The following is a 72,089-nucleotide window of genomic DNA, read 5'->3' on the forward strand; positions in this document are numbered from 1 at the left end:
ATCACTGTACTGGCTAAAGCTGATAAAAACTGTAATTGGCTCTTCTACTTCACACAGGTATTCAGAATTGCATTTAATGGAAATATTTTTATTAATTCTTAAAGGTTTTAAGTGCATCGGTGCAATACAAATAAGAACATTAAAATAGTGTATCATTCGCACACACTCTTCCCAAAATGGAGGGCAGCTCCCAGAGTTTGAATGACCACCGACTTTCCTTTATAAGGGGCTAAACTAGTTCATTCTGGTTCACACTGTGTTAAAGACTGGAAGCTTTTGGACATTATGTGGACTTCCTAGAATGACTTCTGGTCCACTTCAGGTTTTTGGGTTCAGAAAGACAAGCATTTAGTCAAAATCTAAACATTACAGAGTTCTTTAATTCTAGCTGAGCGAGAATAGAAGGAACCAATAAGGTGTGGCAAATGATAGGACGAAGGAGGGATAATAATCACAACATGCAGGAATGTTCTGAATATCAGAATAAATCAGTGTAGCTATGAGGTGAGGTCCCAGAATGTAAGTAAATGAGATAGGCCACTGGTCCCTGAGATGCATAGAATAACGTTTCCAAATTCTGTTTCCTCTATATAAACACAATATGAAGCTTAAGTGCAGGCATTTTGTCTGCATCTTTTTCTGTGACCAGTAGCTAAAACAGGGGCTTTGCCTAACATTTTCTCACTGGGGATGAAAGGATTAACTTTCAGAAGCCTACTCTGGTTTACCATTATTTTTCTGAAAGCTACGACTTGCCAACTGTTCCATAAACATCCCTTGGATGCAATTCACTGTCTCAGCTCAGCTTATTCCTTAATGCTTTTCTTTTCTAGCATTTTATTTTAGCTCTGCAAAGCTGTGCCATCCTGTAGCCAGTAGAGGGCTAGGAGCATTTAGCTGGAACAGCTACCAAGGTAGAGTTAATCTTGACTCTGAAAAAAAAAAAGGGGGGGGGGGGGAAGAAAAACACAATCCGATGCACCTAACACTAAATATATCTGTGTCCTACTTCTTCCCTGTCACACATTTAAATCTATTTGATCCACCCTAATGGATTGATCTACAAGTTTGTGCACACACATCTTGCTTGGAGCCAGGCTGGCTGATAGCAATTCATGGATCATAGCCTGTCACATCCACTCAAGCTCACCTTAGCCAGGAGCTACTGGGAGTGAATCCAATTACAGGATAAAGAGTTTTCTTTCCCCTTCCATATGGTCTCCACCACTCTTCAGCTTTATCTCCATTTAACCCTTTTCCCATTGAGTGAGCTCACAAGCCAAAGATAAGCAGCTCAGCTCCTCAGCTATGCACAACTTTGTACCCACTAGGAATGGAGAAGAGCAGGTTGCTGGGCAAATAGGGAGGGGGAAGTCTGCTCTAATGTGAGATTTCCTTTTTCCTTTTGTGACAGGAAGGCAGCAACACTTCCTGAGAAGCAGAAACCAGGTTAGGACATCATTTAAGGAACTGGACAAAGGTTTAGCTTGTGAGTCACTTTGCCCGCCTCCCTGCTAGTTTCCATCTTGACCTTAGGTAAACTTCCTGGCATAGTTGTCCTGCCAAATATTTTGGCACTTCTTCCCAACTGTGTGCTCCACATTAAGATAACACTGTTTTGATTTCATAAGCACAGTTTATACTGACTTGTTTCCTGAGCTGAGAATTATAGATTTCGAGAAAGGCATGTTAGTAAAGTTTGTCACATTCAGCATTCATGACTAAGCTGGTACAGTTGGGAGTAGATTTTAGATGGGAAGCGGGAAGGTGTTTAGATGGGGAAGTGGTTATAGAATGGAGAGTTCACTCAAGTAGGATATGTAAAGGGAGAAATGGGAAAGAATGGGAGGCACTGGCTCTTTGGATTCCGTATCTTTCAGTCATCCAGCAGATAGGCTGATGCTGTACTTGAGAGATTCTACATGTTACAGTCTGGAGAAGGAAGGAGTATCACCAGCATATGCAGCAAATATTTCAAATATCAATTTAAAGCATAGAAAAGTCCTGGATGCAGAGATGGGGAGCAATATGAAGATATCTCAGGAATGAAGATCTGCAACAAGCACAAGCAATTGGTTAACCAGATAAGAACTGGAAAATTACCTGGCAGTATCTATAGGTGCCAATATTAACAGAATAAGTAAAGAAAGTCACTTCAAAAATTAAAGACAGGACTGCAGTCCTATAAACTGACATTATGATATACTACCGTGTTTTCCCGAAAATAAGACAGTGTCTTATATTATTTTTTACTCCCAAAGATGCACTAGGTCTTGTTTTCAGGGGATGTCTTATTTTTCCATGAAGAAGAATTCACATTTATTGTTGAACAAAACAAAAATGAACATTTATTCTATACTGTACAGTAGTTGTCATCACAAACCAACATAACTAAACCAGACAAACTGTGACTCCTGTCAAGAATTTCTTGTTACTACCATTATTTCCATATACAACTGGTATGTACATTTACCAATCCTGCATGCTATAGTGTTTTGTTTGGCGGGCGCCGGGCATGTTTCCAAACAATACCTTTGCTAGGTCTTACTTTCGGGGTAGGCCTTATATTTATCAATTCAGCAAAACCTCTACTAGGTCTTATTTTTTGGGGATGTCTTATTTTCGGGGAAACAGGGTAGCAAAGAGACTAGATAATCCCAGAGTTGCTGGGAACAGGAACTCCACGTCTCCCTCGTATCTCTGGTCCTCTTGTGTGACACATTTCTATAGCTGTTGTTGTAGTCAAGGTAATTGTTTAGAAAAACAGAACTGTGGACTCCAACTCCTTGATGTCTCAAGACTCAGATGATCAGCAACTCTTCAGCAACCCAACTCAGTGCTGCAGGTAGAAAGCGAAAACAAGAAAAAGGCACTATACTATAAAGTCCTTATAGCAAACTCACGTCAGTGATTTCTGTAAATGAGGAAAAACACAGCCCAAAGAAGAAATGAAGAATGTTAACATTTTTTGCTAGCCCCCTAACAATATTTATTCATTAGTTTTAACACAATTTGCAACAAAAGTAATATATATTGCAAAAAATAAAACTAAAAAAGAAGAAAAAGAGAGAAAAAAAGAAAAGGAGAAACAAAGAGAAAAATATATAATAAAGATAAGTAATGATCTGAACACCCAATTCTGACTATAATGAGAAGAAGAAAAAATAATTCTACCATGACATAATAATAATAATAATAATGAGGGCTGTGCTGGCGGTAGTGTAACTACCGGCAGGTCCAACCAAGCCAGAGAGGCCTCAGCTGAGGAGCACAATCAAGAGCACCTAACCCATTAGCATTATGGAGAATCAAACCCAAACGAAGTCTATACTGGCTCGGTCGTCGCCCAGGATAAAAAGGACCGCGGTGGATGCTGCTGATTCTGGACATCCATCGACAAGTGGGCTACGGAATCATCAAAACCCAAATGAACAGTCACAGAAGCGGCAAAAATATACAATGCCAGAAAACTGCACAATTATGAAATGCTACTACAAATCTGAACCTCAAAGGCGTGGCTACCAAAAAAGGATGCATCAGCTATGGAAACAAGAGTACCCTGACTCACAGATAACAGAACCCCGACTGGCTGACCAACGAAGATTCATAATCAGAAACAAAGTGTTCAGTGAAGTTGAACTCGAAGAAATCCAGAAAATTTGCAAAGTAGATTACCATCAGACCACAGCACAGACAGCAGCAGAGACTCCAGCAACACTTGGAATGGTGGAACAGATTGAACCAGAAGAAAGTGTGGCGCTTTTGCAAGAATTTGAGGAACCAGCACTTGAAACATCTGTTGAACCACCAGGAACCTTGACAGCAAGACAACAAGAGTTCAAGGATAAGATCATGGCTCATGCTGCAGCAAATGCAATAAGACAGCGGCTCCCAACTCTAAAAACAGTGCCCAAGAGACACCTGGCGCCTCTCATGAAAGATGTGAATGCAGCACTCTCCACTGTCCAAATAACATCAATTGAACAAACAAACCAGTTTGCCTACAGTGCAGCAGTGATAGTAACAGAAGAACTTGGGCTCCTACAACCAAGGCAGCCCCAAAGAAAATTGACTGGAAAACCAAAGTGGAAGGTCAGGCTAGAGTTGAAAATCAAGAAACTTAGATCAGATGCAAGTAACCTGAAAAATATGAAAGAGAGGAAACTGAAGAATGACAAAATCAAGCAATACCTGATCCGAAAGTACTGGCTGAACACCAGAAAAATTGAAGAAGCTTTGGAAATCGTGAAAGAACAAATTACAGCAACAGCCAGAAAAATTGAAAGGTATGAAGCCAGAATCATCCAGTACAGACAAAATCAACTGTTTCAATCAGGCCAAAGACGGTTCTACCAGAGTCTGAACCAAACAACAGATACAGTAACCATAAAGCCAGAGAAAACTGCAACAACAAAGTTCTGGAAAGAACTTTGGGAAAATAATAAAAACTACAACAAAAACGCTGGGTGGATAAAGGAGTTTGAAGGAAAATTCTCACAGAACAAAATGGAACAGATGGAAATAACAACTGAAATGATCAGCAAACGAGTGCAAAAAGTCAAGAACTGGACATCGCCTGGTAGTGATCAACTTCATGGATTTTGGCTCAAATATCTGATTAGTTTACATGGAAAAATGGCCCAACAATTCAATGAGATGCTGCAGAAAGGAAGTATCAGTGAATGGCTAACAACTGGAAGAACATACCTGATACAAAAGGATCCAGCAAAAGGAGCAGCACCAGGAAACTACAGGCCAATAACGTGTCTGCCCACTATGTTTAAACTACTGACTGGCATCATAGCTGACAGAATTCAAGACTATCTTGAAGAAAAAAACATCTTGCCAGATGAACAGAAAGGCAACAAACAGAAAAGCAGGGGCACAAAAGTTATTGATTCACAAAATGATTCTGGAGAACTGTAAGAGCCGAAAAGCTAATCTTCACATGACGTGGATTGACTACAAAAAGGCCTTTGACTCACTCCCACACAGCTGGATCATCAAGTGCCTGGATGCCATCGGGATTTGTAAAACCGTTGGCACCTTCATTGAAAACATGATGGAGCACTGGAAAACTGAACTGTTTGTTGGAAATGAAAGCTATGGACTTGTCAACATCAGGAGAGGAATTTTCCAGGGAGATTCATTGTCCCCTCTGCTTTTCATTATTGCCATGATCCCTCTGTCAACAATCTTACAAAAAACAAATCTCGGCTATCAAATATCTAAGAATTCTCACAAAATTTCACATTTGATGTACATGGATGACCTGAAGCTATATGGGAAAACGGAAACTGAAATCCAGTCTCTGACCAACACTGTCCGAATTTTTAGCACTGATATCAACATGGAGTTTGGTTTGGACAAATGTTCGACAGTGGCATTGAAGAAGGGAAAAATCATTGAAAGTGAGGGCATAAATATGCCCAATGGCCAAACAATAAAGTGTCACCAGCCAGAGGCCTATAAATATCTGGGCATACTACAGCTGGACAACATCAAGCATGAACATGTGAAAACTGTGGTCAGCAAAGAATACACACAAAGGGTCAGAAAAATTCTCAAAAGCAAGCTCAATGGAGGCAACACCATCAAGGCCATAAACACCTGGGCCATACCTGTCATAAGATATACTGCTGGCATTATAAATTGGACACAGGTGGACCTGGACAATTTGGACAGAAAAACAAGAAAACTCATGACCATTCATCATTCACTGCACCCTCGCAGTGATGTTGACCGGCTATATCTGCCTAGAAGATCAGGGGGCAGAGGACTCTTACAAGTAAAGCAAGCAGTCAAAGAAGAAGAACATGCCCTGGCAGAATATGTCAAGCAAAGTGAAGAACCTGCTTTGATTGAAGTCAAAAATCAGAAACTCCTCAACACACAGCAGACAAAAAACCAGTACAAGAAAACCGCACTACAAACTAGAGCTGACAGCTGGCACAACAAAACACTGCATGGAAAGTTCCTTAACAAAATTGAAGGAAAAGCTGATAAGGAGAAGACCTGGCTCTGGCTCACGAATGGGACCCTGAAGAAGGAGACAGAAGGCCTGATCCTTGCAGCCCAGGAGCAAGCCATCAGAACAAATGCAATTAAGGCCAAGATCGAAAAATCAGCTGATGACCCAAAATGCAGACTGTGCAAGGAAACCGACGAAACCATTGATCATATCCTCAGCTGCTGTAAGAAAATCGCACAGACAGACTACAAACAGAGGCACAACTATGTGGTCCAAATGATTCATTGGAACTTATGCCTCAAGTACCACCTCCCAGCAGCAAAGAACTGGTGGGATCACAAACCTGCAAAAGTATTGGAAAATGAGCACGCAAAGATACTGTGGGACTTCCGAATCCAGACTGACAAAGTTCTGGAACACAACACACCAGACATCACAGTTGTGGAAAAGAACAAGGTTTGGATCATTGATGTTGCCATCCCAGGTGACAGTCGCATAGATGAAAAACAACAGGAAAAACTCAGCCGCTATCAGGACCTCAAGATTGAACTTCAAAGACTCTGGCAGAAACCAGTACAGGTGGTCCCGGTGGTGATGGGCACACTGGGTGCTGTGCCAAAAGATCTCAGCCGGCATTTGGAAACAATAGACATTGACAAAATCACCATCTGCCAACTGCAAAAGGCCACCCTACTGGGATCTGCACACATCATCAGAAAATACATCACACAGTCCTAGACACTTGGGAAGTGTTCGACTTGTGGTTTTGCGAAACGAAATCCAGCATATCTATCTTGTTTGCTGTGCCATACAACGTCGTTGTGTTGATAATAATAATAATAATAATAATAATAATAATAATAATAATAATAATAATAACAACAACAACAACAGCAATCATTTTATTTCTTGCCTGCCTCTTCTCACGGCTCAAGATGGGTTACAGCATTACTAAAACATAAACAAACACATAATCATTTTAAAACACTCCTTAAAATACACATAGTAAAACATACCTCCATACTCAATCATATAATGTGGTAACCCATGATCCCAGATTATTGCATCGTTAGATGTCTTTTCACTCAAAACAATCCATAAATGATTTTCAGTCTTTCAAAAAATAATCAATTTACTTATCCTACATTAATTTGGCCATTTCTGCTAACCTAGCTATCAGTTCATCATTGTTCAATCCTTCATTGCTGATGCTTCACTCTGTTACCAAGTTTGGGCATCCAATTTTCTTGCTATTGTTGTCATATACTGAAGAAGTAAGCCACGTTTACCACCCAGTTTTTTATTCATCATTCCCAACCAAACCATTTCTGGAAACATTTAAAAAACCTATTTTTAAAATAGAATCATAGAATCATAGAATCATAGAATAGTAGAGTTGGAAGAGACCTCATGGGGCATCCAATCCAACCCCCTGCCAAGAAACAGGAAATCGCATTCAAAGCACCCCCGACAGATGGCCATCCACCCTCTGCTTAAAAGCCTCCAAAGAAGGAGCCTCCACCACAGCCCGGGGTAGAGAGTTCCACTGCCAGACAGCCCTCACAGTGAGGAAGTTCTTCCTGATGTTCAGGTGGAATCTCCTTTCCTGTAGTTTGAAGCCATTGTTCCGCGTCCTAGTCTGCAGGGCAGCAGAAAACAAGGTTGCTCCCTCCTCCCTATGACTTCCCCTCACATATTTGTACATGGCTATCATGTCTCCTCTCAGCCTTCTCTTCTGCAGGCTAAACATGCCCAGTTCTTTAAGCCTCTCCTCATAGGGCTTGCTCTCCAGACCTTTGATCATTTTAGTTGCCCTCCTCTGGACGCTTTCCAGCTTGTCAACATCTCCCTTCAACTGCGGTGCCCAGAATTGGACACAGTATTCCAGGTGTGGTCTGACCAAGGCAGAATAGAGGGGGAGCATGACTTCCCTGGATCTAGATGCTATTCCCCTATTTATGCAGGCCAGAATCCCATTGGCTTTCTTAGCAGCCACATCACATTGCTGGTTCATGTTTAACTTGTTGTCCACAAGGACTCCAAGGTCTTTTTTGCACATACTGCTGTCTAGCCAGGCGTCCCCCATTCTGTATCTTTGCATTCCATTTTTCCTGCCGAAATGAAGTATCTTGCATTTATCCCTGTTGAACTTCATTTTGTTAGTTTCGGCCCATCTCTCTAGTCTGTCAAGATCATTTTGAATTCTGCTCCTTTCTTCTGGAGTGTTGGCTATCCCTCCCAGTTTGGTGTCATCAAATTCAAATGTTTTTGAATAATGTATAGTTTTTAGATCAGTAACTTTTTGCCTTCTAACAAGTCTACCACATATGAAAAAAGAAGTCTTTTCTATCTTGACATCTCCAACATTGGATTGAAACATTTGCTATATTTCCAACAGCTTATCTGGTGTTAGATACCACCAATACCACAAAATACATTTTATATCTTTAGACCACATTTCTCCCCAAGTAGTTCAAAATTTTGGGCTACCTTGTCATGCACACTTTTATAAGCTTATTTTCTGTCTGTAGTTCCAAAAGCCATTTATACATTTTCAAAATTACATGACCATTGTCTTTGCATAACTCTAAATAAAACTCATTTTCTCTAATCTCTATGGGTGATTAAATCTGTCCTTAGATTTTATGTAAACAAACCAGTCTTAATCTTAATTTTTGATTTCCTTAATAATCATCTCTCTTGATTTGAACTACCAGCTGTCTTGTTCAAAATACAAAATATATAAAACTACCATCTTCCATTTTTAACTCATTCTTTACTTTGAAAAGGTTTACCAAGGTGAGGTAATTAATATTACTTTAGCAAAGAAATCTCGGCTTTTATCAGACTCATAGGAAATCCTTTCTAAGTATAATTATTTTAAAATTCGGTATGTGTTTTAACTTTATCATACCAGGATACCAATCAAATCTTTAATGATGGTCTTCAAGTTTTAAGCATCTCACATCTCTAAGCAATATCAATTTTTTTCAACCATGCATATCAGGTTTCGTATGACAATTTGACACAGGGTCATTCAAGCCTCCCCTTTCCTTAGCATTATGCATTGATTTAAAATTTGTTCTGGGTTATTTGCCTGCCAGATCAGGAACCTAAATGTAAACTGGTTTTCTCCACTTGAGTAGAGTGCATATAGTGTTTCTAGAACAGATTTTGAAAAGTTTTGGTCCTGAAGATGTTGAACTGCAATTCCCAGCATTCTTCATTATTGATTGTGCTAGGTATTGCTGATAGGAATTGTGGTCCAATATCACAAAAAAAGCCACAAGTTCCCTCTCCTTTTCTAGAAACATCGATTGTGGTATTAGTATGTAAGCATGACCATTTATGTTGGGTTTTGAATATTCCAAAAATCTGCCAATCATCTGTGTTAGTTTAGGGAATATGGGAACTGTAGTCCAGCACATCTGGTTGGCACTAAGTTTGTAAAGGTTGCTGCACACTGAATCATAGAATTATAGAATATGTTTGAAATGGTTCTGGGGATTCGGGATTAGATGCCTAGTCGGAACCCTGTGTGACCTCAATCAGGTGTTCTTCATTGGCTCCTAAAATGCTGCAAAGAAATTGTATGTGACTACTAAGGTAAAGGTAAAGATTTCCCTTTGATGTTAAGTCTAATCGTGTCCAACTCTAAGGTGTGGTGCTCATCTCCACTTCTAAGCCAAAGAGCTGGTGTTGTCTGAAGACACCTCCAAGGTCATGTGGCTGGCATGACTGCATGGAGCGCCGTTACCTTCCCTCTGGAGCGGTACCTATTGCTCTACTCGTATTTGCATGTTTTTGAACTGCTGTGGCTGCTAACAGCGGGAGCCCACTCCGCTCCCTGGATTTGAGCTGTCGATTTTTCAGTCAGCAAGTTCAGCAGCTCAGCAGCTTAATCCACTGCACCACCAGGGGGCTCCTCATGTGACTACTAAATCCCCTGCAAAGTAAGACATTCCCCCCATTTACTGCAACAGAAACATAGGTTCAATTTGTGCGGGAAAGAGAAGACTCAGGAGAATGGCTGGGAAGTGTTAACAAATTACACTTTTTCTTATTTAAACTGCTGTGCAATGTTCTCAAGTGACTCATCAGAATCACAGGCCCAGGCCAAAAATAGCATTGTTTTTATCACCTTTCATACCTTAGCTCACCAAGGAGCATTCTGCTTTTCAGATTGTGTTCTATTATGCCATCCTTTGATGGCATCCATCAAACACCAACATCTTCCTGTTCCTTCTCCTTTTCTTTTCCCGAAGCCATTTTTTCTTTGGCAGCCTTCCGATCTGCTGCCTAAGGTTATGCACCTGTGGAAGCACTGCTATTGAGATTTACAGGCAAACACATTCACCCCCTCTACAGGCACCAGAGTTTCTGACAAATGTGGGTAGATGGCTCAGAGCAAATTCATTACAGATTGAGAGAATCACACCCAATTTCAGTCAGGAACAGGAGTCACGGTTAAGAGTGAAAAGACATGTAAAGTCCTCTCCTAACAATGCACTTGACCTTTGGAGAAATACATTGACCTCAATCTTAACAGAGTTGTTGTGTATGATGGCTCAGGTTTAACAAACTGTTATATGGTGTTGTAGAATTTGTTACGTGCCTGAACTAGTGATGGCCAAACCTCTCTGGGCTTCATTTGGTCTGGTGGTATACTAAGTTATTTTTCCCTTTTTCTGACAAGATGGGAAATAGCTTTTTTTTTTTTAATCAGGGCCCACTTTTTAAGATTCTTCTTTGTCTTCTGTACTTATATGGCCTGTGCCTAGAATGATAATATGGCACTGGGGGAAAGATAGGTGGGTGAATGAGTGGGTAGGTGTGGATTGTGGGAGCTTGAGTCAACTACTCCAATGTCATGGATGCTATAGTTGTTGATGGTAAACCAGCTCAGTGGAAAGGCAGCAACAGAGCTTTGACTGTGAGTCTTTACCTTAAATTATGCTGCAGGTTTAAGAAGTACATTGAGAAAGGTGCCCTTCATTTGGAATACGCCAGAGTTGTACAAGATGGACAAATTCATATAGCAAATCAGCTCCCCTTTGTTTCTAGTCTAAAGTGTGTGTGTGTGTGTGTGCACGCGCAATGCAATTTGCTCATGCTATTAGTCTTCATCAGTGTTCCCAGTCTGGCAACAAGGCAGGAATGAATCCTGGGACTAGACATTAATTTCTCAGAGCCAGGCTAAGCACAGCAGTTCTGCAGAGCTGGGTGCAGCCTACTAGTACCTTCTTTTACTTGATGCATTTTACAGTGGTGTCTAGCTGCCATATTAGGCTCTGGTCCTCTGGAGTCATGGTTTTGAAATGCATTAGAGGGTAAAAGAAACAGCTTATCTTTATCTTTATGGTAGGTTTCTTCCAAGCTATCATAATATCACTGACTGCTCAGATCTTGCTGAGGGAGTCCTTGGTTTGAAGCTTCTGCTAGCTTATTACTTCAGCCTCTTCTCGAAATCCTTATTGTACAAGCTTGGCTGTATCACTAAGGAGGGAGAGATCACTGGATGGGATGCCTGCTGGCTTCTCAGCTGTGCACACATCAGGTGTTTTTCTTCTGTTTGAGAACTGTGTGTGACATGAAACCTTTGCTGTTAAGAGTGCCAGATCAGGAACATTCCAGGTCTTGAGATTTCAAACCAAACTCTTAGCTAAAGGGAGTACTACTAGTGATGTCAGAAGTAGTAGTTCTCATGATTTTACAGTAGGTGGGTCTACTTGATGTCATCAAGAATGATGTATTGAATACTAACCACAATTTTAGAGCGGTTCTACTCAAAGTTTTGGTGTGTGGACAAGTGTTGGTTGATGTGTGATTAAATACCACTCTGTGGAGAGTTTTCAGGAATGGAACAGTTATAATCAAGAAGCATAAATACGACACTGGTCTCTTGTATATTAGGAAAAAGTCAGATAGCAGTCAATAAAAAGGAATAATTATTGTAACGCTTTTAAAATGTTTAAATACCGGAGAGGTGATAATGAAGAGCAATGTCAGCAATAACAACACTAGGCCACCAGGGCAAATCCTATTTTTGCAGATCTACTCAGAAGCAAGTGCTATTAAATTTATTACGATTTAAAAATACTAAAAACCTGAATGACCCAGTAATGGTTTCAAGGTTTTTTGGTGGAGTGGGATAAAAGAGAAAATGTTTGAGAGACAGAAAAGGTAATGATGAGAAAAAAAAACCCATGATGAATATAATTAGGAAAAGTGATGGGAGAAGGAATAATGAATGATGAGAGAGAGAGACTTGAAGAAGACGAGTATAGCAAGGTGAATTTGGTGAGAGGAAAAAGAAGATGAGGGAGGTAGTAGAGAATGAGGGAGAAGATAAGAACAGGCAGATGATAGGAGGGGAATAATAGAGAAATCTTTCCCAGGCAGTGTTTTTCTCTTGTCCAGAAGCCAGCAAGAGAGGGGCCAGGCCTCGATATCTGGAGACCCTATGTTTTAGTATCCCTGAACAAGTTTTGTACAATATACCCTCTGTATCTGCAGAACTGCTATACATGGTTCCACTTTTCTAGAGCTTTGTTTACCCACTTAGGGACCTCCTGTACACTTACATCTGCACCCTGGTACCTCCATCATTTATCCCATTGAGAATTATATGGTTCACTATTATCTGCGGTTTCATGTATTTGCGCATTGTCCGGAAACAAATCCCCTGTGAATCTGGAGGTCGTATGGTAGTTCAGTGATGGTGAAGTATACTGTTCCATTGTATGTGAACTGAGGAGAAGGTATCATTTTGTTTTTTGCATTAAAAAAATTCCCCAAGACTTTTAAGGGGAAGTTTCAAGAACAACATGTCTATTTATGACCAATATCCTTGACAGAATTTGATTCCCCACCAGCAATTTAATAATGGTGTTCTCTCACATTCAGCATTGTAACTCTTTTTTTTCTCCAAATAATTTTTACTAAACATTTACTAGGAGAGTGGGGGGTGGGGAGAAAAGGGAAGGAAACATTGTAACTCTTGTTCATTCTTGGAAGCCCAAGTTCCTGGAGTTACATTTGTTAGAAAACAGAACCCATACTTGTGATTTTAAATAGGGGATAAGTTATTTGAAATCCTGGGTGGAAATTAAAGGTTGTAAATTACTAGCATCCAAACTGAGAGTTTCTCTGTTATTGTTATAAAATTATTAAGGCTATATATTTGTCACAGCAAGCAATGGCTTATTTCATGATATAATGGGTATTTTTCATGACATGTTATCTCCTCCTAAAGATTTGCTTCTGAAAATCTCAACAAGCTATGTGATATATGATTTGGAATTTTGTGGGGATAATATTTTAAAAACAGAATATTAGGTGTGATACTTTTGTTGATGCTGAGAATGTGTCAAATATTGATAGTGATTATGAACTGAAAGTACAGGACACATGTACAAAACCGATAAATGAAAAAGTTATGAAGATATACAAAATGATTTTTCCTTGTTAGGAAATAATTTTTCAACTTGACAATCATTTGTGCACTTTTCCCTTGTTAGTGCTTTATATAGATAGATCTTCCCTTGCTCTTTTAAAGTTCTCTTGCATAGCTTCCTAAAAAGAAATCCAGAAATTGTCCTCATGCATATTAATTTGCTAGAGGTTTTAAAAGCAAAGTATATAGCAAAACATAAGATGTGCACACATGATTAAACAGAATAAGATTCAAAGCATTTCATTTCAAAGGCTTGAGAAATATTTTCCAGAATTCAGTAATACATACAGAAATATCATTACATCTTAATGCTTTAATGTGTTTCTAATTTTAATGGCTTAAACAATTTAATATCCAACAGGAAAAATTGCTGTGCAAGAATTCATATTAATGAATAAATAAGCATAGATTAAGGCTGACAAAAATAGATTGTGTTTTTGCTCAAATGACCATCTTTGGAGAAGACCAAGGGGGCAATAACTCCCCAAATGAAATATTATTTCTTCCCATGGGTTTGCTTGGGTTTTGAGATTTCTGGGCAGAAACGGTTATCTTGACCTTAGTATCTTCACAGGAAGATTTGCTGAGATCACAAAAGAGAGCTTTCTTGGTGGCTGCTCCTAGCATGTGGAACTTGTTCCTACAGGAAGGTAGACTAACCCATTCCCAGCTCTCCTTCTGCTGGTAGACATTTTATTTAGTCAGCCTTTTCACCACTAACTGGCTACTGCATAAAGGAACTTTATTGGTTTTTGTGTTGTACTTTTGCTATGTCTTTTAGATATTTTAAACTGTTCAAATTCAGCATTTATTTATTTATTTATTTACAGTATTTATATTCCGCCCTTCTCACCCCGAAGGGGACTCAGGGCGGATCACATTATAACACACAAAGGCCAAACATTCAATGCCCATAAACACATCAAACAGAGACTGAGAGACACACACAGAGGCAAGTTAACGTTCTTCTGAGGGGATGTTCGATTCTGGCCACAGGGGGGAGCAGCTGCTTCATCATCCACACTGACGGCACTTCCTCATTCCAGGTCGTAAATTAGTTAATCTTGCCTCCCCACTTTATAAGTGGTACCTTATCTCCTACTTGATAGATGCAACTATCTTTCGGGTTGCTAGGTCAGCAACGAGCAGGGGATATTTTTTATTTTTAATTGACGGGTGCTCACCCCGCCACGGGCTGGCCTCGAACTCATGACCTCATGGTCAGAGTGATTTAAGGCAGCTGCTCAACAGCTGCGCCACAGCCCGGCCCCTTAGCTATTAATGTCATCACTTCTTTCACTTTTTTATTACTATAATTTACTGGCATTTTGCTTAATTACAGCATCAAGCCGTGCCAACTTGGACATGGCAAAACAGATGTAATCCTTTTTTCAGGATGGAAAAGGGTTGGATTTGGCTCTAAGGAGAACTCCATTTTGCCTGGCAGCACTTCTGTACCTGATCTGCGATATCAAAAACTGGTTTTCCAACAGGAAAGCTCTTCCATGTGACCACAGGGAACATTGTTTTTGGACAGCTTCAAAATCTCAGTTTTGATCCAACTTTAATTCTCCATTGTGCTTCAAATCAAGAAGGCCCACACAGCTCCATATCTTCTCCTATCCTGGAGTGTAAAGCCTTAGGAGGGACGACCACTGAGACCACTTATGGGCAGGAAGAGGAAACCAATTCAGGCAATGAAGGCTCAGAGGCAAAATGAAATGAGACTCTGACCACAGTTGGAATGCATTCTCTTTTCCCTTAGAGACATCTTCTTCTTCTGAGTTGCTTCTCTTTTCCCTCCACTCCATTCCAGTAAGCTTTAGCCATAGCTTTCCTACTCTAGCAAAGGTCTAGAGAACAGCTTGCTGTGCCCCATCCAAAAAGAGATATACATACATGTAAGCCATAGTTGTCTGTATGTGCGGATGCAGTGAAACACATAAAGAACAGATATCATTGTTATCTTTAGGAGATACTGTACAATTTTGAGACACAGATTGTTGCTATGTTCATCCAATGTGATGACTCATGGGCCATGTAGTCCCGTTCCTAGCGCTGTTGTGGCAGATGAAGAGGAAAACTTGGGTTTTCCACCATTTCAGCCAGAATTGGAACTTTCCCAGCCAGAACTGGAGCCCTTGCACCTGCAGGAGGATTGTCTTCCAGAAATCTGCCAAACAAGTCCTGAGTCAAAATCTCCCCCATTTTCTCGCCGTAGTTATTATCAACAACAAAAAGGAGTTCAACAGGCTAATCGCAGAAGCCTGAGAATCGCAGCCAGGCATTCAGCTGATTAAGACTGCTTTCATGAGAACCTTTAGGGAGTCATGCATCTGGACACAGAGATTGACTTTCGGTTCTGGTTCCCCAGAGAAGTGTTCTTTGGTGGGAACGGGACCCTATTTAGGTTCCTTGCCCTGAAGGAATTTTGCGGAGTCAATTCGTCAGCAACTGGAGTAGGTTGTGTGTGGACAGCGCTACTCCCGTTTCCAAGCCTTCGTTCCTGTTTCCAAGCCTTCGTTCCCGTTTCCAAGCCTTCGTTCACGTTCCCAGCCTTGTTTTGCTTCACGGACCTTGCCTTGCTTTCCAGGACCTTGCCAAGTATTTACCACGGATCTTGTCCTTGTTCCTCGTACCTTGTTGCCTTGTATCAAGCCTTGTGTTCCAAGAATCAAGTTTACTTCCTGGCCTTACATCAAGTTCCTTGGACTAAGAACCTTGTCATCTCCCCTCACTTTGCCTGGCAAAGTGGGTGTTTCGGTTATTGGATTACAACTTTGGACCTTAATATTTCATATTGGACATTGTTTCTTTGGACTAATTTTGACCTTTCCTGAAAGGTCTACTTCTGAACTATTGCCTACACTTGCTTTTATTAACTTTATATATTTCCTTAATAAAGATATTAGATAGATTCTGGCCTCTGTGTTTGGTTATTGGTGCTCTGCAGCCTGGGTCGTGACATCCAAGGTGTTTTTAATGTATGTTGACCCTAAGGTCAACAGGGTTTTCAGCAAGTTTTGTTCAGAAGGTGTTGGCCTTTGCCTTCTACAAGAGCATTAAAAGTGTTTGTAGAAGTGGTCAATTGGCTGCATTGTTCAAAATACACCATTTTTCTGTTGCCTGTTATGGTGATATGAATGTTGAGGAATGTTTTAAAATGACTTATCAATTTATAATTATGTAAAATGATTACAGACATCTTTGTACATTGTTATACATATAGAGTTTTGGGGCAAAATGAGGAGATTCAGGTTCGGGGGGCAGTGTCTTTAAAATACACATGTGATCATGCCACAAGAAGCTTCAGATTAAAAGTATCATTTCCCAACTCTAGGACTAATGAGTGAAAGTTAGGGAACACCAGTTCATGCCCAGACATGCACTGGAAAGCCAGTCTGGAGCCTTGTATCAGTATCTTCCCCTGAGTTTAACTGAGGTCCTTAGCTGTTGGCTGTCTGATATGCCCCAATGAGAACTCTAAATCCATGTCAGATGAGGACTATGGCATCTTGAGCACACAGAAAAAAGCTAGAAAGCAAAACTGTTACGTGGAAGCAGAAGGAAACTAGTCACACAGTTTTTGCTTAAGTAGATAATTTTTATTTTATTATTTACTTTATTTATATCTCACCTTTCTCTCCATGGGGACTCAAGGCAATTAACAACCACACAGAGTTGTTGTGTGTTTTTCGGGCTGTATGGCCATGTTCCGAAGTATTATCTCCTGATGTTTTGCCCACATCTACGGCAGGCATCCTCAGAGGTTGTGCGCGAAACGTCAGGAGAGAATACTTCTGGAACATGGCCATACAGCCCGGAAAACACACAACAACCCTGTGATCCCGGCCATGAAAGCCTTCGACAACACATTAAACAACCACACATATTGGTTATAGTTTAAAAAATGCAATACAATTAAAAACAATTAAATAATACAATGGGAATTAAGGAAAAAAACAGATTAAAATATAATTAAACTAGCCTTTAAAACTCACCCCACTCAATCCCTCCCACACTTCCCTAGCAGCATGCCCCTTATTCTTCTCCTAATGCCTGTTGGCAGAGGAAGGCCTTGACCTGCTTGCGGAAGGCCAGTAAGGATGGGGCCACCCTGGTCTCTCTTGGGAGGGGGTTCTGCTATCTGAGAGCAGCCAGCAAAAGAGCTCTCTCCCATGTTCCCACCAAGCACACTTGAGCCAGTGGTGGGACAGAGAGAATGCCCTCCCCCCGCCACTAGATTGTAAATTTCTTCTAGGTTTGTAGAAAGAGATACCATCCCTCAGATAACCTGAACCGGAGCCATATAGGGCTTTGTAGTCAAAACCAGCACTTTTAATTGTGTCTAGAAACGTGTTGGCAGCCAGTGGAGCTGTTGTAACAGAGGAGTAGTCCGTTTCCTGAAGCCAGCCCCAGTTAGCAGTCTGGCTGTTATTCTTTGGACAAACTGAAGTTTTTGAGGACTTTTCAAAGGCAGCACCATGTAGAGCGCATTGCAGTACTCCAACCGGGATGTTGCCTGGGCATATAACACCATGGGCAAAACTGACTTCTCCATGAACAGGCGCAGATAGTGCACTAGCTTTTATTGTGCAAAAGCACTCTTGATCAGTGATCACTGCTGATACATGGGCCTCCAAGGTTTAGAGTCAAATTCAGGGCTACCCTCAAACTGTGAACCTGCATTTTCAAGGGGAGTGTGACCCCCATCTAACACAGTCTGACTTCCTATTCTCAGATCTGTCTTACAGCTGACCAGGAGCACCTCTGTCTTGTCTGGATTAAGTTTCAATTTGCTTGCCCTCATCCAGTCTATTACAGCTTAGAAGATACCAGTTCATTTTATGTATCAATGATGTGTAAAAGGCACTGAAATCCATTCTGGATTTTAGTCTGCACTAAGTATAAATTATCTGTTCTTGGTATTGAATCTTGAATAGCCCCTTTAAAGTTACACTAAAACCTAAAGCAGATTTCGTGTCCCACTGAAATGGAAGCTACAATCCAGTATTTGATTTGTGTGTTTTGATTTATACAACAAAACACGGAGGCTAAAATTTCAACTACACTGAATGTAGAGTAAGCTCCATTAAACACAATGGATCTTATTTTCAAATAAACACTATATAAATTGCACTATAACTCTTCCCATGGATTTTCTTTTTTGTTGCACAATAAAAGGATGTATGTGGAATGAATCGTACCAGTGAATCTTAAAAAGTCAGGGTTGTATAAACAGCTCTCTCTTTGTGATCACGGGTCAGATATATATGACTCACTGCAAGGAAATGATGAAATTCTAATTGATTCCAAAGATAGCTATTTAAGGATAGCATTTTAATGTTCTGATTTGAATTTCATCACTTAAATCTGACTTCACATATTAAGGGTGGCATTTTTGAAATAGCCAAAATTGTCACCAACAAACAAGACCCTTGAGGCCATTTCATGAAAGGAAATGGATTGACAGCTCACTCAGGATGAGCAAAAGAAAGCAGAACATCTTCACATAATGCATGGTTAACATATGGAGTTCACTGACATGAACAAATGGCCACTAGCTCTGATGTCTTTTAAGAAGTATTCAACAAATCAATGTGTCATGAATTTGGTAAAAGCCCTTTGCAGATCAGTGTTAATAAATCTGAAACCAGTAATAGCTATACAGCTTTGGCAATTCAGCAGTATGTCGTCCCTTTACTGTCATGGTTGTATGGATGACACGTATTGTAGGCCTGTCCCAAGAGAAGACCCTGTCTATGTGGTGCATTTATCTTTTGGTATGGCCTGATTCTTCAGTGTTTTATTGAAGATGTCCTAATTCTCTGTCCTTTTCGACCATGGACAAAGGATCAGCATGTACAGATGATAAATATATTCCTCCTACCTCTTGGCCTCCTGTCATTCCTGGCAGCCTCACCAGACTTGCTTAGTGTTCATGCAACTTTTGGAACAACCTAGTTTCTGTGCCTATGTGACGTTGACTTTTTCCATCTCTCATCCTTGGGTGAGAGAGAGCCTAGAGCTTAAAGAGTTATGAGATCAGGGCACTGAAACTTGGCATATGCCACAGATTAGAGGGAGAGCTGTACTTAAAGGTTTGTACCCATCTTCCATTGTGCAGACGCCTGCAAAGAAATAACCCATCAAGGGGTAGGGGATGCAAACAAGCAACTAACACATTTGGATCTGGCAGAAAACTGGTTTGCATAACCAAAAGCTGATGTTTTAGAATGCAGGTTTTACTGTCCTTTGATGGTTTGTATAAGCATCTGGATCTATTAATCTCTTTATCAAAAGTAATCAAGATTCAGGGGATTATCTGAGCCTAAGCTGGACCATAAGCCTGTTAAAGCACCTATTAACATACATTGAAAATGTATATAATAGGAAACAGCAAAGGAAGGAGCTGCAAAATAAGGAAAGAGAGAAGCAAGAGTTAAAGGATAGGAAGGATAGGAACAGGAAACAAGTTAGGAGTAGGATATGAGTAGGGAATGGTCTTCTTTTGGCTGGAAACTTTGCCAGTATGCTCCAATAAGCCCAAGGCTGTTGACTGTTAGTATAGGAAGCAGTTCTATGCACTCATCAGAGAATACATTCCACTGAATTCACTGGTGGCTTCTTTAGAGTAGGCATGCACACAATGCTATTGCAAGTTACTTTGGAACAAGTGGCCTCATTTGACTGCTAGCCATTATTATTATTGTAAGAATTGTCATTCTTTTTGTTTGACTCCTTTGAGTTTAAAAAAGGCATGCAGAAATTTCAGTCCAAAGGCTACCTGTGAACATTGCTCTCCCAAGTCTCATGAGCTTCCTATTTTTATTGGGTTTGATTGCCCCCCCCCCATCCCCTGCAGCTCAATGGGGCTTACTGCTGATAAACTCTTTGTAGTTTTATAGCCTAAATCATCAGATGGACAGTGTATCCAGCTCAGATGCTCTGTTATGGATGCTATGCTGTACAGTGCTACACTCCCCTATTTCATCCACATCCCTGCTGAGAGACATTTTAAACTTTCAGTACTTTATTTAAGGATAATTTTCTAGTATATCTTATGCCAAAGAAACCCAGCACATTAATAGAGTTCAAATCAAATCACTGCTGGGGAAGTCCGATATAGGACATAACTTTGAAATGCATGGTGTGTCCTCCTTCTTAAAGCTCAGGAGATGTAGGCTGAGATCCCCATGTAGAATCATAGTATTATAGAGTTGGAAGAGGCTTTATAGGCTATTGAGTCCAACTCTTTGCTCAATGCAGGATCTCCAGTGAAAGTAGCTGTCCAATCTCTTTTTAAAGATATCGAGAGAAGAAAACTTCATCGCCTCTGTAAGCAATTGTTTCCATTGCTGAAGCATTCTGTTTGTCAACAAGTTCCCTTCTAATGTTCAATTCACTCTCTTGTAATTTAAAAGCATTAGACCTGGTCTCACCCTCTGGGGCAGCAGAGAACAAACCTGCCCCTCTTCTCTGTGACAGTGCTTGAGGTATTGAAAAAAATATGATCATGTCACCCCACAGCTTCTTCCACCTTTTCTTTCCTCATTTGTTTTGTTCTCTGTGCTTCTTATCACCTTTGTTAGGAGTCCCTGGTGGTGCAGTGGGTTAAACCCTTGTGCTGGCAGGACTGATGACTTGAAGGTTGGGTTGCTTCCCTGAAAGTTGCCACTTCAAATCCAACCCGGGGAGATCATGGATGAGCTCCCTCTGTCAGCTCCAGCTCCCCATGCAAGGACACGAGAGAAGCCTCCCACAAGGATGGTAAAAACATAAAAACATTATGGCATCCCATGGCCAACTTCCTTGCAGATGGCCAATTCCCTCACACCAGAAGCGACTTGCAGTTTCTCAAGTCACTCCTGACATGAAAAAAAATCACCTTTGTTGCCTTTGTCTGCATCTGTTCCAACTTGTCTATATCCTTCTTAAAATGAAGGACCCAAAACTGAATGCAGTATTCCAGATGAGGCCTGAGCAGCACAGAATCTCATACAGTGTATACTATCTTGAGTTCCAAGATGCCTAAAAGGTGGGTTATCTCAAAAGAAAGATGGGGTATAAATCAAACAAACAAACAAACAAGAGCAACAAACAAATATATGGAAAAGATGTACAGCCAGCTATTTGTGGTCTTCAGCAGTGGAAAAGGCAAGATTTCTGCAGTCATCCTAGGCAAGAGAATTGCAGGGTTACATTTTCTTCCCTGTTTTCAGTTGTGAAATACTGGAAGGTGCCATGTCAGATTCATGGGACAAAATGGTGTCACCTGAATGGAGCCTTCAAGTCATTCCTCTGGAGGGGTTTCCAGAAATGTACACTGCTATATTTTATACAATTGATAGCTCTGTGTGGTGAGGGAGATTTTTCAATAGTGTGCTGAAAATTATTACTGTGGTGGTTCTTGCAAAGAAATTGTCACAAAGAACATCTGCGCTGTTATAAAGAAGAAGTTACATGTTTTTATTTTTATGTGGGAGCAGTAGAGATGGAGAATTGCTTCAAAATTTTCCCAATTCCAAAGGGGCAATGTCTTTGTGATATAGGTTTGCCTTGTCTCAGTGAAAGTTGCAGCTGAATGGGAAGGAGCTGTTGCCCTTGATTTGTACACACACACACACACACACACACACACACACACACACACATATGTCGAAAATATTGCATTACTCTTGAAAGTGATGGATGATGATGAAAGAGATGCAAATGAAAAAGAAGTGGGGAAAGGATATTTTTGCATACACAATGCAGATGAAATGACTTCGTATTGGCATGCTTTGTAGAAAATTGGTTATTATTTTGCATATTATGTTCTGTGCCAAATCTGTTGGGCATGAAACAAAAGCCCAGAAAGAGCTGTCTGATGATCTCAAAGTGAACAAGAACATCTGACTTGCTGAAATATAAGTAGGGCAGATTATATTTGATTACATCACTGAAGCACAGTGTCTCAGGCATTTCACAGTGAGATCATTTGGTTGAAATGCTTCTGATACACAGGACCAAAATTCAGGGTATGAAGAGAGAACAAATCCTTTCACTTCATCCCGTCCATCTTCTGGAGCTCCATTACTTGCTCCCCTATCTCTACTTCCTCCCTTGAATCACTTCTTATCCTCATAGGGCATCTTTGCTGCTTATGCATCATCATTCCTACTGCTTATTTTTCTATCTCTCTCACTCTCTTCATTGAATCATGGAATCGTAGAGTTGGAAGAGACCTCACGGGCCATCCAATCCAACCCCCTGCAAGAAACAGGAAAATCTCATTCTTCCTTAGCTCTGTTTTTTTAAAAAAAACTGCTTCTGCGTCTAAAATAGACTAAAAATATAGCAAAAATGCTCTCAGCCTCCAGAGGACATGTGGGTGTATTTATGTTTTGGTAGAAGGTGCAGTGAGGGGTGTGTGCCCTAGAATTCTAATCTGCCCTAGAATCTGGCCTTACCTTTGGCGTGTGTGCCTTACATGGAATTATTTTCGTTTCTTTATCTTATATTTTCAACTTCTATTTGGCTCAACGGAAAGACCACCAAAGTAGTATTGGCCTTGGGAGATGTCCTCTTATGCCTAGCCTTGATGCTAGTCCTAATTCTGTCCCGACCTTCCAAGATCTCGCAGATGAAAATCATATCAGATGTGGACAAGCAGCATCAGATCATGGTCTATATGGCAAAAGGTATTAATGAAGGAGAACACACAAGTTAGGAAAGGTGGCAGCAGTTTGCCTTTGGCTGAGTCCATTGGGAAGGATAAGATTCTATCCCTTCTCTCCTCTTCACCTGGCTGAATTAACTGAATGCTCACCACTTCTACAATTTGAACTTGGTTTTCAGTAACATTTGCTAGGGTTAGGGGCATAAGAACATTGTGAAAGTGAAAAATTGCAAATTACAAAATGGCCAATTTTTGAGAGAACACCTCTCTAGGTCTTCCAGTATAACTCTATGGTCAACGTTTGCTGGAAGCAGACCGTATACTTACATTGAAGGACCTAGAAGGACCTGGAGATTTCTAGAGTGGTGTGCTTTCTTGAAATCTCCAGGTTATCTAGCATGACTGAATAAAATTGACCATAAAGTCACACTGGAGGAACTAGGGATTCCTAGGGAGACCATTTTTAATTATATCAGTGAACAATCAAATCTGCAAATATCAAAACTGCAAATATCGGAGAGGTGATTGTAAGCTAAGGAGAAAATGAGAAAATGAGAGGAGGGGAAAATTGGGATATTTTGAAAGGAACTAAAAATGGACTGTACCTGCTAAAGTGGGACAGTTAGAGAGCATGCTGTCTGCATGGAAAAACCTCTGCCAGTCGTATTCTTTCTTTCTCCCCTGAGAGAGCTGTTTAGCCAAGAATCCAAATTTGCTCAACCCCGATGAACAAACTCATTTTAAGAGGGGGGGGGGAGGCATTTATGTTTTTCTATTGCTTCCAGAGTTTGAAAACCGAAATTGCCTAAGATTTGGTCTTCTGCTTACTGTGTTTGCACAGCAGCAATAAAGCAAGCCACGATAACAGGGAATATACTCCTTTATAGTATTTTGGGGTTCAATTTAATGGAAGAAGTGCTGGAGAGATGGGTAATTTTACTTCCTTGAGAAGAACTCACCAGCTCTGCTTCTGATCCTATAGCACATAGGTTGTGTGTGCATGTATAAAGCTGAAATTCTTTGATCTTGCACCTGGAAGCAAGCCAAAAGGTGGTTCAGGACATTATCTCCCAATAAGAATTCTGCACCATCAATGAAATTTTAGCTCAGTTCCAAATTTCGTGCATTGCAGAGGAGTCATTGAAAAATAATTCATACATATAACTATATATACCGTGCTCACTTTTCTTGATCCTTTTTGTTGGAAGCCCTAAATATTTCTACATCCTCAACTGAAGTTAGAAGCTATTGTAATGCTAGACGTTTGGGGACAGAAGAAAAACATCATTTTGAGGGAGTAGAATTCTTATCAGGGAAGGACAATGCCTACATTTTGCTCCCTTTCCATAGTGTCATCCCTGAGTACACAGTAATTGCACATTGGATACAGCTTTCACTGCAATAGCACCATCCTATGGAATCTTGGGATTTTTAATTTTGCCCCCCCAATCCATTAGCTCTTAGCAGATAATTATCATATCACTTCCTTGGATGCCATACAACGAAGTCATAAAAATCACACTGATATTACTGTGTAGTGTAGATATACTGCACAGTTGGTATATCTATATACTGACTCCTGCCAAGCAGCTTGGCACCATGTTCCATATAAGCCTACCTAGAATTTGACATCTTTAGCAAAGATCCTATTGTGTCCCATTACCCTGCGAGATTAGGCTGGTGTTTCTGTTGCAGGTATATACGAGGCTGCAGCAGTCCAAGTATATAATTCACTTCCAAAGAAAATGAAACTAGCTTCATCCTTGTTGAGCTTCTGTCATGGATCCTAACAATATTCCTTTTGCCAATTCCAATGCTAGACATCTGGGGACAGAACGAACGGGCAGATTTCTTACTGGGGGGCAATACTGCAATTTTGCCAGCCTCCATAGTAACATCCCTAACATAAGCTCTGTTGAAAACTAGGAGACTTTATGCTGAGTAAATATGCACTGCAAATCATCTTGCTTTCAATGAAATACAAAAGGCATATGTGCATTGTTTTGTACAAGTATACCCCAGCTAGCAAACAGCTAGCTTCTTATCCGCAACCAACAATAAGCACATTTAAAATCAGACAAGCAGTTCAGACAATCCTAAAATAAATAAATAAGACCACTTGAAGGATTATTCCAAACTACATCAAGGGGTGATATATTCTTTTCACTAGCCTCTACTTATTACTTACATTTAGATGGCCACATGTATAGATCTATGGTTTCAAAAACAATTTAGAGACAGTTGGGGAGGCATCCTATCTGTTTTATCCCTTTCTCTGTGTTTTACCCTTCACCCATGTCCATTAAGGAATTCTGGAGGCAGCTGCTGTTTACTTTACCTGGTGTAAGCAGGCGCACACCACTAGAATAGAATTGACTAAAGAAGAATCCAATTTCATCTCAAGTTTTACTCTATTCTTCGATGTGGCTTCAACCTAATATTGAAAGTGATGGGAGCAATCACTGAGACAGCCATCTCAATTCCCAGCAAACATGCTGTAACCAAAATGTTAGTTTATTAATCCACTCTGAGCCATGTTTAGAATATACCATGAGCTGGGAGTTGTAGCCCCATAAAAGTAACTCTTCCAGTCTATGCTAGTTAGTCATTCATTTCCATGGGATTTCTGGGAGTATGGCCAGAACCTTCAACCATATTGCCTCTTGTATTAGCTGTTTTTTTTGTCATAACCATCATGTGAAAGCTGCAACCATCTTTTTTTCTTAGGACTTTATCACACTCAAAGTGGGAAACAACTTTCCTATAAACAACCAGTGGCTTTTAAGAACTGGATACAGATGAACCAGATCACACTTCTTTCCATATCAAATAAAATAATGTGCCTTGACTCATCAAATGGCAGACAGATGTCTCCTTCCAATCCAAAAGGTATGCAGTGCTACATATTATGCACCTATGTCACTGTCTTCCTTCAATTTTTTGGAGGTGGGGGATCTTGCAGAATTCCTCATCTTCCTAGTCCTATTCAAACATTACACCTTTCTCATAAACATTAACATTCTGCAGTTCCAGTTTCCCTCTCATCCAGCTTCCACCCCACCACAATGCTATCAGCTATCATCTTGCTTCCTATGAGTGTGATCACATAGCAAAAGCTATACCTCTGATGCACCCAGAAAGCAAAAGGAGAAGTGAAGACATTTTCCAACCCACCTTTCAAAAGCTACTGAATGCATGGTCTTTACATATGAGTCCCTACAGGTTGCAGATCAAAGGGGCAGTGCATCATGTGATCATACCCATAGGGATTCATATGCAAAAATTGTCACTGACGGGTTTGTTATAAGGTTCTGATTTAACAAGATCTCTTGTTTCTCCAATGCTGACACCCTTCTGATACCAGCTTTGGGAAATATATCAAATACATCTAGACTCTTTAACACAGATGATCTCTCTCTCTCTCTCTCTCTCTCTCTCTCTCTCTCTCTCTGTTTCATATACCTAGGGCCAGCCCTAGGTAATTTTCAAGTGTAAGTGAACAGAATTTTGGCGCTGCCCCCACAATCACTGAAAAATAAAAGTGTTGGATAAGTGAAAATGTTGGATAATAAGGAGGGATTAAGGAAAAGCCTATTAGACATCAAATTACATTATGATTTTATAAATTAAGCACCAAAACATCATGTTTTACAACAAATCAACAGAAAAAGCAGTTCAATACATGGTAATGTTATGTAGGAATTACTATATTTGCGAATTTAGCACCAAACATTGAACTGGGATATAGGGCAGTGTGGACTCAGATAACCCAGTTCAAAGCAGATATTGTGGGTTATTCTGCCTTGATATTCTGGGTTATATGGCAGTGTGGAAGAGCCCTGAGGGTCCTTCCACACAGCCATATAACCCAGAATATCAAGGCAGATAATCCACAAGTTTGTTTCAGTCTACTTGGAATACACAAAGCCTGTTTAAGAACCAGTCCAAGAGTCCAGAAGGGCCATGACTCCCCATATGACCATCATCCCACTTTTTTTGCTAGTTAACTTGAACCCAGTATGCTTTATTATGCCAATTGTTTACCTTAGATCAGGCATGAGGCAAACTTTGGCCCTCTGGGTGTTTTAGACTCCAACTGTCACAATTCCTAACAGCCTAACGACTGTTAGGAATTGTGGAAGTTGCAGTCCAAACACCTGGAGGGCCGAAGTTTGCCCCATGCCTGCCATAGATAGTTGAGCAAATAGTTTTCAAGTTTGTCTATGCCTGCTGTAAAGTAAACAAATGTAACTTGACAGCACTTTTAACTGCCATGACTCAATGCTATAAAATCCTGGTAGTTTCAGAAAGTCTTCGGGCCGGTGACTCCCTCCCTCAAGCCCAGGTATCTGAAGCAACCAATCAGGAGGCCACCCCTCAGCCTTCCCCGGGATCGCTCAGAGAGCTCTTTCAACCCCCCTCCCGAACCCCCCGCCCACCCCGAGTCCAGGCTTATGGCACTGAGGAATCGGGCAAGGACTTGGGGCTGCTGCAGGAAGCACCACAGGTCGAAGGGGCTGCCCGCCTTGGCCGCTCCATAGGCACCCTCATCGCCCTGGCCTCCACTTTCCACGCCACTGCCCTCCATTCCTCGCCAGCGCTGGGACAAGTTGCGGCCGCCACGCCCGAATTTGAGTGGCCTCCTCCTGAGGCCATGCCCCCAACTTCAAGTTCCAACAGCTTAACTGCTTTGGCTGATGCTCAGGGTTGGTAGGAACTGGAGTCCACCTAAGCTTGGGAAGCACTTGAAGGAAGTGACTCTGTGCCTCTGCTTTAAAGTGAAGGCACTTCGGTGGCATTTTTAACTGCCATGGTGGCCCGGCTGCTGCGGAGGCCAGGCCAGGCCACGGCTGCGGAGGCAGGAAGGCCACGCCTGGGAGGTGCCTCAACGGAGCCCCCTAGAGGACGCCTTCAGAAACTGTATACTTCACCTAATGGTTGAACCGCCCCTGTATATACCCACAATAAAAACTATATAGAGCCAAAAGACTGGTTGAACATATAAATGGATCCCTCTTTCCTGTTACTTTGCTTCCTCTTCTTTCTTTTTTTAAAAAATCCTAGTTTATCAGATGGGAGTTGTTGGGTTTTTTTTTAACTCCCATGTTTATTAGCTGTTATGGGGCTGTGAATATCTGATGCAATCCATCAGTGACAGCCTAAAGTCACAAATTATAGGACAAAATTGAATTTCTATGAATGCTGGTGGCACAAATTCCCATTGCAGATACTCCTGATGAGCAACAACACAGAAAGAAACATGCTGACATAAAAAAAGTGAGTCTCTCTAGTTTCTGCTAGAAAATGCTATCATTTTTCTGTGTTAAACTGTGATCGGTTTGTAGCCAAAATCCTGCCATTGAGTTAGAGAGCCCAGAAAGGCTTGCCAGAGTTAATTGCATCTGTTTCTTTCCTTTCAATTGCTCAGATATGAATTTACTCAGCTTTTATGTGGCAGACTGAAATAGCAAGAAGAAATGAAGCCCTTGAGATATAGGGAATCCTAGCTTTGCAACACATATTTATGCCTTTTATATGGCATCTCCTATCTGCCCCTCTTCACTTAGCATTTGGGAAAAGAGGATATTAAAAGAATATGGTTTGGATTCTAAGTTTCTGAAAAAGACATAGGGGAGCATCTACACTGTAGAAGTAATGCAGTTGGACACTTTACTTGCCATGGACTCATGACAGCTGCAGTTTTAAAAGGCATTTAGTCTTCTGTGTCAAAAATGTTGATGCCCCATCAAACTCCAATCCCCATGCCTCCATAGTATTGAGCCATGGCAGTTAAAGTGGTGTCAAACTGTATTCATTCAACAGTCCAGATACACCTGTACACATGCTAGTCTAGTCAATCAAGGTTTTGTGATAATCAGCCTGCTATAATATTAATTAAAGTTGCTGCCAATTTTTCCCTCAACCAGATTTTAAGAAGGATATAACTCTAGACAAAATGAAGAACCTATATAGGACCACATGTGAGACCTGTCAATTTCCTGAATATCCCAGATCCATTTGTCCCTCATATTAAAGGGATGAGAGGACATATTTTTGATATTCAGATACTCTTCATGTTTTGCCAAATACAAAGATTAGTATTTTGTGTGTAAAGGATAGAGAGAGAGAGAAACATGTAAAAACAAGAAATAAACATGACCTGATGGAAAATGAGTGATAGAATCTTAAAATCTTAGATATGGATAGGGTTGCAAGAGAGTCACCTAGTCCAGTCTCATAAGGAAGAGGGAGCAAGCTTGTTTTCCATTGCCTTGGAAACTAGGACTCAGTGCAATGGGTTCAAATTACAGGAAAGGAGATTCTACCTGAATATTAGGAAGAACTTCCTGATTGTAAGAGCTGTTCAACAGCGGAATTCTCTGCCTCAGTGTGGTGGAAGCTCCTTCCTTGGAGGCATTTAAATAGAGGCTGGGTGATCGCCTTCCAGGGGTACTTTGAATGTGCTTTTCCTACATGGCAGGAGGTTGGATTAGATGGCCTATGTGGTCTCTTCCAACTCTATCATTCTATGATTCTATGATTCTGCCATTCAGGAATATATTCTGAAAGATATCTATTTAACATCTGTTTAAAGACTCCAGAGTCTATCACCTTCTAATGTTTAAGTGGAATCTCTTTTCTTGTAATTTGAATCCATCGGTTCATGTTCAAGTCTCTGGAGCAGCAGAAAACAAGCTTGCTCTTACTTCTACATGACATTCTTCAGATATCTAAACATGGCTATTCAATCTTCTCTTCTCAAAATGAAACAAACCCAGTTCCCCAAGTCATTTCTTCATAAAGCATACTTTCTGAAGGGTTGTTGGCAGCTGTTTCCAATTATTATCTCTAAAACGACTGCCTTTAAAATTTTTGTGCGATGTACATATAATTTTTTTGTAAGGTATCACCACAAACACATTTTTGTCCTGTATCAATATCCCTCCAAGGCTAAAACTCTCTGCTTTAATTTTTGAACCTCCTAATGCACATACACACTGCTCAAAGCTGTTATTATCCCATGGCAATGATACTTCAAATCATATGGTTTCATTCATCTGCCTGTGCTACAAACAAGCATTGTTTTCATTGCTGCTGGTTTTTCATAGTTGCTGATATTGTCAAATTTTCTGGTATTTTAGCTGCGATATTGCGATTTGGTCTAGTATGTAAAGAGGCCCATAGAGGTTACACTAACTTTAGTGACACCACTAAGGTCCACAACTACAACCTCTTGAGGAGATCCTGAAATCTGCAAAGTGCTCAGAGAAGGAGTGATAACATTTGTAGAGCTGCACAACAGATAGAAGTGGGCGCAGAACACATAGTGCCATTGAAAAGCTTTCCTTCTTGTACATCTAATGGCAAATTGTCAAGATGGTTTTAGAAGCTAAAAAGCCTTCTTAACACCCCCAATCCCTGTAAAGCTGTGAGATGGATTGTCGTCTCACTTCCTGGGACGGGGGTGGGGTGAGGAGCCACAGTAGTGCAGGAAAGGTGAGTTGCAGGCGGGGGCCTTCCTAGAAAACCTCATTGACCTTCTTTATTGGGCGAAATCCTGGATGGAGCTCTACTTCTGCTGGGACATCATTTTCATTCTGGTGTGAGACCAACCTGCTGGAAAATAGCTCAAATAATGGTCATTGCACATCATCAAAGGGTTTTCTAGAATCCCATCATGGGAAGGGGATAACAAAGTGAAGTTTTTGAGTTTTGTTTAAGGTATTGCTGCCAAAGGTCTGACTTGGTGAATGCACCACATACCTCAGTGTGGCCATGTGTCTTCCTATAAAAGAACAATTGCCTTTTGAATGGATCCTCTATTTGAAGAGCTGCCCAATCGGAGTCTGGGCTAAAGATTAAGAACCATAAGAAAGTATGCCAGTAGCCATTATCCACAGGTAGCAACAGGGTCACAACAGAGCAACAGGCCCATAGGATTTGTAGTCACAGTTTTCCCCACTATGATAAGATGCATTTCTATTTAATGCATATCTGTTACTTCTACATTTGTTATTCAACATATAAATTATTACAGAAATCTGAATAATCTTTTGCACTTTCTCTTTTTTCCAGCTAGGCAAAAGTGGTCACTCTATTTTGGCTGGGTCCGATGAAAATAAGAAGTTAGGATTCAACTTTTTACAGATAGGAGAACGGCTATCATTCTGACACCATGAAAAACTTTTTACTCAGCAACGCCTATATGGAAACGAAATGATAATGACCTAGACTGCAGAGCCAAAAAATGAAGTCTTATACCTCAAAACTACAGCTAGCCTGGCAGTAATCTTAGCGTTATTGCCCCTTGCTCGAAGCTGAGGACACATCTCTAACATGGCTGATCTCTGACATACTTTTGAAAGTCCTCCGTCAAAGATGTGACTTCTGCTAAATTGGGCTAACGTATTACACTAAGCAGAAAAGCGTAAGATTATTAAGTATAAAGCAGATCCCCAATAAGAAAATAGCTGACCCCTTGCCAGCTACACTTTGTGAAATGCTGAAGTAGGTCATAAGGAAACCTGGACTACAAAAAGTGACTCACATCTCCCCTCCCATTGGAAGAACCCAAGAAATTCTTCAGTGAAATAGCTGTACTAGTCTGTTTTAACATAAACGTTATAACTGAATTCAGAAGGTCTTTTGAGAATAACTAGGATTTTTTTATACTTTAAGTTTTCACGAACTTCAAATTCCTTGGATGCTAGAAATTAGTTTGCTGTGGCATGAGCCTGTTGAATGTGATGTATGATATATCAATCAGAGGTAAATCTCAGGTTTTTTCCCCCATTTTTTAAAAAAGGATTGCTGAAATATAGTTTTCAGAAAGAGTCAAATATTTATTTAAATGCCTTTATGTTTGCTGAAATCAGTTGCTGTTTTTGTCTTTGTTTGCCTGAAGTCATTGTGGACAATTGTGAATATATTATGTGTTTTTTTTGGCAGAATTTGTTCAGGAGGTTTTTGCACTTCCCTTACTTTCAGACTGAGGAAATGTGTCTTGCTCAAGGTTACCCAATGGGCTGAACAGAATTTTGGACTCTGGTCTTCCAACACGCCAACCACTGTACTATGCTGCTTTCAATTGCCCAAATCAGTTATGCTTTTTAAATCATCTGATACAATATTCTCCCCTGAAATGTCCCCTCTCTATATTTTAACCTGTTTTGTTAGTAGATAATGTAGATCCATCTTCCTCTGTTATGATACTTTAGGAATACATTTCTCTTCTGAGAACACATCTAAAAATGGAAGACAACATTTTAGGTCATGTTTGAATGCAGTAATCAGAGCATTGATGGGGTGATGATAGGGCTGTACTAAATGTTTTGAATATAAACATTTAACCACATTTTAAATAGAATATGGGGGGGGGGGGAAGGAGTGGTTGAAAAACAACCTTGGGTGCGGAATTTAGACATTCATATCCTCCAACTGTCCTGGTTTGGCAGGAACAGTGTCAGTTAATTCTCTGTTGTCCAATTTTTTCCAACTGTTTTTATAAAATGTTCTTCCTCTCCTCTTCCTCTCACTTTTCCCATTTGTCCTCAACTTACTTCAATTGCTGCAAAACTTCAAAGTGAAAAAGTAAGTTGGCTTCAATTAACTCAGCAGGAAGGAAGAGAACAAAGTGGGGCAGAATCTTGCCCTTCTCTGTAGATTCAGACAAAAGCAAACGGTTGCAGCTTCTCTTAGTTTATCTATTCTTTATTAATATATTTTTCCATATTGATGATACTTTGTTGTTGTTGACAACACATGTCCTGCTTTTTGCCTGTGAAATTTTAGACAATATGGACTTGTAGGTGAAGGTCACTGAAAGAAACATGGTATCATAGTGTCACAAGGGATCACAAGGGCCATCTAGTCCAATCCCGTCATGCAAGAATATACAACTAAAGCATTCCAGAAAGATGGCTACTGACTCTCTGCTTAAAAATGTCAAAAGAAGGTGGCTTTCCTTCCCTAGGTAAAGGTAAAAGTTTCCCCCTGACATTAAGTCTAGTCGTGTCCAACTCTGGGGGTTGGTGCTCATCTCCATCTCTAAGCCAAAGAGCTGGTGTTGTCCATAGACACCTCCAAGGTCATGTGGCCGGCATGACTGCATGGAGCGCCATTACCTTCCCCCTGGAGTTGTACCTATTGATCTACTCACATTTTCATGTTTTTGAACTGCTAGGTTGGCAGAAACTGGGGCTAACAGCAGAAGCTCACTCCGCTCCAGGATTCAAACTGCCAATCTTTAGGTCAGCAAGTTCAGCAGCTCAGCGGTTTAATCTGCTGTGCCACTGGGGGCCCCAAATCCCTTCCTTTTCTGACTCTTTCTTTTTTTGGAAGATCAACCTTTTACTTAGCAGAATATTGTTCTTGTGTTGTTGTGATGGTTTCAGTAGCAGCCTTTCTCTTGAGTCATAAGTGACTTTATTTTTGCCTGTCTTCTGTGGAGTGGTTAAATTTGTTTTATCAAGTGTCCGCATAGTGCTATTGATAATAAGAGCTGTGAAGACATTTCTGACTATGTTATGGTTTTTGTTAGGTGGCTTCAAGTTGACTCTGATCTATGGGAAACCCTATCATTAGATTTTCTTGGCAAGATTTATTCAAAAGAGGTTTGCCATTAATCTCCTCCTCCTGCCATCTGAAAGCAATGGGTTTCTATGGCATAATGTGGATTTGAATCCTTGTCTTCCAGTCAACAACACTTTGGGTGTCATTTGATCAAGACAAATTAAAATAGTCAACGAAATGAACCGTTAATGGAAATGGAAACAATATTGCAAAGATGGTAAATATGCTACTTCAACATTGACATTAATTGTAGGAATAGGGCAGTTCTCCAGAGAATATTGTACTGCAGTTTTCAGAATTCCATATACTATCCATATTCTGATTGCAGGGATTTATAGTCCAGCAATGTGTAGAATGCTGCACAAGTTATGAAAGAAATAATTTCACCCCGGGGAAAGAGTGGTACATTTCCTCAGTACCCAACCATAATGCATTGTATCGATAAAAATCAACTTGGGTAATCAAACAAAGGAGGACAACCCAAAGAAAGCAAAAGAAATCGCCATTCAAGTATTGTTTTTGGAATACATTTTAATTTTGAAAAATCTAGATGCTTTATTAAGCTGAATCTTGTGCAGACCTGCCCGTGTCATCAGTTACTCATTTCATAGATCCAGAACTGCAATGCAGGTAATAAAATATGTATAATTTATCTAGTGTTTTAATGTGAAACCCTGTATCCATTAGGTTGTATGAAAATCAGAGCTGCTTTCAGTTAGGCTTAATCTGGGTTTTTTTTCTGTAAAGTTTCCTGTCATTAAATTAATTCAAGGTCATATTTGTGATTCTTCTCCTCCCCATTCTTCACCTTACAACAATCCTGTGACTATTGTCATTTACAGCTGGGTGATGCTAGGAGGACACTGAGATGTCTTACTGAAGTTCTTGGCTAAGGTGGGAATGTCCCAGTTCAATGCATAGCTCCTTATTAAGTCCCATGACCAGCACTTTCCCAGATACTTCATTCTATTGCAACCATTTAGTTGTATACATGCATTCATTTGAATAGCCACTCATACAGTTCTTTCTATAAACTTAAGGATGTAATGTAGTAGGAATTTATTTTCTGCTGTAGCTGTGCGTATGTACATTCAAGCACTTTTGATCAGCCATAAATAATTTGCTGTTTTGTTGCTGACTAGGAAGCCACATCATGTTATTTTATATGGATGCAAAACCTCTCTTTCTCCATTTCCTAAAAATCTTTAGTTAAATTAATGACCTACCAACCTCCCACATTCCTAATACACCAAACTTCTCAAATGATATTAAACACTTAATAGAAACTAATACGCCTTAGAGCAGGTTTTGGGGCCAACTAGCTGCTTAAAGGATGCTTAAGGCATCAGCCCCTTTCAATCCCATTGCCCTTGTCATATAAAGTTAGCCTAGACCCTAATCCTTCCCTCCCCTTCCTCCTCCTCCCTCTCTTCCAGCCGAACAGGGCAGAGGGTATAAAAAACCCCCTTGGATCCCGGCTCCGCCAGCCCCAGATCATAGATGAGGGCAGACGCACCAGCTCTGCATTCCCTTAGGGGATTTGCTGTTTTTTGGAGAATTTTTAGGACAATAATTAAGGTTGGGTGGGGGGTGAAGGAAGCTCAAATCTCATTGGCTTAAAAAAGAATAACAAGAAGAATAACAACCCTGTGGTAGTTAATTAAATAAAAAAACATGAATGGAACGGAAGGCATCAATTTCTATGTGCCACTCTCCAATAAAACAGGGCTGGTGCGTAGCCCCTTTGAATATCCTCAGTATTACCTAGCTGAACCCTGGAAGTACAAAGTTGTGTGCTGCTACATCTTCTTCCTCATTTTCACCGGGCTGCCCATCAACATCCTCACCTTACTTGTGACCTTCAAACACAAGAAGCTACGGCAGCCTCTCAACTATATCCTGGTTAACCTGGCAGTAGCAGACCTCTTCATGGCCTGTTTTGGCTTCACTGTCACCTTCTACACAGCATGGAATGGCTACTTCATTTTTGGTCCCATTGGGTGTGCCATTGAGGGCTTCTTTGCAACGCTGGGAGGTAAGATCTACAAAGAAATTGGTTAGCATCATTAGAAGGAAACTGTGGCCCACATCTAGCCTTGCAGTAGGCAGCAGAAGTAGTGTGGGTGTCTATCTGTCTTGTGTATTCTGGCTTTCCTCGTCATACATCTCAAGTAGCTTCCAGTAGTTCTGAAGAAGGGTGGATCCATCCTTGTGGCTTCACAATATTTTCCTGAAGTCCTTCAACCTATATAAATTTAGTGTAGTCATACCGTTATTTCATAAGATACAAAAAAGCAATCCAGGCATGTATAATTAAGACATGAACTTATTTATTAATTACAGAAACGGGCAACTTGTGTTCAAGTATCAATGGACTATATGGTGCATAATATTGCACTTTCATTGTGTTATCTAGGACTGAAGGAAGTTGTGGCCCAACATCTGGACTGTATTAACCTGACCACTACTGATTTATTCTATTTAAACCCCATGTTTCCTCCAAGCAACTCTCAGAAGAACCCTAGTTAGGTTGGGCTGAAAGATAGTACCTGAAGGTCATTCACTGAGTTCTACAGCTATCTCAATGATGCTAGCTGAACACTGTAACTATTGCTAAAACAGTACCATCCCCAAACATTCATACATGAATAACTTCATTTGATCTCAAAGCCAAAAATGAGGATCAATTTCTTTATTATTTTGATTTCAAGCACTAGTGTTGAAGCTCACAAAAATATAAGGTTTCTTCTTTAACTAAAATTAACACCCTTCACCAGAAGAAGTGTTTGTCTACATCAGTGGTTCCCAACCTTTGTTTCTCCAGTTGTTTTGGACTTCAGCTCCAAGAAATCACAGCCAGTTTACCAGCTGGTAGGAATTGTGGAAGACCAAAGGTTGGGAACCACTGGTCTACATCATACATGTAGGTTGATTAAATGGAATTGTCTTTCAAATATTGCTAAATAGCTACATAGAAAAATGTATGAACTTTCACATGGTTTTTCATATCTGGAAATATTTTCTTGGTAGTAGTTTTGTTATATCTGCAATAGTTTATTTCCCAAACACTGGAAAACTTGAGAAAGGACAGTTGTGTCTTGAGTCCAGAATTTTCAGCAAATCCTAACATTCTTCTTTGTACTAAAACTATTGTTTCTGGGATACTAACAGGACACATTGTATTTCCAAAATCTTTCCTGTTTGGAAGGAACATTTTGCTAAAGATTTTAGTGTATTCAGTGGAAAGAGGGGTAGCCAAGAAGCAAATATAGGTACCCAAAATGCATAAATAAGAATGCTACCATATGCTGATACTATACTTTACAACAGCATAAAACTGAATTGTTTAAGTTAAATCTTGTTCTTTGAAATGCAATGAAATGCTTTTTAGGAGCTGTTACTCTGTGCTACAAGTTTTAAAGGTACTATTTCTGAATGAAGCCTCATCTTTGACTGAGAACATAGTAAAAATGAATATTTGCTTCTCCATTAGCAGAATTTATAAAATTTTCCAGAGTCAAAGACAAATGACTCCTTGGATACATGGAATCAAGTCCATTGTTGTTGCAGTCATGCTAAAATCACTCCAGGATCTTAATGCAATTACTGTATACATTTGTTATAAGTCTAGAAATCTTAATAAAAAATCAATCTAAAACGTTGGGTTGACAGATCAGTGCAAGTACTGTACCTTAATTCTTATCCAAAAAAGAACAATCCTCTTTTCCGAGTAGAGTGGCAAAAGTTTAGTCTATCCCAGGAGTATCTAAAAGAAGCAACAACACCCTTAACTCTCTCTTTGTCACAATTCCAGTTCTGACTGTTTTGAATGCCTGGGCAAGAAAATGACAGTAGTGGCTCTTTGGCACTTCCCCTCTACTGAGTGCTGCGAGATTAGATGGTTCTTCTTCTTTCTTTCTTTTTTTTTTTTTAATAAGAGTGAACACTGTACCACAGCTTTTATCAAAAAAGGAACCATTCCCTTTTCTGAGTAGAGTGGCAAAAAGCCTTTTGAATGCTTGGTCAGGAAAATGACAGTGGACATGGACAACTACTATCTCCCCTTGTCTACAGAATAACCTTCGACTTATCAGTCAGCCATATCAGAATCCATAAATGTGACCCAAAAACTTGCCCTCAATTTCTACATGAGAAATTTATACACAAGTGTACATAGAAACCAAATATTAGTATAATCGGCAGAGTCATATATTGAAGGGGAGGGAAATTTCCATGATTTCTATCACACAGGTTGTGTTTATACAGTATGCACACACACAAATTTTCTATATGAATACCATGAACTATCTGTACTACTCAATGTTCCAAATGGACAATAGGGAACTATTTACGTGAAAACAAATTTGTCACTGATAAATTAAAACCTTTTTCCTTACTACATTATGAAGCGTGTCTGCATTGTTATTCCCTCTGCTTTATGTACTACCCATTTTCTCACTTTTCACCTAATGTGTAACTAGATGAAAAATGTCACTTCTTATTCTGCTGGATGTGTCTCCAAAAGGGCCTTCAAAATGACGCATCTGGTGCAGTGTTGACCTTCCAAATAAAAAATAAAAGTACTCTAAAGACAGCTGGATGGATGTTTCTCATGGGAACAGGAAACATTTATGTAGAACACAATTTCTCAGATCCACATACAATGGAGGATTGAGTCTGCCCTGGTTATTTCTCATCCATATGACTATGAAGAACAGTATTACAGTGTTCCCTCACTTATCGTGGGGGTTACATTCCAGGGCCACCTGCAAAAAGTGAAAATCCGTGAAGTAGGGATGCTTATATTTGTGTTGTTGGCAAGTAGCATCTCTGTCCCCTCTTCGCCTCTCAAGAACGCACATGTGCGCTCCCGGGGCTGCTGCTGCCTTGTGAGGCGAAAACAAAACTGTTTCAGCCTCCTTTTCTCTCCCTTCCTTAGGCTTCTCCTAAGAAAGAGGGCTTTATAAGGGATTTATAATATTATTTTATGATTTATACTATTATTTTAGTGTTTATTAAAAACCCGCGAAACAGCGAGGGCGCAAAAAGTGAACCACGAAGTAGCGAGGGAACACTGTACAGCCCTGCATGGACCGGTTTACAATTGAGCCAATCCTACGGGGGAAACGTTGACTGCGCGTCTTCCCCCTGTTGCTTCTGGTGCAACATGGGAAGCCTCCTGTCTTGCCATGGTAGTGGCATATACTGGTTCTGTGCGAGTTTACCCATGGAGCCCTGCCAGAAGTTCCTCTGCTCTGTGGGTAAACTAGGGCGAAATCGGCATATGCCGCCGTAGTAAGCCCCGTCATATGAGGTTGTTGGAAAGTTTCTATTGAATTATGTGTTTTAGAATCTTCCATGCTGGCCAGGGGATTTTGGGACTGGTGTGCAAAACACAAATTTTCCAAGCTCTGAGCTATGGCTATGTTACTCCTTGTTTTCTTTTCTGGTAAATTATGCACACTTTTCCAGAAAGATTCCTCACTGTTTTAACTGTCTTTTTCCCAAAAGGAATATGTTTTCCTTTCAGAATATTCGTAATAGTGCTTTTGCTTATTGTTATTGTGCATCTTCAAATAATTCCTAAGACACACCTATCATTGGGTTTTCTTAGCAGGATTTGTTCAGAGGTAGTTACTAGTCACTAGTTACCTTTGCCTTCCTCTAAAGCTGAGAGAATGTGACACATCCAAGGTCACCCAGTATTGTTGATTTCATTGAGTTGTGCAAAATTTGCTTAATCCACATTGGTACAAAGCTAAAGCAAAATGAAAAATACGAGTATGTCCTAACAAATGTAAATGCAATAATATATACGTGTCCTAACAATGGCAAATGTAATAATACAAGCATATCCTAACAAATATACTTCATAGCTAAACATCAGGTAGACATAGTTCTAGAAAGACTTAATGCATTTGCCTTTTGCTGTTTTGAACACATCCATTCCATTCAGGGTAGGAGGGGAATATATTCCATGTTGAATTAAGTTTCAAGGGACATACCAGATGTAGATCCCATTGCCAGAGCAGAGAAAGTTAATGGCAGACAGGCTGGGAAGAAAATGGCAGAAATGACAGAGCATGGCAAAATCAACAGTAACTATGTTGTTTTATGCTGTTTTATACTGTTTTTACTGTTTTTATATTGGTTTTAAATTATGATTTGTGTTTTAATGTTTGTTGATGTTGGGCTTGGCCCCATGTAAGCCGCCCTAAGTCCCCTTGGGGAGGTGGGAGGGGGATATAAAAATAAAGTTATTATAATTATATTATAACATGTATAACATGAGCGAACAGATTCAAGGCATGACATAGGAACTTCTTGATACTTTTTATAAGGTTGCTGGGTGACTGGCATCATGGGGAGCTAAAAAGCTTGCGCTGCACTTACATTTTGTGTTTAAAGAGTATCTTCCCAAATTGCCAGTAGACATAATATGGTAAATTCATGGTCAGAGTCTCTAATGTTTTTGCACTTAAAAAACCAAAACAAAAAACGGATCCTAGCATTGGTCTGGAGAGACATTCAGACAGACAGCATCGCTTGGGAGGAGAGGTTTTAAACCCTTTATATAGTGTTTTCAACTAAAATTGCCCTTCTCACACGTTGCTGTTTACCCTGTGGGAGAAAAGATACAATATTCATATGATGCCTATTTGGAAAGTGCAGGGACAATTCTATTGGGAAATCTATATTGGAAAGATAGTAGCAAAATTTAGGTGCTCTAAATTAATAAAATGTAATATGAAAACCTTTCAGAATTTATTTCCTCTAGATGGCTTGGGGCAAATTTAGTTACATTCAGAGAGGGCAGGAGCTCCTTATTGTTTTATTTTTATGCAAATGCTTTCCATCCATTGGCACAGGAGCTCTTTTTCAAAGGCTGTAGATGGAAATGCTGGCATTAATGGCGAAGATATATGTGCACTTCTTGGATCAAGAAGATTAGCTACAGAGAGGATTTTTTAAACATCCTAAGCAAAGTTTTATGGGACACAAGCCAACAAAACAGATCTTTGATAGGATTTTAATTGACCCAAACAGATGTCTCGGGCAAGCCTTGACACAAGTGTGGAAAAGACTTTCCTAGCATTTCTAGCTATTCTAGGGTTGCCAGGTTGGTTATGGGTTCTGGTTTCTGTAATTTTAATCCTCAAGTTTTTGGACCAGACAAGCTGGATAAAGTTACATGGCTGTTGCCTCACCAGTGGAGGTAGGTTTCAAAAAACAATTCATAGTTCAGGACTTACTTGACATGAAAATACACTTCGTTTTTTGGTATAGAAAACAGCATACAGTATGGCCTTCATATCTGTTGGACTGGTATCTGCAGTTTCATTAATCCAATTCTTACAAAATATGTCACCAGCATTTTCTAGACCCTCCAGCATAATTCTACGGTATTCTTGGGATGGAAGTCTTTAATTTCAATAGGGTTCATTATTATCTGTGGTTTTATGTATGCATGCAAAATCTAGGAATATATCCTGTGGATACCTGGGGGTACTGTATTCTATGAATGAAAACACAATTTTCTGCACAAAAATTATGTTAAAATCCATAGGTTTGTTTTGCGTCCAAAAAAAAGTGAAAAAATTGAGAACTTTTTGTCATTTATGCAAATATTTTTGAATATTCTTTCCATCCCTGTCTCAAAGGCCATATTTGGTAACAGGCTGAGCCCAAAAATACAATTTTAGAATGGAGGTGGGCACTGGAACAGTGTAGAAGTATTGTGCAGAATCCCAGAGCCTGGGTTAGGAGGACCCCAGGAGAACTGCCTTCAGTTTTGGGGTCCGGGATTCCCTACCTCTGCCATACAGGAAAGTGCTTCTATGCCAGATTAAAGAAAGGAGACTGAGCCCAGTTAGAAAGCTGATGAGAGAATCTAGCAATGCAGAAACACTTATTCAGTATTTGAATTGGGGAGATTTCATTTATCATTTTGAGGGTTGTACCTGTTTCCTTCACACTTGAGACACTGCACAACATACTAACGACCTACCAACACAGCAAGCAGATGTGATTCCAAGACTGGCACAGGCTATGCTGACAGAATCGTTGGCTTTCTTTTTTGGGAGGAATGCAAGATTTCAAGGCAAAGGCAACTAACTGCTTTTTCCAGGACCAAGATTTACTAAATCGTAATGTCAAAGCAGAATCTAGATCCTGAGTACTATAAATAAAACTGTGATTAAAGCAAAGTGTGCATCTCTTTTTAAAATACTTATTTTAAATGCAGGATCAGTATCTCTTATTGTATAAGCAATCCAAACCATTCCATATTATTAGAAAACTAGCCCCAGCTAGTCAAGCTTGAGGAATGGATTTATGTTCTCTGTGATGCAAATTATGTCTGTTAGTAGGGATTTGGTTGGGAGAGAAATTATAATGCCAAAGGTGAAAGCAAAATGGAATGTACTGGTGCAGTGGAGCTGAATCAGCCATATTCTCATTTGGAAATCAAAACACTTCTATTTAGGATTGCAGAATTAGGGCAGATTTTTGGAACAAGTTATGCACTTTGGGTTAAGAAAGTGTCAAAACTCTTGTGGATATGCTGTTGCAATGTTTCAGTAATTCCTGGTATGCATCTAACCCAGCCTCGTATCATTTAATATTATTTTAAAATAAACGAGATACCTGTATTTATAAATGAAGATAAATGATCATTCTCTCCATGAAGAGAATGTTCCAAATGATGATGGGAAGGTCCTAGCAGAAATGGATGACAAAAAAATGGATGAGAATAAACAACGAACACAAAACACAAGGCATGCATATGTTCATTTTAAGTAACATGAAATCTTATAAGTCCATTTTACAGCAGGTAAGGGGGAAAAAACCCTGAAGCATGGCAGTGGTCCATTAGGCAACAGCTTTGTTTAATGGTTTAAATCAGAATACTGTTTATGAAAAACCATGCTATATTTCAGGTAAGAAGTGAAAAAGTCAGACTGTACAATCAAAAGAAATTGTTGCCTTTCCTACATGAATCTCTGCATACTTAACTTATCACTTGGATATCACATAGACTGGGCACTTACAAGCTTATGGTCCAGGCTAGTACTAAAGGTAAAGGTTTCCCCTGACGTTAAGTCCAGTTGTGACCAACTCTGGGGGTTGGTGCTCATCTCCATTTCCAAGCCGAAGAGTCGGCATTGTCCATAGACACCTCCAAGGTCATGTGGCTGGCATGACTGCATGGAGTGCCGTTACCTTCCCACTGGAGCGGTACATATTAATCTATTCACATTTGCATGTTTTTGAACTGCTAGGTTGGCAGGAGCTGGGGCTAACAGCGGGTGCTCATTCTGCTCCTGGGATTTGAACCTGGGACCTTTTGGTCCGCAAGTTCAGCAGCTCAGCATTTTAACACACTGTGCCACCAGGGGCCCCTGTGGTCCAGGCTAGGCACTAGATAATCCTCTGAGTTTTGAGTACTGCTGATTAATAGAGATTAATGGACCTAGATGCTCAAGTATACAACCAAAAGATCAGAATACTTGTAACACTATTGACATTTCTTCAGTGTCATGAACAGGTGTCAGTGGTTTTTACATCAACAGGCATCTCAGTTGAACATCTCTTTGATGAATGTGGATTCAGAGAAGCTCTTAGCAGAGATGAACCCATGCCTTCTGACTGCTCACCATATCCAAAACAAGCACAAAATGCTTTTCTATAATCTTAAAATGTCTTGGTTTAAGCATTACTTTATAAATCACTCTGTTACTAACTCTGGATCTCCACTTATTGTTGGAGTATAGTCTACACAATCTCTGGCAATGAGTTATTGTAGCTGGGATAATAGGACTTGTACCTCAACAAGGATCAGGAGATTTGAGATTAGAAAAAGCTGTTACGGAGATAGATATTTTATATCCAATGAAATCTTTATTACATGTCTTTGTATTTTTTCTCTCTCACCCTTTCTACCTGCAGGTCAGGTTGCTCTCTGGTCCCTGGTTGTCCTAGCCATAGAACGGTATATTGTCGTCTGTAAACCCATGGGCAACTTCCGCTTCTCTGCCACCCATGCCTTGATGGGCATTTCTTTTACTTGGTTTATGTCCTTCTCCTGTGCAGCTCCACCTCTCTTGGGTTGGTCCAGGTAAGAAAACCTGTATTTATAAACACCAGCACAGACCCCCTGCTGCACTGTCTTTCTTTCTGCCATCCCCACGTGCTGTACAACAGCAGACAGGAAAGGCAATTGGCCTCAGTTTTGGATTGACTGTGTATGCAGACTGCGTGTATAGTTTTTGTGTATTTGCCTAATAATTAGTAAATTGAAATGTGTTGCATAACAGATTTTGCAAACATTCTAACACAGATGGGAACTACAAATTCCCTTGCCAAAAAGTCTTGGAATCTACTGGTATGACTACCCCATCAGCTGATGCTTCCAGCATTTTACCATTTCAATGTAGCTTCTGTTCTTGAGAATATTGGAAGCATTTTTGGTTTCAGTAAGAAGCATCACCTATATTGTAACCAGTGACAACAACAACAACAACAACAAAAAGAAAACTACTTGGCAGGCCACTAAAACATTGAGATCACTAAACAGCATTCAGGACATCCTGTTTTTAACCAGGAGCACAACATTCCTATGCATGATTGTGCCAAAAAGTGTCGGCTTGAGACACTCACATCTTCACACCAGATTTTAAAGGACCTATCCAAAATGTTGACCCCAATCCCATAAATAGGTTCAGTACCTTGCATAGCTCCTGTAAAGTTTGGAAAAATATCTGAAGCAGATTGGCTGTTTAGTTATGTGCGAGCCACCATTCTCCACTGATGGCAAAGGTAACTTTCTATTAAATTAATGGATAGTGAACAAAGCCTAAATCTTGATTTTGGGACATGCTCATTCATATATTGTGGACTAGAGCAAAATGGAGCCTGGCATATGTGTCCCACAAGTTTGTTACAGCTTCCCTTGACCCTTCTGAGCTCATGATTTGCAGTTAAGTCCAAGAAGAGCAAGCAAATAAGCAAAAGAGTAGGGTGGGAAAGGAGAGATTCCCAGTACTAAGTGATGAGTTTAGTGTAAATGCAGACTGCTTGTATTGCAATTGTCTTGTGCCATGTTCCACCTGCTGTGCTCCATTTAACAGCTGCTTTCTCCTTTAGAGAGCCCAAGGCACATTTGTGTATGCATGCATGAGCATACAGAGGGCAACTATTTTAGGCATGCTTGCATGCACACACACGTGCACACACAGAGTTGCCACTGCAAAACAAGCTTCAATTTAACAAAATTGAAAGAGCCTGTTTATCAGCAATGGGCAATGGGTAGATTTCTAAATGTTGGACAATTTTCAGAACCATTAGGCTTCCATTGTGGGCAAGGGAACCTGAGAGTATCCATATTGAATGTGGCATCCATTGCCATAAACAATTTAAGAACTCCTGAAAAACTTCGGTTTAAAAATCTCCAAAGAAGGAAGAGTCCACCACTCTCCAAAGAACCCTGTTCCACTGTTGAACACCACGTACAGTCAAGTAGTTCTTCTTAATATTTAGATACTCATAGAGTTGGAAGAGACCTCGTGGGCCATCTAGTCCAACCCCCTGCCAAGAAGCAGGAAATTTGCATTCATAGCGCCCCCAATAGATAGCATCTCCCTTCTTGGGATATGAATGAATTTGTTTGCATTCTAGCCTCTGGAGAAGCAGAAAAGAACGTCACTCCCTCTTCGCCATGAAACCCCCTTAGATTTTTGAATATCTCTCTGTCACAGGGAGCCAGCCTGGTTTAATGGTTTGAGCATTCAAATATGACTCTGGAGACCAGGGTTTGAATCCCCACTCAGTCATAGAAACCCACTGGATTATTTTATTTATTTATTTATTTATTTATTTATTTATTTCAACATTTATATCCCGCCCTTCTCACCCAAGAGGGGACTCAGGGCGGCTTACAATAAACACACATATAAAAATTATACAATACACTATAAATCGGATTAAAAATTATTAACTTACATCAATATTCATAAAAACATTCTAAAATACAAATGGGTGTGTTCAAGTTCAAAAGACTGGGTCTGTCAATTGAGTTCTGGCGTACATAATAATAATTAGCGCTGCTGATTCTTATTCGAATGGGCAAGTCAGCTTTAGAGGAAGGCAAAGCCTTCCCCCATCCTAAAACCAGATGGTGATAGGTTCATTTTAGAGTTGCCATAATTTGGAAGCTACTTGAAGGCCCACAACAACATGTTTGCAGCAGAGAACTGTCTGTTCTACCCATACATAGTCTTTCAACATCAAAATATTCTACACTGCACTTATTTATCTTGCCAAATCCAAGAGTGCTGCCAAGAGTGCTCACAGCTGCCACAATTGTTCACACTGAAAATGTTATCTTCTACACATGATTCAAGATACAGAAACTACTTGATCTCAGCATATCTAATGAGAGCTTTGACTCCCCCCACCATGTGAAGAGTAAATATTTGTGCTTTCTTACAAACTCCTCTGGTACACTGATTTCTGGAGCAGTTTCCGATGTGACATTGGAACACCTGCTCAAGAGATGCAATCTCTGATCTCTCTTGGACTATGAGAATAATTCTGTAGATCGTTAGATCTCAGATGAGCCACTAGTCAATGCTAATCCTTGGAAATACACCACTGGTAACCATTTCTGAATCCCCTCCCCATCTGTGGTAAATCTATATGCAGACTTACAATGGCAATTTCCACCAAGTTTTAACACTATTGAATACAACAGGCTTCTTCTGTGCAGACAAGTGAAAAGTAAGGGTATGTAAGTGCCTGGCATGCATCGCTATTATTATACATAGTGTTACAAATGCCTCAAGTGAGTCCTTGACACTAGACTTCTGCAGCTAGGCTTCAAAAGCTTTGTTTCTAATTCACCTTATAATTACCCCCTTTTCATAGTCTTTATGCTCACTAGTTGAGAGCCCAGGTGGTGGCTTAAGATAAGTAAAGTTATGCTGCGGTTTTGTGCGAGAGCTTAGAAATAATATATCTTTTTTGGGGGAGAATTGGGGCATAATAACTGCTTTTTGTTAAAAGGATTGTAGCAGCTTGTAATGCTATTACTGTTCTTTTGGTGTACTTATTAATGTTTACTTGCTGCTTTTAAAACATTGAGTGTCATTTTTGAGGAGGGGTTAGAACCTATTAAGTGTATTTTTAAAGATAATACAGCTGTCCCTCCCCATTTACAGGTTAAACATTCACGGATTTGATTATTTGCAATAGCTATATTTTCTGCCTCATCTGCTGCTGTCCTACCCGTGACTGAAAAACATTTTTTCTAGGCATTTTCTATGCTCTCCAGTGTGGTTCTATTGTCAACATTGCTGGAAAGTTGACCATAGAATTCTTCTAGAGGACTTAGCAATTCCTAGAGTAGTGTACTCTCAAGGCATTTCCTGGTCTTCCAGTGTGATTCTATGGTTAACTTCCAGTGGGTGTTGATCATATGATTGTGATGGAGGATCTAGAAGTGTCTGGGTAGGTGTTCTCCCAGGCTGAAAATAGCATTCATGATTTTTTATTTATATTCTTCTTTCCACCTTCATTGGGACCCTGCTCCTCTAATCCCCACTAATGTCAAGCTACTATAGTACTCTTTAAAATGTAAAGAAAGATAGCAAACAGTGAGTAATGAGCTGGGTATGAGAACTTTTTAAACACGGAGGCCCACTAGAAATGCCCTTGCATCATGTGATGGCCTCCATGGAACTCCTGTGGGGCTCCGTTTCTTAAGCACATGGAAGCGGGGCCCAAAGACCATCTGATGGTCCCAAGTGAGTTGTGGGAATGGCAAATGTGGGGTGTCAACTTCATTTTAAGTTTTGACTCTTTGGAAGGGAATAGATCTGATTTGAAAGTGACAGTGGAGAAACATAAGATGGTCATGGCAGGAGGTATGCACTTCAAGCTTCATTCACAGTAAAAACTGATATGTCTAACAGAACGATTCACATAAATCTGACTAACATATTGGTTTCTCACATTTTTAAAAAAGGTCATTGGATTATTGGACAGGCTTTGTAGCTATCCCCTAATCTTTAAGCTCATTCTTTAAGACAAATCCAAATGAATTCAAGTGCTAATTATCCCACTTGCAGAGAAGCAGCCATATCTTTTCATCCAGTAAGTCAAATACCACCTCCTCTTGATAAGCCTCACTTTCTACCAATCTGCAAAATGTTTCACAGGATGAAGTTATCTCTGCGAAAGCAGGGGGTAGGGTGGGGAATTTTTTTTTTTAAAAGGATCTCTGGTCAAGATCCAAGTTAAACACGTGCCTTCTTTATAGACCTTGTCAGCAAGGAGAACACTTGATAAAAATTAACTTACCTCATGCCCTGGCACTGAAGGCCCTTCCACACAGCCATATAACCCAGAATATCAATCCACAATATATGTTTTGAACTGGGTTATCTGACACTACCATATAATCCATTTCAATGTGGGTTTTATACAGCTGTGTGGAAAGGGTTCAAGTTAAAGGGAAGCAAGTAGACTTGTGTATTGTCATTTCTTGTTTCCAAGAAAGATTTAATCATGTGCAATGCAATGGGCCTGCTGGAAGTCATATTAATTAATAACCAATAGGCTTGTTAATATTGTCATTCATACTTTCAAATGTAGGAAAGGGGTAAAAATGGAAAAAAAGAAAAGAAAAAAAAGATTTTTATGGCAGGTTCTGGGGTGTGGGACCAGTATCTGGAACTGAGTATATATCCTATCAGAATCAAAGCAGATTCTTTTTTAAAAATAGGTTTTTATTGTAAACATATGTAGAATAATATCAAAATCCATCACCATTTCAATATACATATCAAATGATATTTTCTTAGTAATAACAACCTTTATCTCCCACTTGTGTCTATCAGTATTTCATCCCTCCCCTTCCCATCGCCCTCTGGGATCAGTACTTTCCTTCATTCAGATATTATTTTAATTGATCAAAGCAGATTCAAAGGGGAAACACAACCATGTTTCAGCAAAACTCACCTTCTAATATTGATTTAAAATATCAAAGCTTTAAATGGGTGTGAACAATAATGAATGATAAAAAATATTTTGACATGCAATCAGGGGACACCTGATCCTTACTCCTGATCTGAGTTGTGAGGAGGCAAATTTCTTGATCTGGATCCTTAACTATGCTATGCTACCTAAGATTAGAGAAGCAGTGCAACAACATCTAGAAATTAAATCCCCTTCCATACAGCTGTATAAACCTGGATTATATGGTAGTATAGACTCAGATAATCCAGTTCAAAGCAGATATTGTGGATTATCTGCCTTGATATCCTGGGTGGAAGGGCCCTTACATAAATGCCAGGCCATAAGACTATGGTCAGGAAATTAAACCCGCCTTTTGTTGTCTAAACTAATATGTGACTTTTGTCAGGATGTATCAGTGATAGCAGAGGCCATACCTACAGTATAGCCATTGAATGCATAGTAGAGTCTACATATTATTATATTAGGTGGCTTCATATGGCCACCCCTCAATGCTCAAAGAAAGAGAGGACTACATAAGCAAGCCTTGGCCCTGTTGTCATGTCTTCTCACTATCTCCTTTAAAAACGCTTGTATACCAAAATGAATTTTCATGTAGTGTCAAACACATCCTATTGTTCTGGATTTTATTAGAAGTTAGTGTTCCCCAAAACATTTCCTACTCAAAGTTCCACACCATGCTATCTCATGAAAGTATGTTTGTCTTCTTTTATGTCTGGGAATATTTAATTTAAAATGTCAAAAGATGTGACATTATTACCCTTAATGCCATCTCAGGCATCTCTTTAAGTGGAACATCCTTGTTGGTGGCCATGTGTTCTCAGAAAGTCACCCTTCAGATGTCCAGATAAAGGAGATACAAAAACAAGGCTCCCAGAACACTTTTCAGGGATGGCTTTTGGTTTTTAATGTTTTCACTATCTTTCCATGTACGGGTTGCATATCCTGATACAACTGTCAGATGTTACAATCTACTGGGAACAGATACAGTTTCAGACTTGGTTTTAAAGATGTTTTGCTTCAATCATACTTCCTGTAACTTATTTATTTTATCAACATAATTAGGTTTTAAAGCTATTTTTTCCATATAAAAACATATCAGCGAGCAAAGATGTCTAGGAGCTACAAAGGACCTCACTCATGGACAACATAATTGACATCCCCTGCTATAGGACATGATTTATAATTATGTTTGAGCTTTGAAAAATTAAAAGCCTATTGCACAGAGAAAGAGAGTAGTTTCAATGCATGTATGTCAAACGCAAGACCCGTGGCCTGAATCATTTCATGTGGCCCATGAGGCTTTCAATGCCAGGGCAATATTAATGACATTTACACAGTCTTACAATTAGAAATGGCCCTTTGAAGACAACCATAAGGCTGATGTGGCCCTTGGTGAAAATGAGTTTGACACCTCTGTTTTAATGGGACCATAACACACAAGGAGGAGAGATTTCGGCTTTCTCAACTCGGTCAGAATACTTTGGAAAATTGTTCCACTGGCAGAACAGTTATCCCCAGAAAAATGCTCATATTAGAAGTAATGGGAGCTCCTCCCTCAAGGTTAATTGTCTCTGGGGGAGATTTTAATCAGGATTATGTCTGAGGAGTGACAGATTAAGTCTTCTCGCCTCTGCAGTCCTGAAGAAAATCAACTCCCTCACTCTGCCTGGTATTTAATTTTAAAAACAAACAAACAGACCCAGCCTTAGCTCCCATTTAAGTCATTATAAGTAATATCTAGTGTGATATGTTTCTTTATGAAGGATATAGATGTGAAGTCTCCATAAATGGGCATTTGGGGGTCAAACTTTATTTATACCCTCCTCCCCTTTTCACTTCATCAGGAGCAACTACAAGACTATTTAGAGTAGCAGAGAAAAACCCGGTGCCTTCCAGATGTTTTGGACTATAACCCCAGTTGATCCCGCTCAAGTTCAGATGGTCAAAGATGATGGGCATTGTCACTCAATGCACCTGAAAAGTGACAGATTGCCTACTTGTATCTTAGAGTTCAAAGGTCCCCTGGAGGATGCAAGTAATCCCGGTTGCCTCTCCCAGCTTGCTATGAGCAGGTGTCTGACAAGTCCAGCCACACGCTCAGCTGTGCACAGTGATTACAGTAAATTGTTAGTTCCCTGTGGGACGTAGCAAGTGTCACAACAGACTGCTGTTACACATCCAAGTGCAACGTGCCAGCAAACAGCAAAGATGCTCAGTTCATTTGCTGCCTCCTTCTAGGCAAATCTACTTGTTGCCCATGGTATTGTCTCTGTGACATTGGCACTGGGACATATCAGATCCCTGAGGAAAGCACTGGCTGATCTTTTGCTTGAACAACAGAGCATTCACTTAGGGTGAAGAATTTCTACTGAGGCTGCAACATATAGTAGTTAAAATGTGGGTCAATTAATCATATGACTTATGCTTAAGAGGTACATGATGTGCATGAGAGGTGAAAACCATATGTCTAAGAGAATAAAATGTTTATTGCATGTATCAGTTTAGAAAAAGGATGTCTTGATACCATCGTCAGTTTTTGTGAGCATTTATATGATATTTGCCTTATTAATTGGGGGGATGGTAATCAAAAGTTTTAACCAGTTAAATGAACATGAGATGAACAATTGTTCTCTTGGCCTACAGTGAATATGGGTCAGAATGGGTCTCCCCCCCCCCCCCCACCCGATGTTTCACTAGGGAAATATTATACAGATTCAACTGAACAATTTGGGTTGGGTGAATTTTTGTAGCATCTTCTTGTTCATTTGGCATGTGCTAGGTCCTTAGCCAACAATGCTTATCTTTACCCAGAGTGTTTTATATAAAATAAAAATATTTAATGTATAAATAAAAATCTGCTCTTTTGCTTGGCAGGTATATACCTGAGGGGATGCAATGTTCCTGTGGTCCTGACTATTACACTCTCAACCCTGATTACCACAATGAGTCCTATGTCCTTTATATGTTTGGCGTCCACTTTGTTATCCCTGTGGTTGTCATCTTCTTTTCCTATGGGCGACTCATATGCAAAGTTCGAGAGGTAGTGTATCTTTCCATGAAATCAAGGCATGGGGGCTGGGGGTGACCCTGGACAAATGAGTTGTTGAATGAAGTATATATTAGACTCTTTATCTACATTTTTGTATGTGGAGGGGAGGGGCCCATCACAAATGGATCAAGGCATAATTTTATTCCTATTAGCACCTATGTTTTATTGGTGTCCTGTATGCTATTTCCCCATATTTTAATACATTTTATTTATTTTTAGAATTAACAGTAATTTATTTTTGTTCTGTCAACCTTTTGCTCGCAAAGAAATCCCTACCTCCCCCCCTCCATTAACATTATATGCCCTGACGCCAGCAAATGCAAAGGGATGACTGTACGTACTATATACCTTATGAAATCACCTATAAATGATACTTATGGTACCTAGTTCTTTGTCTGTCCATATATAATTTCTATTATTAGTTCCTCTATTTCTATAATATATTTTATGGTAAAAATCAATTTGACCAGTTGGAGGTCTGTCTTCAACATTCAGTTTTTGAAAATACATTAAATGGTTAACAGTTCGCTTCCAGGTTTCCTCCTCCTCTATTTCTCCTCTCTTCATAGGAAAATGACTAATTTTTTTCCCTGCAAGTGCAACAAACCATATTCTATTAAGATACCAATGAAATGAAATTTCTTGGATGACTCCCCCATACTTAGAGGACAAGTTGGCCCTCCTGGCTGCAATGCACTTGTTTTAACTATAATGTTTTTCACAGGACAGGCAAATGGAAATTGTGGCAGAGTTGTGGCTGAATTTGCGATCAGTTGCAATATTTGCTTTTCCTGAATGAAGTAGAAGATATAATAATAATAATAATAATAATAATAATAATAATAATAATAATTTTATTCTTATATCCCGCCCCATTTCCCCGGAGGGACTCGGGGCGGCTTACATGGGGCCATGCCCAGACACGACAGCACAAATCAGATAAAACATTAAACCGAGCAGTAAAACTTCAACATGATTAAAAATAGTCATAAAAGATATGGGGACCAGCTTATATTTGCCAGAAAACCTGCTGTTTTCTTCTGGTGATAAAAATTCCTAGCTATGTAGAATATAATGACAAGTAATGATGGCAGCAACTCAGCTCTGTTTCATTGTGATGGTAACATACTGGTATAAATCACCCCAAAGCTTGAGAGAATTTGCTCAAGCCTCTCTTGTCTCTTGTCTCCCCAGGCAGCTGCTCAGCAGCAGGAATCTGCCAGCACTCAGAAGGCAGAGAGAGAAGTTACTCGCATGGTGATTTTGATGGTGTTGGGATTCCTCCTTGCCTGGACCCCCTACGCAATGGTAGCATTCTGGATCTTTACTAATAAAGGGGTAGACTTTTCTGCTACACTCATGTCAGTGCCTGCCTTCTTCTCAAAGAGTTCCTCCCTCTATAATCCCATCATCTATGTCCTCATGAACAAACAGGTGAGATTTCTCCCCCTGCATTAGACTAAGAAAAATTCCTTTTAGATTCCAGCTCTATGAAATCAAACCTGGCAGATTCCTTTCTTGCATCATCAGCTCTAGAATATACCCCAGTCCTAATTTGCAGCTTTCTGCTGCCATAGTTTAGAATATCAATATTGTTCTGCTGATAAATCTTTGTGTCAGCCAACAGTAATTTTTGCTAATCAAGTCTAGTGTCCAATTGGATGGGAACGTCTACCCTAATCTCCTGTTTAGAGTAATTTGGAATGTCATCTTGGCCATCAGAGTTGCTTCTCAGCAATCACATCTTTCTGATGAAGGTTAATATGCCTATAGATGACAACCCAATGAGGCATGTGCTTTGTACCAAAGCTGAGCACTAAGAGCTGAGCTTCCTTGACTGTGGAATTTGCATGAATTGCTTCAGAGCATATTTTCTCCCTCTTTCTCTTTCCAGTTCCGTAATTGCATGATTACCACAATCTGCTGTGGCAAGAATCCATTTGGAGATGAAGATGTTTCATCTTCTGTTTCCCAGAGCAAGACTGAGGTATCTTCTGTCTCTTCCAGCCAGGTGTCACCTGCATAGGCTATGGACAGTTTGACTTTCGGTGACCTGTCAGAAACTGGACCAAGAAATAGAAATGGGCTCATTCACAGGGTGTCTGATCCATAAGATTTTCTCATTCAATTATTCCCATATGCACAAATGTTGAATGCCACACACAGACAGACGTGCTCAGTGTAGCATTCCCCTTTCCAGATATCTAGCTATACAAACAATGTATGTAATCTCCCTCTGTAATAGCTGACACATGTTCATAAGCCTTTGTGCAAACATTCCTTTGGGTAAATAGATATATCTGTCTTTACCCCAGATCTATAGAAGTCATGATGTCCATCATGGGCATATGAGATGTTCTGCATTTCATTACAATGGTGACAGTTCTGTCAATTCATTCACTTTCTTTTCAGGGACTTAGTTTTTTTAAGAGAACCTTTTTACACAGAGGGAGATAAAAGCCCTGTCTGCTCATTTGTACATGTAAAGAAAAATAAATAAATAAAATGTCCTTTAGGTTGCTGGATGCTGGTGATTGTCAAGGCTGGGGTCAAACTATTTATGTGCTTTCGATTTTGCATATATCTGTCTTCTTTTAACGCAAAAGTTATATATGTGTGAGGCCAAACTCGATACATGACGTCTGCATCAAAGATGACATGGGGAACCAGCTTTTCCCAATCAGCAATCTTATATACAGGCTATTAGATGTTCCAAGGGGCCACACAGGGTTGAAGTTTTGAGACTGGGAAAAGTTGTTAGCAGGACATGTGAAGCACACCTGAATACCAATAAGGAAATTGTCGACCAGGGCTGTGGGTGCAAAGAAGACAGCTTGCTTTCAGTGAGTCTGTTTCCATCATACTTCTGTGCATGAATGAATATGTTTTTACAGAAATATGAATGCATTAGTGTGGATAACAAGTGAAACCATAATATTCTACATAGCTAGCAGATGGCCTCCTATGCATAATGCTTTTTTTTTATCAAGAACCTTTTACTAATGTACACTGTTTGAGCTGTACTTCCATCACTGACTTGCACACCTTCCCATTTCTCTTCTAAAATGGGCTGGAAGATGACAGCCCTCTTTAGACAGAAGTGATGCAGGACAACTTTGGTCTTCAGACTTCCCTTTTGTCACTTCACAATAGAACAAAAAAAGCACCAGGGAAGCAATGAAATCACAGTCAAAAACCATTTTTTACCCTTCAATGGGTTTTACAACTAAGGAAATGATGGAATTCAGCTTAAAAGCTGGCTTTGATTTTAATGCCTCTCAATTTCAACACAGTGTTGAATCCCTCTCCACACCACACACATTAAAACAAGACAAAACACTGGGTAAATGATGTCCTGTTGAAATCCTATGCATGGTTGTTATTTCCCCTAATAGATTCACATTCTGTTTCTGGAAAGTTGCTTTTGGCTTGTAAGCAAGCACTGTAACAAAGGTGCAAAGACAGATTTCAGAATCAAATTTGAGAATTCACTTAGCATGTATAGAAGATGTGTCCATCAAATGGTATAAAATGTCAGTTTGTCATGGCATGTGATTTTACTCACCAATATTTAGTGAGTTTTCTTTTGTGGTTGGCCATTTGATTACACATATAAGTTTGGTATTTCTGAGGGAATTGTATTGTTGGAGGAAAACATGTTAATCACAAGAATGTCCCTTCACATTAATGACTAATTTGACCCTTAAGCAACAGACTGAACAGTACTCATACATGGACTTTGTATATGATGCCGTCTCTTTTATCTTGGGTTTGCTGCTGGTGTGAGTTTACTATGGTCCTTGGATGTTGTTGGCAAGTTCAAACAAAGAAACCCACTTCCTATTTGTATTCTCAGCCGGAAACAGACCTACAGTGAACAGAGTTCCTTCCACAAAAGTCTCTAGTCTAGGTTTTTTTGTACTTTGAAGACTCATGAAGTGACAAAGTGGTCTAAATCAAATAACTAGTCCCACCTAGACTAGGCTTTTTGAAGTAATGTGATTTAACAGATAACTATTAATTTACCACTCTGCAGTTGGTTCAAATGGGTATGTTGTAGCTGGGATCAACAATTAGGGTTAGACCACTACATGCAGATCATGAAAACCTCAAAGAATTGGTGGACTGGATTCTTGCCCCTCTTTTTCTTTCTGGGCTGTATTCTCTGTATTTCTGAACTTCCACAAGATTTAATGGCTATTGCAAAGGCATACTCTTGTACCAATAAAGCATGGAGCAGTGAATCCCATCTGTCCCTGTCCCTGTCACTCTTTCAAAAGCATCAGTGAATACAAAGCCCTCTGAGTTGTGCATTCTTGCTAAATGTATGGACCATGGAAGTCAATGTATATATCCCTTATAAATCATAATAACACATGGAGCTGTGAGAGGATCTGAGTCTTGCAGCAGACTCTATATTTTCAAAATGGGTCTACAGATAATGTTTGGTCTTGGAACCTGTAAATATTTGCTTGCAGATGTTGAAACAGCAAGCTTCACATCCCTCTCCTACCCTTATCCCTCCCAAGGCAGAATAAGTACTTTTTTGCGTTGACTTTTGGTTTATGAGCCCAACAGACTATAAAGGCTGGGATGACTGCTGTGGCAATCTTCTGTACATATTTTATAAATATCAGTATGATGACTTTGTAAAGTTGAAATGTAGAGATTTGGAAAAAGAATAAACACCATGAGCACAAAGGAGGGAAGGAATTTTGTTTCTTTCATATGCAAAATACAAATGGAAATTTTTAGTGTAAAAGGCGGACCAGCTTTTCTTGAGAATCTTTATGAATGAAATGTTTACAAGGACTAAATTTTCATGTCTTCTGTGGAGCGCTCAACATCTGAACAAACATGCAATATATACATATAATGCTTTGTTGTGTAAGTCAACTAGTATGAAGAGCATGCATTTGACAAAGTCTTATTACAACCCCAAGGAGAGTCTTTCTAAGGAGACTGTTCACAGACAAATACAACTCCTTTCATTACAATACTAGCTTTTGTTACAATTCTGAATCAAGATATTAGGCTGTAGCAGGAATTTTAGAGATAGCTAGAGGGAAATCATACTATAGCTGGCCTGTACAAATGTCAGAACTGTGGAGAAGGTCACATATTTGGGAGGACCAGTCTGTGCTAGGAGAGTTGAGTGTCCTGCATTATGGAGGATAGTCATTTTATAAAAACGGATCAATCCATGGTTTGAAGAAATTGTTGTAGTGGAATCAGGGATCACAGGGTTGACACCTATGGCAATTTGATAAGCAATGACTATGACACCTTCCATGGACATTCTTCTGATTTTAGCTGCAGTTCCCTCAGTACATGGAGGGAAAACAGTTTTTTCCCCCAAAACTATTATCACTAACTACACCAGTAATCCTAAATATGTTTGAGTAATTTCATTTTGAGTAGACAGGGCTTACCTTTGATGAAGATGAAAGCTAAATTTTTGGACTCTCTTGGGCATGTCAATATGAGGACTGTATAGATGGGAGTTGACACATCAAACCTGACCACTATACCACTGTTAAAAGGAAATAACTATAAAATAAGAAAACAGAGGCATTTAATAGCTAGCACTTGGCCAACACAATCAGTCAACTGATATGTTCCCTGGTTATATATTCTTCAACACAACAGCAGCAGCAGCAGCAGCAACTACTACTACTACTACTACTACTACTACTACTACCACTACTACAAGACAACTACTTGGACATGTAGGACTGTGTCCGTCATCACCATTTTAGAGTTTCTAAAAACTCTCTAAGACTGCAATATAATGTGGTAGAAAGGAGATTATCCCACTTGTTAATGGCCTAGCAAAATGGCTATTCTCAAAGTAGGCCATAAAGCAATGTTACAACTACGAATTTTCCAAAGACCTGAAAGCAGTGTCAGCAAATATTTCAAGTGACTAATGTATGGAACTGTTGTTATAATTTGTCTCAACTGCCACAACAGAGATAGCTTGAATGATACTCAATAATAAATAGCAAGCACAGAATGACAAAAATTTTAAATAAACTTTCACACAGCAGGACACAAGGATTCCCTCTTTAGTACATTCTGTCCTTGTCCAAAAGTTGTGAATGCACTGGCAAAAAATTAAAAAAAATAAATGTGCATGAGCCTCCAGAGCCATCTTCAAGGTGACCAGAGAACTTATGCTGCTATTTCTGCTTGTCTAGCTTTCTGAAATAAACTAAAAGAAACAAAAAGAAAGCTTACCAAGCATGATTAAAAAAGAACAGGAGTGAATATTCTATACAGAGTTAGCTCTCCAAAATTAGATACAGGATGGGGAACGAGGACTGAGAAGTGCAAATGACCTTAAACAGAGACTCAGTAGAATATGAGGCTGTAGTTGTATCACAGAACTTAGGGCATCCTCATTTAGCTCAACTACAGAGAAGAGAAGAAAATTAATCTCACATATCTAATAGCTACTAACTCTTTATTTAGCTTTATATAGCCTCAGACCCAGTCTCTGGATTTCAGTGAACAAGCACTTGGCTAACAAAGAAGGCCATAAGGCATTTTGCATGAATATTTAACAGGAGAGTTTTGAAGGGGAGGCCCAGATTTCTTTTGCAGTGCCTTTTAAAGACAACTGAATATGGATGGCAAGGGAAGTGCTGCTGCCCACTCAATACCTGTGATATGTTTTTGTTCTTGTTGGAGAAGCTACACCTAGAACCTCAAAAACTACAAACCCCAGATTCCATGGAATCATAGAGTAATAGAATTGGCCACATGGGCCATCTAGTCCAACTTCCTGCCATGTAGGAAAAGCATAATCAAACCCCGACAGATGGCCATTCAGCCTCTGTTTAAAAGTTTCCAAGGAATGAGCCTCCACCAGACTCCAAGGCAGAGAGTTCCACTGCTGAACAGCTCTCCTTATGGTCAGGAAGATCTTCCTGATGTCCAGGTGGAATCTCCTTTCCTGTCATTTGAGCCCATTGTTCCACTGAGTTCTAGTATTCAGGGCAGCAGAAAGGAAGCCTGCTTCCTTCTCCTTATGACAGCCTTTCACATATTGATACATGGCTCTCATGTCTCCTCTCAGGCTTCTCGTCTGCAGGCTAAACAGACCCAGTTCTTTAAGACGCTCCTCAGAGGGATTCGAGGTCCCTCTGAGGAGGATGAAATGGAAGTTAAACTGGAATAATAGTGCTAGAATTCTGTGGGATGATAGAAATACAGAATTATTTTGTAATTTTGAAGAAAGTAATATGTACTTAAAAAAGAAGAAGAAAAAAATTAGCATACAAAGTAAGCAAAGAGCTGAACCAACCATTTGGTCCCCCCTGCCCTCTCCTTGTGTTTTGATAAGAAAAGCTTACTTATTTAACTATCAGCCTTTGGTGAACTTGGGTTCTGGGAAATGGGTGGCTTCTTCATGTTCAATCTAAACTAACATCATGCATTATTGCTCAGCCTTTAATATTTAAAGATATCCAACATAGCTTTAAATAAAGCAATTCTGTTGCAGCAAAGGGAGTGCATGTGTATGTGTGTGTTTATGCGCATAAAGTCAAAGTTCCTATCCCTCCGGGGCCCTTAAAGTCAGTATCATTAAGGAATTGGCAGTGTCAGGAAAAAAGATGGTTCCCTGTGTCAGTGAATTTGTTATCACACCCGTTAGACACTGCACACATTTGCTCCTGCTTTCAGCTTCCCCCTCCCTTCTCCTCTCTGCTGCTCCTGCCTCTCCTTAATCTTTCAGTTTGAAACAGCTGGCAGTAGTATTAGGTATCACCTACAGCAAGGAACTGGAATGTCATTTGAGGAGCAAGAGGCTATTTTACGGTCCCTTTCAAAATCAAATCCAGTACTTCTCCAGAATCTGAGCCATGTCCTAAGAGAGACTTGTTTTCCTCTGGCCACAAATGTTTTCCATGCAGGAGCATTCTTGTCCTGTTTGTGCAGTCATGTGTCAGGGCTCCTCTCCTATTCTCATCTTTTTGGACAGATTTTAAAGACAAGCTTCTTCTGACAAAATATCTACCTGCCATCTTAAGTGTTATCAATAACTACAGTAAGCCTCAAAAGCTGCATAGAGGGAGTGTCAGTGTCAGAAATCTTGCAGTCCTTAAAATATGAAAAATGCAACCCTTGATTTCAGTAGGATCCCTTCTCGGGTATGGGTATGTACACAGAACAGGGGCAGAGAGCTTGAGAAACTTATTTTGCTGAACTATGATCCACAAAATTGGAGTTGAATTTTTGGAGTTGGAGTTTTTAAATGTAACTTCTCCAAGTTCTTGGCATTTTAGTTTGGATCTGACATCCTTTTCTTTTGCCCATCTGATACAGGGGGTCCTTAAACATTTTAAGCAGAGGGCCGGTTCATGGTCCTTCAGGCTGTTGGGGGGCCTCACTATAGTTTGAAAAAAACATGAATGAATTCCTATGCACTGCAAATACCTTATTTGTAGTGCAAAAAACACAAAAGAATAATACAATATTTAAAATAAAGAACAATTTTAACCAACATAAGCTTACCAGTATTGGAAGTGTGGGCCTGCTTTTGGCTGATGAGATACAGTGTTCCCTCGCTACTTCGCAGTTCACTTTTTTCGGCCTCGCTGTTTTGCGGGTTTTTAATAAACACTAAAATAATCGTATAAATTATAAAATAATATTATAAATCTCTTATAAATCCCTCTTTCTACTTCCTTCCTAAGGAGAAGCCTAAGGGGGGGGGGGAGAGAGAGAGAGAGAGAGAGAAAAGGAGGCTGAAGCAGCTTTGTTTTCGCCTCACAAGGCAGCAGCAGTGGCTGGAGTGTGCATGCGTGTGCTTGAGAGGCGAGGAGGGGACAGAGACGCTACATACAAACAACACAAATACAGTGTCCCTACTTCACGGATTTTCACTTTCGTGAGTGGTCCTGGTACGTAACCCCCACGATAAGTGAGGGAACACTGTAGTTGTTATTAGGATTGTTGTGTTGTGTGCCTTCAAGTCTTTTTAGACTAAGGGCAACCCTAAGAACCTCATCACATTGAGGTCACCCATCTGGGCAATAGCAGGGGATTCACTAAGGATTGTGGTGAATCCAGCATGGGACATGGGGAACCTGTCACCCAGTGCCCCACTTTGCCCACATCCCACCTACCTCATCCAATGGAGGGATACATCGGTGCCTGTATTCCCCTCGCAGTTCTCTAGGCAACACAGGAAGCCTTCCATGGTGCCGGCACTGCCTATTATGACAGTTCAAACTCATTTCAGGCATGGAGCACCACCGGAAGTATGATGGGCAATTTTGCCCATTTGCTAAGGTCCTAAGTCTAAAGTGTAGGGCAGGGGCCAGGTAAATGACCCTTGCCGTATCCATCCCGTGGGCCTTCGTTTGGGGACCTCTGTTGTAGACAGTCCTACTGCCAGCCTGTTGAATCCTATGCCCACATTTCTGTACTGACTTCTCATTGGTTTTTAAAGACTTGATGAGTTCCAATCCTGATTGCCAGCCTGTTCAGGACTAGTGTGCTTTTACTTATAAACATCCGTTTGAATTTGCTGGTTCTAATTGCTTCCTGTTTAGCATAGCTGGGTCATTATTGATAAATTACTGATAAATTACCAAGTTTCTGATCTCCATAGGAACACTTTAATTACAGGTTTCCTCTAATTTTCTTTCGATAATATGTCGTAATAACAAATGAAAAATTATAATGAGAGGAAAGCAATAATGAAAGCTTCCCCAACAGAGCAAGAACTGAACAATTTAGTGGCATTTTTAACAGTAATGCCTTGACTGTGCTGAACAGAAAGCACATAGTAGCAGAGAATGTAGCTTATCATTCTATTTCATTACACGGTTATAGTGCTATATGTAAATTAAACTGTCATGGCAACCTTGTAAGGAATCTTGGGATTTGTAGTTTAGGGAGAGGGCATTGGGTTTCACTAAATTGCAAACTCTTACAGAAAGACATGCAAATATGAAGGAGAAAGTTTAAGCGCCAATGCTGAGTACTCCCCTTAGGAACAATCCCTTTGCTCATAATTTTTAAGTTTTTCTGTGGAGATCTTGGTACCAAGTAGACAGTGGATCTCCACTGACAATTTGTAAACTTGTTCCATGTAATAGAAAGTAACACCATGAAACAACGGAGAACATCAAGCTGCGAAGGAATATGTGGGTTAAAACATCAATAAAGTTAAGCTGAATCCTCCTTCCTAACTTGTTAGACTTCTATGAGAAGGTTATTCCCACCATATGGATTAGCATTTGAAATCTTACAACTATATCTGAAAAAGGTACCCAACCTGAGTAAAACTGGGGTCGGTTGATGATACAAATTCGGAGGAGATGTGTCAGTTGCTCTTCCAATACTAAGCATGCAAAACCTTCAAATAAAAATATTTCATGAGCTATTTATTGACACTTATTTTTAAATGTTTGAAACCAAAAGAGGGACCTTGGCCTGTTTGCCCCAACTAAATCAAACCTATAATCTCCAAGATATTCTGCCATTAGCAAGGCAACAAATTCATTATCAAGGTGAAACAAGTTGTTGGGTCCTTGCTTCATTGTAGCAAGCCAGGCTTAATTAATTGGTTTTACTCTCCATGCTGTTAAACAAAAAAGGGGGGCATAGGTGCCTTGAAAGACACTGTAGCTGAAGTCATTAGTGTTAATTAACCTTCGAGCATGTTGTTTGGCAGGCTGGTGGCTGAGCATATTAGTTATCATCATTCGCTTCTTGGATTACAGAAGGAGTTGATGACGCTAGCTACTATAGGAATCCCAGTTCCAGTCCTGTCTCACTGTTAGTTAGCGGTGGGAGATGGGAGGAAGCATTAAGTTGGGACTAGAGGACAACTTCTCCCAACAAGCAGATCTTGGGCCTTTTACATTTGTAACACTATGATTCTACTTTTACTGTCACAGTTTCTTCCAATGGAATGCTGAGGTTGGTGTTTAGGTAGTGGTATTGAACTTTCAACCAGAGTTCTCTAGTGTCTAACCAAACCACCGCTACCTCTCCCCAATTCCATAGGAGACATCCATAGCATTTAAACTGGAATCATAGTGCTATAATTGTGTAATGTGAAAAGGCCCCTTGATTTCTATAGCAGATATATTTTCCCACCCTTACTGTTTTTCTATTTCCCTCTTTTTGCTCATATTATACATTATAGCATGATAGTTCCACATACAAAGTGCCATCACAGCTTCCCAGTTAGCATGTAGAAAATGTACTATCTTGCAGTGATAATTCACCACCACCATTTGATTGTTGATAGAGGATGAATGGGTCCTCAAGAAATATCTTAATATGTTCTCCTAGGACTTCATCCCACGGTATAAGTAAAATGAAGTACAGTACTGTCTCCTCTCCCATCACTTGCCCTCATACCCTTCAACTACAGCAGAGTTAAGGCATCAGTCTTAAGAAACCACTTTTTCTGGAGTTGCTTACCCTCAACACCCTTCCAATGAAGCCTAAGGTAAGGCACCCCTTTTAAACACTTATTTCAGTGGGAGCCACATCACCTGAAGGAGCATTAGCCATTGTTTAAAAAAGATTAAAAAAATATCTCATCAGTACTAAAGGATTCTATACTACCCAACTCGTCTCCTCCCCCCATGATGACATCATCATTTTGTTTACAAATGGGCAAGTGGGGATGCCCTTCACATGAGAAATTGAGAAATTGTGGAGAATTGTGGAGAATTGAAGAATAAGTCACTTGCCAATCGACTAAGGAACTGTGGTAAAAACCCACACTTCAGAAATGGCGAAATACTGGAAACCCACTGTTGAAGGTTGCATCATGTGATGGGCTCCATGAGTTGCCAATTCTTAAGTGGCTAGAAACACTGATTTTATTGTATGAGATTAAGTCCTTAGCCAGATGTAGACTAAAGATCTCTTCTGCCAAGACTCATTGCATTCTCCAAAGGTCTCCGTAGATGCTGTCATCAATCTGAAATCAGCTAAGGAGACAAAATCAGAGACTTCACTAATTCCTTTCACTATCCATCAGCAATATAAAGGCTGTGTGGAGGGGGCTTTTGTAGGCTAATGGTGAATTGGGTGGGTGGGAGTTCCTGATGGCATTGCAGAAGATGGAACAGAGTACCCAACTTCTGTAAAGACCAAACAAAAAAATACACAGGTGTGAGTTGGATTTATATTTGTATATTTCACAGACCTTTATATGTGGACATATTTCTCCAGTGAATACACAGTGCTAAGTGGAAACTCAGATTCTTATTTTTAGAATGTACATATAAAATGATTTGAAGGGCAAGCCAGAGGTAAAATTGTCTTGAAAACAGGTGCACCCAAATTGTTTTGCCGCTTGAAAGAAAATAAACACACTATTACCCCCCTGCAAGTCAAGGTGCACAGAACTTCAAAAATAGTAAGCAGATCAATAACAACAAATTCAAAAGTTGCTGCCCCCCCCCCTTATGTTACAAATCTGCTACTTGATTTGGTTGTTCTGCTTTGAATACAGGCAGGGCCAGTCCAACTTGGGAGACTACAGTTTAGAGCACAGGAACATGTTGGTGATAAGGAGAAAGGAGTGCTCGACCTTTTCCATATCTACATGGAATTCAGAATCACTTCCAATATGCCCCCCAGTATGAGTTTCCAGTTTGCATTCACCAACCAAATATCTTCTAAACATTTTGGACTTCAGCTCTTACCAATCCTCAGTAGCACAATTAACAGTCAAAAATTCTAGAAATTGGAGTTATGGGGCAAAACACCTGGAATCATCAGTTTGCAGTTGTCTGCATATCCTCCAAGTGTTCCAATTTGACAGGAACAGTCCTGATTAATTCTCATCATACTTTTTCACCTAATCATAACAATTCTCCCCAGTAGGCTCAAACAAACTTGTCTCTTCCAACTTGTCTACCCTTTCGCATTTCTTGCAGTCTTCACCCCACTCAGATGTTGCTTGGCTGCATGTGTTCTGGTTTTCATCTGTGAAATGATAGAGGAGATGAGTTTGTTCTGATGCATACTTATTTATCATTGTAAATATTCAGTGAGCCCAATGGCTTCCAAGAATTGTCATCAGTGTTCCGTCCTGGGCAATCCGAGGATTAGTAGTTAAGGGAGGGTTACTGAGAATTCTCTTCCAGAAGCCTATCAAGCAACCCCCCCCCCCCCCGCTCCCCAAGGATTTCATACTGTGTTTCCCCTAAAATAAGACCTCCCCAAAAAATAAGACCTAGTACGGGTTTGGGGGGATTGCCAAATATAAGGCCTCCCCTGAAAGTAAGACCTAGCAACTAAGAATGGGACCTTCCATGGCTGCAGGGCAGAAGCAGCACTCACGCACTGGAGGGAGGGAGAGAAAGTGTTTGCTTTCTGTGCCTCCCTGGCTGGCCTTGCCTTGCCTCTCGCCTGTCCCCTAGCCGCAGCTCTTGAAGAACCTTCCCTCGCTGCGTTTCTTTCTTCGGAGACAAGGCTCCATCCTGGCCATGCTCCCTTCGTCCCAGAGGCTTCTGATTGGCTCCTGGTGCCAGGGCAAGGGAGGGTGGGAGGGAAGGAAGAGGGGCTTGAACACCCTTTCCACTCGTCCTGCTCCTTCTGCACAGGACGCATAGGGGTTCTCCTCTCATCCTTATTCCTATCCTATGCCATGAAACTTATTATTTTATACTATTATTCTATTACCATATTATTATAATCATATTCTGTTATTATTATTATTATTATTATTATTATTATTATTATTATTATTATATCTCATTATTATATTATCCTATTAATACATTTTATATCATTATATTGTATATCATTATATTATTATTCTATATTATTATTATTATTATTATTATTATTATTATTATAATATTATTCATCATTCATGACTAAGTTGAAACTAGAATAGAGAGAAATCAGTGTGGAAACCTTGTGAAACCTAAACTGCAAGAAGTACCATAGATTGTTGTACATGTAAATAATGGTAGTAACAAGAAATTCTTGATAGGATTCACAGTTTGTCTGGTTTTGCTGGTTTGTGATGACAAATACTTTACAGTATATAATAAATTTTCATTTTGTTGTTCAACAATAAATGTGAGCTCTTCTTCATGGAAAAATAAGACATCCCCTGATAATAAGACCTAGTGCATCTTTGGAAGTAAAAATTAATATAAGACCCTGTCTTATTTTCGGGGAAAAAGGGTAGATTGGAACCATGGCAGTTAACGTGAAATTCTAGCACTGTAATTGTGCAGTGTGAATGCGCCCCTGGAATAGAGAAGTAGCAAAGGAAATGTACTAAACTCTTTTTTCTCATTAGCTAGTATTCCATTCAAACCTCTCACAATGCTACTCCACTTCTACAGGTATATCTTGTAAATATATGCATGAAATCAGCAGAGCCCAATTTGATTCTCTCTTTTGTGGTGGTATATGTTGATTAAATACAATCCTATGCCACTCTTTTTTCTCGAGGCTAAAAAAGAAAGTTCCAACTCTACTTACAAAAGAAAAAAAATGTTTTCTTAGTCTTTGAGGTCATGGACAACCAAAGCAATGGAGCACACTAGGCTATTTTTTGTTTCCTGACTGAAAATGCAGCATTCAAAGACTTTGTCAGTATTGTTTATGTTACTCTATAGACTTTCCAGGGTAATATATTATTTGAATTCAGCAACCTCCTCCCACACCTGCAGATTTCTCCCAATTGCTAAATGGGAACATGATTTCTTTCTACTTTCTTTTGTTTAAACACAAAATGTGAGAGCTGCTTTTCAGCTTCCTGTCAAACAATGGCCTCTGGGGAAGCTTCTGGAGAAAACAAACACCATAGGAAGATAATAATTAGGGCTGAGAAGGGGTTGGATAAAGGGATCCCAGTGCTGTATTGAGATGTGCATATGCATGGACATGTGGACACACACAATTAAAAGCTTCAAAATCTGAAAATTGTCCACATGGGTTGTTGAAACAATGACACCTTTACTTTCTGATGGTTCCATGTACACAAACTTTGATCCATGCACAAAGTATTAAAAATTGTGTATAATATTACCTTCAGATTATATACAGGAGGTGTTTACAAAACATACATGAATTTCATGTTTAGCCTTGGGCCCCATCTTCAAGATATTCCATGCTGTTTTTAAATTGCTTAGATTTTAGCTGTTTTTGTAAGCCACTCCGAGCACTGGGGGAGTGTTTTTAAGATTTTTTAAAGATATTTTAAAGATGTTTTTAAATTGTTATATTTTAGCCTTTCTTGTAAGCCGCCCCGAGCCCTAGGGGAGTGGCGGCATATAAGTTTAAATAATAAATAAAAATAAATAAAATGTACATATATGAAAATGCAGGTATTCCAAACCCTGAAAGAAATCCAAAATCACAAGTGCTTTTGATCCCAGGCATTTCAGACAAGGGCTACTCAACAAGTACAGCATTGTGGCTCATTCTGGATGGGCTCTGGCTGTGCTATTTTAATCTTTTAAAGCTGTCTTAAATCCCAGATTAGAAAAACATGGTATGTAAATAAATACAACAACATCAGTACTTCTTGTTGTTGTTGTCATCGTGGTCATCATCATTATCATCATCATCACCACCACAATCATCATCTGAGGGCATGAAATTCCTTAACTTTAACATATATTTCAAAACCAGATGTCCTAGCCATGGAACAGATGAAAGAAAGTTCAAATCCTTGATTCCTTTCCTTAGTTTTAGAGCTGACATGCCTAGTTATTAATGATTATGGTAAGAACAAAACAACCCTGGTTCAGGAATAGGTAACCTGCTGCCCTCCAGATATTTTGAGCTACAACTCTTATTTGCCATGCTGGAATACCTGGAAGGGATTGGGCGAGATTTCACTCAACCAGAGCTGTTCCAAGACATTTTGCTGCTCAAATGGGGGAAGGGGGGAGGGGGAGTTTAGTTTACATAGGTAGTTTAACCTCATGACACCATTGGCTACAGAAAGCATTCTTGGTTGCACTGAAGGAAGCAGGACAGTTTAGCCATAGGACAAATATAGCTCCATTCTCTAACATTGTTAATCTGCTCTCTATGGCTCATGCAGAGCATGTATTTTGTATGGCATTGTGATACTCTAGGCTGCGTGAGCACTGGAAACCAGACACCAAAGCCAATAAACAATCTAATACCTTTATTAAAAAATTGAAGAAATAAAACAAAAATAAGCAGAATATATAGTCCAACAATAGACCTTCTGGGAAAGGTCAAATATAGTCCAGTATTATAAAGTCCAATGTCCAGTATTAGAGTTTAAAGATGATAATCCAATTAACCGAAACACACTCAAACTTCCATGCAGTTTGAGTGGGGAATAATCCAGGTCTTTTGCAAGAGTCCCAGGAACAAGTCCGAGGCAAGGAGTTCAAGGCAAGGTAAGGAAACAAGGCAAGGCAAGGCAAGGGTGAATGTAGTGGATCCAAACGCGGTCCAGTCTTGGCTAGAAGGCGAGGCGCATTGCCCGGTCTACTCGAGAGTAGCGCACCACAAGGAACTAGAAGCGAAGTTAATCCTCCAACTGACACGTTGACACCGCGCTGGCTAGCCAGCACGCAGAACTTTTAAGGGACTTCAAATCTCCCTTCAAAACAGGTGTCCAACACTTTTCCCAAGGGAAAAACTGGCTAGAGACAACATCTTCGCTAGATGCAAGCCTCCCTGGAAACTCTCAAGGGAAACGGGTTAGTCAGCAGTTTCTCTGGCTGCTAATCTCGTGCTCCTCCGTAAGTTAGCCTTCTCCGAGCGACTTGATTCCCAAAACACCCTCCTATCAAAGGGAGGGGAACTGCTGGGAACAGGCTTGGCCCCAAGGCCTTTTTTAATGAGCTTTGGGCTTGAACTGTCAACAGGGAACATCTGGAAGGGAACGGACTCTTGCTGAGTTGGCATAAACCCTATATCCTCGTCGCTCTGGTCCGCAACGAATACAGGATCATGACCCGAGGGTCTCTGGGACATCAAAGGCATGTAGATTATCTGTTCTACTTCCTTTCTTTAAAAAATGCCTGAAGTCTTTGTTTAAAGTTTGGGGCTACCACCCTAACCACGGGTTTAAGCAAAACAGCTCCCAAAGATTTTCTGATTCTTGCTAAAAGACAAGGTGGCACCTATTCCCTCATACATACACTGAAATGGCAGTCCTGGTTGAATTTTATTTCAGCATAGGAGGTGGAACAATATATATTGCAATATAGCTGAATGCAACCGGCTAGTTTTGATAATGAAGGATTAGTTCTATTTTCAATTGGAAAGTGTTTTGCTGTTGGTTTCCAAGTGACTGCTCCATCTCAGAAACTGTTGCATGAGGCAGCTCCCTCATTCTGCTTATTAATGGTATGGATTGGGAGTAAGGTTTTTTTTTTTTGGAGGGGGGGAGGGAGGAAGCAACCTTTTTTTTTTTTGCTGCTTCCCAGCTGCTCCAATATTAAGTTCAATCTCCAGTTTTACCTCAGTCACCAAGAAAGATCTCAAGCATCACGTTTGCCACCCTTATTTTAGTCTGGCCTCCCTTCCCCATCTCATTTGGCATTCTGAAACTATCATCCTGCTTCACAGCCTGCCCCATGTCCTGAAGTGACACCATTCACCCCCTGCCATGTGCTCTGCCCACAACACTGACAAATAGAAAACTACTTGCGTGATTTGTTTCAATAAAGCAGAGGAGAGTGGTGAGGGTGTCGGTGAAAAGCCTTGGGTAAATCAATTATGCCTTCAGCAAGCAGGGCAGGGTCACAATTATCCTGTCCATTACCGTGATGGCTCAAAACTGCACTTAGCTGACCTGGAATAATTTACACTGGGCTGAAGAGACCACTCTTGAGGGAATCCCCCGGGGCTAGCTGTATTTATTTTCTCTGTGATCCGATGGGCCAACAGACATCTCTCCCGCCTTCTTCTTCTGTATTCAGCACAGATGAATGACTCACTGGGGGCCAATAGTCTTCTCTCCACCAGTAAACACTCTGAATAGGTACGACTCTGCTGGGAGTTATTGAAATGCTGCCCTTTTGTTCATTTAATTTTATATGTTTATATACACAACGTGATGCAGCCTTGAAAGTCCTAACCATAAGAAATGCATGGGATAGAAGGCTCCTGGTCACCCTACAAAAATTGTTTTGAGGGCAGTATTCAAAGGGAAGCAAATTGGCTATGATAGCATGCATTATCAGCGCTCTTTAGCCACATAAAAGGGGAAGGTCAATTTCTAGAGGTTAGGCTTTCATTCAGTCTTCTCCAGCATGATGCCCCTGAGACGAACCATTATAGTTTTGCAGGATGAACATAATGGGAGTTGTAGTCCAACAAATCTGGAGGGCCCTGAGGAAGGGAAACTGGTAGAATCAGTTTTGTATTTCCAGCTCTGGTCATACAAATGAAAAACATTCTTGGGCTGGAATGTATTTTTGATTTGGAAATTAATCTCTTATTCATTTCCTGTAATCATGTTGGTGGACAAGTTGATCAAATAAGGATCTGGGATACTATTAGTGTCATGCATGAAAATATTCCTAATATTAACAATCAGCTGTTGAATTCCTACCTGTCAGAGTCCTGGTTAAGGCTCAGAATCAAGGTGGTATATCTCACCCCTCCGTTGTCATTTCCAGCTATGTATACAAAAACAGTTATGATTTGTGCTGGCATAATTCCTTTATTGCCAAAGGACATTTGAAATAAGATTTGTCTTATTTTTAAACACTGCACTGAAGACTTGAAGTCATCATTTTCTTCCACCTATCAACAGGCTCTACACTTCTCATTTTTCACTTCTAGGTGTTTTTGAAAGATGCTCTTTATCGATTAGACACTTATTGATATGAGGACAATGAGAGAAGATAGTTACATCAGTTATTAAATTTAGAGCACTGACAAAAGCAATCAGAAGATACATAGTTTACTGCGAGAATAAAAACCAGGTTGCGAGATTCCAGATACCAGGATTATCATGACAGAAATGTCATGAATGTATATGTGTGTAATGGTTTATATCACTAATTGATTATTCTGCAGACTTCCTGACTTGCTGCTTTCGCAGCATAACTAGTGGGAATTTCTCAGTTTAGCTGAGAGTTTTTAACTTTAAGAGGGGAAGAAATCATTGCCTTCCCAGTCTGGAGATATTGTGCTTTTTGAAACAGACATGGGGAAAAACTGACACAGATCATAAATAAATCCTCTTCTTTGGCCACACAGAGAAGGAAGTTTCAGACATGTAATTTGAGCTGAATTCTGTCATAGTTGGTTTTCTCTTTTTTCCAAGTTTAGAATGTATTGCTCACCAGAGAAATAGGGAAAATCTTGCTTGATATTTGTTCTCCTACATTTACTCTAATGAGATTTCAAACTGGCCTACATTCCTTGTGTATGACCTGGCATCTTCTGGGTGTGTTAAAGTACAACTCCTGTCATCATTTGCATCTGAGCTTTAACAAAAAATAAATAAATAGCTGGAATTGTAGTCCAAGATATCTGAAGAGAGCTGGGTTGGGAAAGGCTGGTTTAAAGGACCCTCTTACATAATAATAAAACTTTATTTATACCCTGCCACCATCTCCCCGTGGGGACTCGGGGCGGCTTACATGGGGCAGCGGCCCAAACAACATAAGGACAAAATATAAGCAACATAATACAAATCACAATACATCATCCTAAAATAAAAATAAGGGATTTTCAGTGTTCATAAAAAGCATTCTAGCTGTAAAACTAGAGACTTCTCTTAAAATAAGGGACACCCAGCAACTCTAGCATGAAACCATCTTGATGGCTCAAGCAGAATAGTCATGTACCTTTGCTTTGATAAGGGGATGGCTCTCAAATGAAAATCTGAGGCCGCTTCTACACTGCCATCAATCGGATAATCCACATTATCTGCTTTGAATTTGATTATATGAGTCTACACTGCCATATAATCCAGTTCAAAGACGATAATCTGGATTTTTATGGCAGTGTAGAAGGGGCCTCAGAGTAGACCACCTTTCAGGAAAGAAAGAAGGCTGGCATCCTCCTTCCCTTAGAAATGTGATAATCTGTCTTGAATAGAGACAGAATAGACAAAGGTAACACTTTGATATAGTATCAGTTTAAGTGACAACAGATCCTGTTCTTTTCTGGAACTGTGTATGTTTCCAGTCCTAGTCCAGACTTTATTTGGTATTGAACATTGACACATGCTACTGTTGTAAACTAAGCCCTATTGGTAATAAATATTAAAGTAGAGACCTTTACAGACTTTTTGTGATGGTGTCCAGCATCATCTCATCACCAATAGTAGAACTGAAACAATTCTACCAGATTATCTCTGGCCAGCACTCCAATTTCTCACAGCTAGCAA

General features: G+C 39.9%; 1 protein-coding gene across 1 annotated transcript; it reads left to right on the forward strand.

The window, feature by feature from the left end:
* Positions 1–35,334: 35,334 nt before the first annotated feature.
* rh2 (RH2 opsin) lies at positions 35,335–56,449 on the forward strand. Its single transcript, NM_001291394.1, is given in 5 exon segments — positions 35,335–35,695; positions 43,609–43,777; positions 51,571–51,736; positions 52,940–53,179; positions 53,640–56,449. Coding segments are annotated over 5 exon segments (1,068 nt in total). The 3' UTR covers positions 53,772–56,449.
* Positions 56,450–72,089: the final 15,640 nt, after the last annotated feature.

The sequence above is a fragment of the Anolis carolinensis genome, chromosome 4 (genome assembly GCF_035594765.1).
Source record: "Anolis carolinensis isolate JA03-04 chromosome 4, rAnoCar3.1.pri, whole genome shotgun sequence".
NCBI classification, from domain to species: Eukaryota; Metazoa; Chordata; class Lepidosauria; order Squamata; family Dactyloidae; genus Anolis; species Anolis carolinensis.